Here is a 72089-nt window from a genome sequence, read left to right on the forward strand (position 1 = left end):
TATTACATCCCTACATTACCTGAGCATGCTTTCACTTTTGTATTCATTAAAAAAATAAATAAGGTCATGTGTTTTCCATGTATACACATTGGTCTCTTTAGGCAACTCTTGTTTTGTCTATCATCACAATCACATCTCATTATGTCTTCAGAATGCCATTCTTAACAGATTATCATTTCTTCTAGTCCAATTCAACCTGAGATGATTCCTTTTTTTGAACTCTCTAAAAATTATTCTTCCCAAATAGGTTTGTGCCATATTATGCTACTCTTTCTCTCTTTCTACATCACAAATTCTAAGATGGAGTGGTTCTAAAGTTCCTACAATTTTTAGTTTAGCAACCACTTTCTCTTTGATAGTGGCAATCAAATCCAGAATAGCACTCCTCTTTTATGTTGTTGTTATTCCCTCTCTCTTCTGAGGTATGAAACAATCATTAAGTCAAACCAATAATTCATTAGTTGTTTCATATTTGGCAGGGAATGAACTTCAAGCTATTGTTGGGTAATTGATATCCTTTACCATCTCTATATTGTGATTTTATGCCAGGCTTATGATTTCTTTCCCTGAATACCAATCTGTTGTCTCCGCTTATCCTGGTGGTCTATAGTATATTTCAGCAATCCCCAGCTCCATCTACTATCCCTGTATAGATCACAATGATATTGGAGATGCCCTGTGTCTATCTGTTTTACATGAGGATTTATGGCTTCCTAAGGATTCAGTCAGCTTGATCAGATAATTGAGTAGAAAGTTAAATGTTTCTATATTCCTAAGGCAATGGGCTTTGAGGGTTCCACTGATTTTATTTGTCCAGGGATGTATTGGAAAGAATTGAAAACAAAAAAGACAGTATCCCTTCAGTGATGGGAAAAAAAGGTTGCTTTCAAATTTCATCTATTACTGACATCTTAAGCACTTCAGCTAAAGTATTTTCCCTTTAATATGACAATAGTTATTGGAGAGAAGAGTAGGATGTCAGTGGCTTGCATATTATCCATATTAGATTTATCACTATTTCTATCAAGTTTTATAGCATTTTCTAAGCCTTTCCTATTTAAGTGTTTTGCGTTTCTAATCTTTACCTCCCTAAAGAAATTTTAAGTGTCCTGGGGACAATGATCATCTAACATAACCCTGAACTCTACATCATTAGGCATAAAGTAACCTATGAATAAATGTGTTTCTTATATTAATTAAAGGCAAGGTATTTTTATAATTGTAATTCTTCAAATAATATAAAAATCTATGAAGAATTGATATTTTTTTTAATTGCAAAAGAATTCTGATTGACTAGTTAGGACTACTGAATAAATGGGAAATGAACAGATTAACTTTCCATGAATATATTTTTATTTCTAATGCGCTATGATAAGTATTGCTCAATAAATACTTTGGGACAAATTGTCTGTCATCCTTTAATATATGCAGAAACTTTGGACTTTTAAAGATGACCACTTTGTTGTTGAAAATTTAAATTCAGTATACAGTCTGGGGATCAGGTTAAGGTAAGAAAAAAGTAAATAGATAGATGATCATATATTGGCCATGTAGAAAACGCTAATTAAAATTTTGATCCCCTTTTAGTCAATAACTTTTAATCTGTCTAACCATTTTAAAAGAATTTATTTAAAAAAATATTGAATGTGAAATATCTGTACTTCTCTAGGAAAAGGCTATCTATTGTGCTTTCTAATCATATATAAATTTTATCCATATACATCTTCTATGACATATAAGGATTATATTATTGAAGGAACATGAAAAATCAACAATTATACGAAGATGGAATGGAAGGGAACATATATCTACAACTCACATCTTAATGAACAGTATACTGAGCCTACTTCTATACACTGAATTTTAGGATGAGAAGGAAATAGAATAAGCATGCAGTAAGTATTTACTATGTTTTAGGCATTGTGATAAGGGTTTTATAAATATCATCCCACTTGATCCTGACAACCTGTGAGGTAGGTGCTATTATTCCCATTTTACATTTGAGGAAAGTGTCCTTTCCAGGGTCACACACAGATATGGACTCAGGTCTTCTTGACTCCAGGTCCAGCATTCTATCTACAGCTGCCTTAGAAAAATCAGACAATGTAAAGTCCAATTTTCGGGAAACCTCTTGGATGAAAAGTCATTTTGCCATAAAACGCAGTAAAATAATTGATGAGAATCAGGTGCCAAGAAAGCCTAAAATTTAAGAACAACTTTCGATTTATGTCAGATCTGATCATTTTGATACTCTGGCACCTGAGAAAATAATTCACTATAATGCTTTAGAAGTTAATCTTCATGCATAGAATCATGTATAGGATATTTAAAAACAGAGGAGAATGAAAATAATCTTCCAGGACCTAAAATTAAGAATACACTTCTAATGTCAAAAGCAAGTGGAATATTTTAAAGATGGGGACACGATTGCTGGATTTTACAGGACAACTTCATTTACATATCTACTCCCAGGTACAAAAAAAATGACTTGTGATTAACATTGTGACCATAGTGCCAGACCCTACTGTTTGGTTTAAACTTAACTATCTTGTATAAAATGGGATTCCAAAATTAAAGTCGAAGCCAAGTCTCAAGAATATTTCTGTTCTATCTTTGGTTTCATTACAATAATCAATTCTGAATGCATTTGGTAAGGAATCTTTTAGAAACATTTCCTTCCCATTTAATAATCTGTCATTAAATAGACTATGATGAATACAAAATGTATTTTAGGCACAAGTCAAAAAGGCTTTCATTTTTGCTTTATCTCCTGAAATTTTAATTTTAAAATTATAAGTGGTCCATGATCTTTAAAATTATTATTAAAATCTTGAAGAGATGACAGGTTTTAACACAATCCTTCTAAACTCTGTGAACAGATGATTTGATCTTCACAGAATAATAGATATCACTATGGGCTTGGATTGCAGATTAATATTATTTCTTTCTATAATGAGTCCACTGTGTAAAAAGGAAGTGATACATGCAATGCATCGTGACCTTAGTATGCCATTTTGTTTTATCTCACACACTGATCTTAAGGCTGCTCAGGCGTATGGAAAAGTTACTTAAGAGAAAGACACGAAGTGGGATACCTGATAATAAATGGTCTAGTGTCATTCTATTAAGGATTACAGGGTAAAGCTCGGCAGAGTTAGGTGTTTGAATCCATATATGTGTATATATGCATGCATGCATACATATGTACTTATATGTAGATATGTTTATTTTTAAATTTATTTTGATTTATCAATAATCACTTCTATATGCTTTTGAGTTTAAAAATTTTCTCCCCCTTCCTCCCCACCACCCTCCCCAAGATGGCACATTATCTGATATAAGCTATACATTTACATTCCTATTAAACATATTTTCACATTAGTGATGTTGTAAGTAAAAATTAAAACCAATAGGAGAAGCCATCAGAAAGAAGAAACAAAACTCAGCAGAAGAGAAAAACAAAGATAGTATTTCAAATTCCATAGTTCTTTCTTTGGATGTGGGTAGCATTTTCCATCATGAGGCCTCTGGAGATGTCTTAAATACTTGTATTGCTGGGAAGGGTTAAGTTTATCAATATTAGTCATCACACAACGTGGCTGTTATCGTGTACAATGTTCTCTTGGTTCTGCTCACTTCACTCTGCATTAGACCATACAAGTCTTTCCAAGTTTTTCTGAAGACAGCCTGTTTATCATTTCTCATACCACAATAGTATTCCATTACATTCATATACCGCAACTTACTCAGCCATTCCCCAATTGGTGGGCATCCTCTCAGTTTCCAAGTCTTTGCCACCACCAAAAGAGCTGCTATGAATATGGCTGTTTGTGTGGGTCCTTTTCCCATTTGTATGATCTTTGGGATATAGCCCTAGAAGTGTTTTTCCTGGGTCAAAGGGTATGTACATTTTTATAGCTCTTTGGACATAGTTCCAAATTGCTCTCCAAAAAGATTGGATCATTTCACAACTTCACCAACAATGCATTTGTGTTCCAATTTTCCCACATCTTCTCCAACATTTATCATTTTCCTGTTTTGTCATGTTGGCCAATCTGATACGTGTGATGTGGTACTTAAGAGTTCTTTTGATTTGCATTTCTCTAATCAATAGTGACTTAGAGCATTTTTTCATTTGACTATAGATGGCTTTAATTTCTTCATCTGAGAACTGTCTGTTCATATCCTTTGACAATTTATCAATTGGGGAATGGGTTGTATTCTTGTAAATTTGACATAATTCTCTATATATTTTAGAAATGAGGCCCTTATCAGAGAGACTGGATGTAAAAATTCTTTCCCAATTTTCAACCTTCTTTCTAATCTTAGTTGCATTGGCTTTGTTTGTGCAAAAACTTTTTAATTTAATGTAATTAAAATTATCCATTTTGCTTTTTGTAATGTTCTCTATCATGAATTATTCTGTTCTCCATAGATCTGATAGGTAAACTATTCCTTGCTTTCCCAGTTTGCTTATAGTATTAACCTTTATATCTAAGTAATGAACCCATTTTTACTTTATTTTGGTATATGGCGTGAGGTTTTGGTCTATGCCTAGTTTCTACCATACTCTTTTCCAGTTTTCCCAGCAGTTTTTTTTCAAAGAGTGAGTTCTTATTCCAAAATTTGGGGTCTTTGGGTTTCTCAAATAATAGATTACTATAGTCATTGACCACTGTGTCTTGCATATTTAGCCTGTTCCACTGATCCACCACTCTATTTCTTAGCCTGTACCAAGCAGTTTTGATGATTGCTGCTTTATAATACAATTTAAGATCTGGAATGGCTAGGCCACCTTCTCCTCATTTCTTTTCATTAGTTCCCTTGATATTCTGGATCTTTTGTTTTTCCAAATGAATCTTGTTACTATTGTTTCTAACTCTATAAAATAATTTTTTTTGGTAGTTTGATTGGTATGGCACTGAAGGAAGAGGTGAGACCAATTACAAGTGAGGGTATTACAATATTCTAGTAGTAACATGCATGTTATTTTTTTCCCCTTTTATTTCCTTTTTTTGTAGGGGGGGGCAATTGGGGTTAATGACTTGCCCAGGGTCACACAGCTACTAAGTGTCAAGTGTTTGGTCTGAGGCCAGATATGAACTTAGGTCATCCTGACTTCAGGGTCGGTTTTTTATCCACTGTGCTACCTAGCTGACCCCACCCCAACATGCATATTATTAAAACACTTTAGAAAACCTGCAAACTAGCAGCATAACTCATTTTGAATTAAGTGTAAAAAAGTACGTAAAAGGAATATAGCATTAGACTATAACACACACAGGCAAAATCTCTTTTTCTTATCCTCCTTCTCCTTTTCCTCTTTCGCCTGTTCTACTTCTTCCTCAGAAAGCTATTATAATGTTGTAACTGGCCAAGGAGTGCCTTGTCTTGGACAGGGAATTCTGCCTGATGTCTATCTCTATGGTGACTTCTCTGCTTATAAATGTGTGATAAGGTGAAATGGATGAACTCTGTCCTAATCCAGAATGTGCACAGATATTTGTATATTTTTTCCTGTCCACTGACCATATCATGAAGAAAAGCCTTTTAATTGGTTGCTGACCCAGAGCTGAGTATTCATGCAAAAAGTTCTAACAAAGGAACTTTACCTTTTCTTTCTTCCTTGCTATTCACAAAGTATGACAAATCACTGAGCTCCAGAGGATCTGGCATTGGCAAATGATATTGGGATAGCAATCACTGGTAATTAATAACTGGAAGAACATACTAGAAAGTGGGTTCAAGCCAATATAATTAAATAATCCCAATGTCTCTCAATGGAGTATCTCTAGAATCATGATGGGAAATAGAGTAGCAGATTGGCTTTAAGGATCTGACCTGTCAGCTTGTTTATGGTTGTAGCAGGTGAAGGAAGAGGTGGGACAAATTGCAAGTGAGGATATTACAATATTACAGTACTAACATGAATGTTATTTTTACTCATTGTCATATTATATAAAGACATATACCAACAATCACCGTTTTGCTTAAGATATACATTATGAAGAAGAAAGGAAGTGTTTGAATTGGATTATCGATAGAGAAAAGCATTAAAAAAAAACTGAGGATTTTTGGTGCCCTTCCATGGTTCCAATATTTTTTGGCAGAAAAGTTAGTTTCTTCTTTAAGAAAGCATAGATAATATTGTTCCTACCTACCTCTCCAAAATGAAAGTGACTGAAATACCTGCAAGTATAAATCAAGCTTTTCTGAAATATGGAGCAAAGAGATCCATTCTCAAAGGCAGAAAAATCTGAGTTCAAGTCTTGTTTTTAACACATACTAGCTAAGAGACCTTGAGCAATTAACTACTCAGAAGCTGTCTAAGATTAAATATTGAAGAATATATGTTAAATTTCCTTTTAAAAGAGTTTCCTATATAAATGAAATCCAGATCTAGGCTGGATCCATATTTTTCTATAGATCTTTATCACTCTTCTTTTAGGGTGTCAGTCTTTATATTTCTCATCATTATATGCCAAACACTGTGTAGTATGGTAGTGAGTTTTTGAGTTACAGCTTCAAAGATAAAGTTCAAGAAGCTAAGATTAATAAAAATCTTGCAAAACTGAACAGAAAAGGGGTTGGTTGATTTAGAAGAAAAGGCATGAAACATTTTTTTTATTGCCTACAAAACTGAAATACCATTATCTTTATTGCCAGTGTTCATAAAGGATTATCTAAAAACCACTAAAAATTTTGCTTTTATTTCACACTCTTCAATAATTATCCATTTGATAAAGTCAGAAAAGTATGTTAGAACTTTATTCACTGCCTTTATTTTTCTCTTATTTACAGCAGAGTATATCAGCAATTGTGTGTGTGTGTGTGTGTGTGTGTGTGTGTGTGTGTGTGTGTTTTAAAGGAAAAAAAAACTACAGCAGACCCAGTTCTCAGCATGGAACTGGTAATAGCATAAATTATTGAAACTGCCTGGACACAGTTCTTTAGATCAAGTTAACTAGAAGGGAGAAGAAGCAATTGTTTATATTCCAAGCAAAAATAGCTGCTTCCAATATCAATAAAGACCCATAAACAAAAATAAGACATTCATTATCATTATGGGTAAAACAAATTGCTATTTTCCAGCATCAGTTGAAGAGTTATAGTGAACAGTTGATAAATACTGAATGCTAAAATGTATGCTTTCCAGATGCCCTTCCTCACAGAATCTCAGAAGGTCTCAAAGGGAATCCCAGAGCTCATCTAGTTTAATTCAGATCTGAGAAGGAATTCCCAAAATATCCCTAATTAATCAATTTAACCAGTGACACTGGGAAACCAATTAGTCCATGCTGGAGCAGTTTAGATCTTCCTATAACCTACTGACCTATCACAGAAAAATGATTCAATTCAAGCAAAATTTATTAAATGGCTACTAAGTGCATAGTATTGTGCTAGGTACTGGAGATATGAAGACAAAGTAACAAAAGGCTCTGTTTTTAAGAAGATTTAACCTCTCTTACCAGCAGCTGCAAGTGGAATAGTAGTGAATTGTATTGAAAAGGAGTTTCTGTCAGAAGAAACAGTTCTTAAATAAGGGAGTTGCTATGGTTCAAGTAGTTGCTATATCATTAGAAATAAACAGCATATCTACTAGAAGAAAGTCATTGAAAATAAGAAAGGCTTCATACACATACATTTGCAGCAAAACTTTTTACATTAGTAAAGAAATAGAAGCAAGGTAAATGTCCATATATTTGTGAGTGACTAAATAAATTGTGGTACATGCTTTTAATGAAATAATATTGTGATATTGAAAATGAATATAGGGAAATATGGCATAATTTGCCTGAACTGAGACAAAGTAAAGTAAGCAGAGCCAGGAAAAACATACACAGAATGAACAACTCAATGTAAATGGAAGGAATAATCAGCACAAAAGAATCAAAAATGAACGCTATAAAAATACTGAAACAAGTAAAGTTTCACTCCAAAGAAAATATATTAGTAGATATTTCCCCATACTCCAATGCAGGTTTGGGGTCTGTAGCTGTGGAACATTGCATATAACAATTTTTTAAAATATGTTCATTAATTTTGCTTATTTTCTCCTCTTCCTAATTGTCTTTTTTTCAAAAAAGCTTGATTATAAAGAATAGGAAGAGATACAGGAAGACTACAAAATGTAAAAAAAAAATAAATGCATGAATTAAATCAATTAAACAAGAAATAGGTTACATAAGATGGGGGAAAACCAAAAACTTTTCCTTTCTAACTTTTCTTAAGTTTGGAAAGTAATCCACATAAATTGTTATCACCTTGACTCAATGTGGCATATGCTAAAATTATTGTAGTGCCCATTTTAAAGATGAGAAAATTGAATTCACGGTGGTTTAGTGGCCTGTCCTTGGTCACTCCATTGGGGCAAACTAACAATTGTTAAATGCAATAACCAATTGAATTAAAGTGCTATATATCCTGAAATTACATTCTATTTTATAAAGATTTACTTGATATTTCATGGAGCACAGAAAATTGCTATACCCTATGGCAAAGCATAAGAGTTTCACATGACCAGTTTTCTCTGCTAGAAAAATGTCTGTGCTGACCCCATCTTGAATTGGTTCACCTCTTTGATTATCACCCACTTGATACTTCTATGTTACAGTATTTGTCTTTCTTTGTAAATGTATTCATTAATCATTTAGTGAGAAGATGTGTTAAATGTAAACTAGGTAGGCTGTCAAAATTCTTCTTACTCTCTGAAACAGTTGTTCTAAACCTTTTCTTCCTCCCTCAAACCTCCCATACTTCCTCCTCCCTTCTTTTGGCGGAGGATCGTACCTCTTACTTTTCAGAGAAGTGTTGGTATTTGTTGTGAGCTCCGTCCCCTCTCATTCTCTTCATCTAGAAACCAATTGACATAATCTCCTAATCCCTCTTCCTTTCCCTAATCTTTGATAATAATAATATGAATGTGAATATTTTTCTTTCCTATTTACATTTGACCCCAACCCCTCCAATCTTTCCAGAATTAATTATCAATCATCTTTCCATTCTTGAATCTTTGCTTCCTCCCAATTAACTGGTTGGTTTCTCCTCCATTGCCTTTAAATAATCTAAATCTCCCCTCATCATTGAAATTATTTCCTAGATGCTATCAGTTCCTCAAACTATGATTTTATATGTCTAAATGTTTTCTCTGCCAAACTCCTTGAAAAGAGTTGTCTATAGAGATGATAGATTAATATAAAGAATAGGAAAGATATTGATGTGGACAACATGGTAATTTGTTTTGCCTGACTATTTCTATTTGTTAAAGGATATTTGATAGTTGAAAAAATGTAATTAAAAAGAAAAAGTTGCATATATTTGTTGTCCTTTCATTCCTCAACCCTTCACAATCTGGCTCATGACGTGATCACTTAAATGAAAGTTATTTCCAAAGTTATCAAATATCTCTTAGCTTTCATACCACTTTTTTTCCTCTCACTTAGTCCTTCTCTACCTATTTGTTGCCTTTGTCACTGTTGACCACCCTTTTTCATCTTAGAAACACTCTCCTTTCTGTGTTTTTGTGATACTGCTCTATCCTGGTTCACCTTCTACCTGTCTGATAGCCTCTCAGTCCCCTTTGTTGTCTCATCATTCATATCTCATCACTAAATGTAGGTATTCTGAAGATCATGTTCTAGGCTCTCTTCTTCCCCTACACTCTATTGATAGCCTTGTGTGCTCTCACAAGTTTAACTGTTATCACCATGCCAATGACTTTAATATCTATCTATTTATCTATCTATCTATCTATCTATCTATCTATCTATCTATCTATCTATCTATCTATCTATCTATCTATCTATCCAACCCTAGTCTCTATCCTGACATTTAGTCTTCCATCACCAATTGCCTGTTGGAAATTTCAAACTGGATTTCTCAGAGGCATCAACATGTCCAAATTTAATTCATTATATTTCCTCATACGCCTTTCCTTATCATAAACTTCAACATTTCTGCTGAAGGTACCCCTGTTCAGAGGTTTCAAACCTCTAGAAGTAGCTTGGAATCCTTACTCTCCATAACCACACATGTATACTCTGTGGTCAAATCATGCTATTTTACTGTCACAAATTCTCTTATTTCTAATCCCTTTATATCAGTAAGCTAGCTGTTACCTTTGCTCAAGTCCTCATCATGTCTTACCTAGATTGCTGCCACAGCTTACTAATTGATGTCTTGATTCAAGAGTTTTTCTATTCTATTTGCTAAAAGCTGATATCAAAATAATTTTCCTTAAATTCAGATATTATAAATCATTATGGCAACATCTATGTAGTGCTTACTTTGTGTGCCAGGCACTGTGCTAAGTGCTTTACAATTTTTAGGTCATTTAATCTTCACAACAATCCTAGTAGGTAGGTTTTATTTTTATATCCATTTTACAGATGAGAAAACTGAGTCAAACTGAGGTTAAATCACTTGCTCAGGTCACCCAGCTAGTAGGTAACTAAGACTCCACTGTCACCTAGCTGCCTATATTTTTGTTTTTCAGTCATTTTACTCATGTCTGACTCTGCATGACCCCATTTGTGGTTTTCTTGGCAGAGGTACTGGAGTGTCCTGCCATTTCTTTCCACAGATCATTTTATAGCTGAGCAAACTAAGGCAAAGAGGGTGAAGTGACTTGCCCAGGGCCTCACAATTAGTAAGTGTCTAAGGCCAGATTTGAACTCAGGAAGGTGAGTCTTCCTGACTGCAGGCCCAGAACTCTATCTGCTGTGCCACCTAACTGTCCATATTACTCCTATACTCAATCTACTCCAGTGCTTTCCTACCACCTCTAGACAAAATAAAACTGCATGATTTTTTTTAAAAAACTACACAATCTGGCCTCTCTTTTCAGCCTCATTGGATCCAACACTCTACAATAAAGCAAAACTGTCATTTTTTCTCTTCCTCACATTGATATTCCACATGATGACCTGTATGCTTAAAAGGCCTTCCTGCATTTTCTCCACTTCATACACTTCCTTTGTTCCTTGAAGATAAAGTTCATTCACTACCTTCTTCATGAAGTTCTCCTAATACTATTTACCAAGCTATCTTATATTTAACTACTCTCTCCCTCTCCCTTCCCTCCTCTCTCCCTTCCCTCCTCTCTCCCTTCCCTCCTCTCTCCCTTCCCTCTGTGTCTCCTTATCTACATGTATGTAATACACACACATATATGTTATATGTGCATGAATATGCATTCGTGTTTATTAACTTAACATGTGTACCATATGTATTGTATATATTGTCCCTAATTGAATCTAAATTCCTTAGAAGTAGTGATTATGGTTGTTTTCTTTGTGCTTATATCTCCAATGACCAGCACAGTTCCTAGTAGATAATAGATGCTGAATAAATGCTTAACCATTGATTATTTCCACATAACTCCTAATAGAATGATCTGGATATTTTAGGAACATAATAAATATTCTTACTGGCTTAGAGGCATGAACATGAACTTGGGTAAAAAAAAATTGGATTCAATCAATAGAACCAGTTTGTTACAACACAATTTTTGACAGTTTTCATATCATTCAAATGATTTATATATAATGACAAGTAAAATATAAAAAAGAACAATTCTATTATCTGTCTTTCTATCTATCTGTCTGTCTATATGTCTCCACTAAAGCAAGGAATGCTTATCCAATTATATATCTATATCTCTCTATATAAGATATATTTCTATGGAGTGGTTATATAGTTGTATGTATGTCTTCTATCTATCTATCTATCTATCTATCTATCTATCTATCTATCTATCTATCTATTCTCTATATACTTTATGTATACTTGTATATGTATATATTTATGGGTATGCATGCACACAAACATGCACACACACACACAACACACACAATTTTTACAGACAACCAGATTTTTCTGATGCCAACCTTCAATTTAATTGGAAAGAAAGACAGCATGCTGAACAGACTGATGTGTCAGTAATAATCAAGATCATTATATCTAAACCTTAATAACAAAATGGTGAGTCATTTGTGAAGGCCTAAAATGGAATATCTTCTAGCCTTCATCAAAGTCATTTGAATTACTACCCATCCCACCTCTGCTTATCACTGACAATAATCTGTTTGCATCAATATTAAAGTTACAGAAGCATTTACTCATTTGGAACAGAAAAAATAAATTGCCAGGAGGAACACTTGAAGTTTCTAGCCATTAGTCATGCCTGAAGTCAAAGGGTATTTACAAAATGATTTTTGACTTAGTAATATATGCATGTAGCTCTCTTCCACTACCCTGCCCAATAGGATGCAAGATCCTTTAGGGAAAGGGATTTTTTAATTTTTGTCCTTTTATTTCCTATGTCTAGAATGTAGAAGGTACTTAATGAAAATTTGTTGATTCATTGACTGATTTTCTTCAAATGATCCCCAAATGACTTTTACCTAAAGTACTAAATATGAAATATTTAACTAAAAGTACTGTACTTTAAACAAAAAGATCATGGGATGTAGAAGGCGAAGGGACTTCAGCCCCAGTCCCATCATGTTGGCTCCAGGGCTGACCCACCGTCCATTAAACTATACTGTTTTTCACCTTGTGCAGAGCAGATGTTTAATATGTATTTGTTGTGCTGAATGGAAGTGGGCACTATGTAACATTTTAACTGGATGGAATAGATTTCTCTTTATACTTACAAGCTCCTGAGTTTGGTAAAGAGCTAACCAGAAAATCATACTCCCTTCTGATGATATGGTCCTTCACCTTCTCTAGAAATAACATATACTGTTTATAATAAATTTTGTAAGCAAAAAAATAAACTCACAAAAATATCTTTGAAAATAATTTGATATTACTTATGCAAAGTATTTTGAACATTGAAAACAATTTAATTTACATGATTTTCCAGTAATATGAAAAGGAAATGGGCACGCAATTTAACTGAGAATACGGAACTCCACAAAAGGAACTCTATCACTTTTTTATTTTTTTATTAATTTATTTTGATTTATCAATAATCACTTCCATAAACTTCCGTAAGTTTAAAATTTTTCTCCCCCTTCCTTCCCACCACCATCTCTCCAAGACAATGCACAATCTGATTTTTTTTTTGTCAATTGAGGTTAAGTGACTTGCTCAGGGTCACACAGCTAGTAAGTGTCAAGTGTTTGGTCTAAGGATGGATTTGAACTCAGGTCTGCCTGACTTCAGGGCCAGTGCTCTATTGCGCCACCTAGCTGCACCTCTATCAATTTTTAAGTAGACGCTTTTGCAGCTTCTCCTAGAGCAGGGTTTTTATAGGTTTCATCAAATTGCCAAAGGGGTCCATCATACACACACACACACACACACACACACACACACACACACACACACACACACAAAGTTAAAAATTCATATCCTAGTTTCCTAGTGCAAGGGAGATTAAGTGACTTCCCTGGGTCACACAGAATTTATGTGTCAGAGGGAAAACATTAATATAGTTCTGGATAACTGAAAGAGGAAAGAAACAAGCCTTTATTAAGTGCCTACTATGTGTCAGACAGTGTACTGAGTTCTTTATATGTGTCACCTGAAGTAATCCTTATATCTGTTTGAGGATGGTGCTATTTTAATCCTAATTTTATAATTGAAAATTTATAGTCAGAAAGAATTGGGTTCTGGTCCAACATCTTACATACAATTTCTATGGAACCCAGTGCAGGTTACTTTAACTTCCAAATATCCCCAATATAAAACAATAGAAACATGCAGACTGACATTTATTAAGGGCCTACTATGTGCCTGGTACTATGCTAAACATTGAGGGTTAAAAAAAATGTCACCTCTCTGAAGTAAATCACAGTCTAATGAAGGAGACAGCATAAAAATACATACAACCAAGGACAAATTGGGGGTACTTTTAGAGGGAAGGCATTAAGTTGAACAAAGTCTAGCAAAGACTTCTTAAAGAAGGAGGGACTTTAGCTGAGATGTGAAAGAAGGCAGGGTAGCTAAGATGTAGAGATGAGAAGGGGGATCATTATAGGTGAGGAAAATTAATTGTAAGGCTGTATCATTTGATTGTTAATATTAATTTGTAATATTCCCTTCTGTTAAAATCCTCACTTCTTAGTTTTAGCTCACATAGAAAAACCGTTTGCAGAAACCGGCTGAGGAGTGCCATCCAGGGTGTGATCTGGGACTCTGTTTATGCCATAAACAAAAGCTAAACTGAGCAGGCTCTTGCTGCCGAGAGTTACCAAGAGCCAGTCATCTGACCTTGGTCCCTTCATTAGAGTTTGGGGAGGTTGGCTCATGAAGAAGAAATAAAATCAAAGAGAACCTGATCAGAGTGCCTAGATTGCTAGAAGGGGCTCAAAACCCATGACCAAGACTCATTTCTTAGCTGACCTCCCTCCTCCCCAATGATAAATAACCAAGAGAAGTTGAAAGCTCTTAGCCCACCTCCTCACTTAATATCCATCAATCAGGGATTGCTTTTCTCTTATCAGGGGAATTCTCAGTAAGTTGCTCTCCTGAGGACAGATGTAGATTTATACTTTAGCTGCAGGACTCTCCTGAGATTACAAAGATAAATCATTAACCATCAATTTATTGATTATTGGCTGTTCTAATTAATAAATCAATTTTTTTAAACCCTGAAACTTTGTCTCTTGGAATTTTATTCATGACACAGGCATAAAGGATAGCCAATGAAAACAGGAGGAATGTTCAGTAAGAGGAGCACAAGAAGATCAATGTCACTGAAATGCAAAGTAAATAGAGGGGAGTAGAATGTAAGAAAACTAGAAACACGGAAAGGACTTCAAAAGCCTGAAGATTTTGCATTTGATCCTGGAGGTAAAAGGGAACCACTAGAATTTATCAAATAGGGATGGTATGCATTAGACTTTTTGTTTAGGAAGATCAATCTGACAGCTGAGTGGATGATGCACTAGTAAAAAGAAAGGATTTATGTAGGAAGACAATAAGCAGAATATTGTTATAGTTCAGGCATGAGGGGAACACGGGTGGTTGCAGTATGAAAGTGATTGCAGTATGGAAGTAGAAAGAAAAACAAGAGATTTTAAGAAGATAGAAATGACAGAATTTGTCAACTAATTGGATGTGGGGTAATGAGAAAGAGTGGAGACAGAAGGATCACACTTAGTTTGTGAAACTAGGTGACTGGGAGGATGGTGGTACCCTCAACAGTAACAGGAAAGTTAGGTAAAGGGGAGGGTTTGAGTTAAGAGTTGGACATACTGAGTTTAAGATGTCAATCAGATATCCAGTTCAAGATGTTTGTAAGGCAGGCAGAGATGCAAGATTAGAGGTTAAAAGAAAGGATAGGGCTAGTCAAATAGATCTGGGAGCCATTTGCTTAAAGATGATAATTAGATCATTTGAACCTTAAGAGTTGATGATGTCACCTAGCAAAATAGAAACCCCATATCGGGTTGTGACCTATAGTTTAAGAAGTGCTGAAGGGGTTGCTAGTGGAAAAAGTTTAAGAAGCTCCACTAGGGAGAAGAGAAGATCCAGGTCAGAGACTTGTGGGGATCATCAGAGTTAGTAGGCATGACCTAGCAGAACAACAAACAAAGAAGCTAAACAGGAAAGAGGAGAACCAGATGACAGCAGTTTCGTGAAAACCTAGAGAGAAGAGAGTGCCACGAAGAGGGTGATGAATAATGTCTAAATCTGAAGAGAGGGCAAGAAGGATCAGGACCAAAAAGCAGCAATTAAGAGAGCATTAGCACTTTGTAGAAAGCAGTTTGGGTTCAATTATGAGGTCAGAAGCCAATTAAGAAGAAAGTAAGGGGAAAGGAAGTCAAGACACCTGTTATAGAGTATCTTCCAGGAGGAGAGAGGGAAGGGGGAAAGAGGGAGGGGGAAGGAGGGAAAGAGACAAAAACAGACAGAGACAGAAATAGAGACAGAGACAGAAAGATGGAGACAGATAGAGACAGAGAGACAGAAACAGACATCGAGACAATCAGAGAGATAGAGGGAAAGAAAGTGAGACAGAGAGACATAGGGAGAGAAAGGGAGAGAGAGAGAGAGAGAGAGAGAGAGAGAGAGAGAGAGAGAGAGAGAGCGACAGAGACAGAGAGAGACAGAAGACAGAAGACAGAGACAGAGAGTGACAGAAAGAGAATAGGTGGGCAAGATATAGGACAATAGCTTTTTGGATTGGATGGATCAAGGGAGATAGGAGAGTTAAGGGAATTGACTGTAGGCAGTAGGGAGGCAGGGAGAGATTAAAAATTAGTTAGAGAATAGGGATAATACAGGGGGCAATCTGTTGGGGAAGACAGGATGGGATAAGATGACTCTGAATGTTGAGGAGTTTGCTTCATAAGGAGAAGGGAAACTTCTTTATGTGACAGTAGTGCAGGGGGAGTTAGTGGCAAAAGGGATCTGAGTAATGAGAGATGAGGTATGGAGACAAGAAGTAAATGGTCATAAATTTTTCAGTGAAATATGGAATAAGTTTCTTAGTTGAGAGGGCAGAGAGAAAAGGAGTTATAGAGTATGTTTCAGGAGGGATAAAATAGTTTGCAAATGCTCCTTTGGTGTGAGAGTCAATTGATTAGGGAGGTATAGAAGGATTCTCTTGCTGTAGTTAGGGGCCAATTGAGATTATGTAACATAAACATTCACCACAGTTTTGTAATTTTCTTTTTTAAAAATTTTATTAATTTATTTTGATTTTTCAACAATCACTTCCATATTCTTTCGAGTTGAAAATTTTTCTCCCCCTTCCTCCCCCCCACCCTCCCCAAGATGTGCGCAATCTGATATAGGCTTTACGTTTACATACTCATGAAACATATTTTCACATTAGTGAAGTTGTAAGTAAAAATTAAAACCAATAGGAGGAACCAACAGAAAGATGAAACAAGTTTTGTAATTTTCTTTATCTTCATTCAGTAGCACATGGTAGGATTGATCTAAGGCTGAGATTTGGCATGACAAGATCTTCAAAGGATAAAGGGTCAAGGGACTCTAGAGAAGAGGACAACGTAGAGTTAAACCATTTCAACATTTCTCTAGGGAATCAATATAGGGAAAAGAAGAAAATGTAATCAGTACAGAGCTGATGGCCTGGAAAGAACCAAGAAATAGAAATATTGGAGGTCATGCTGAAGACAAAGTATAGGGTTTGGAGTTGAGAGTCAGAGGGAAAGATAGAATGACAGATTATGATTAGATAAAGGAATTTCAGAGTTTATGAATAAGGAACACTTTTGGGTGGTAGAGTTTGCTCTCAGTGAATACTTAAAACCAGTTAACTCACAGGTCCAGTCCAAAATTATCTACCCATTGACCTTTCTTTCCTTATTGACTACTGACACACTAATATTCTCCTGGCCCCTGCTTTCATGTACTATATTTCTTTCATTCCTTATTTTTGGACCTAAGAGGGTTAGAATACTTGTAAAGAGGTGAAGGAATAAGTATTTGGGGACAGGTACCCCTGTTCTTGACCTGCTCAGATCATACCAAGCAATACTTAATCAACCTACTTATCTGCACAGAAAAGCTGGCCATACAATTGGATTCATGTTATTGAACTATTTCTACTGGGATTCTTTATACATATGCTTAGTAATGACCTGCCACACAGACAAATGGAACAGATAAATGGAATAGACCTATTCTAACCTCAATCATACGCCCAAATCCAATCTCAGTACCAAATTTGTCTTTAGTCCCAGATTTTCTTCCAGTGTAGAAGGTCCAAATTCTTCATAGAAAATAAGACTAAGGAACATATGGTGGCATACAGTTACAGTCCAGGATAGTCTGGCCAATATTAGGGAAAATGTCAGGGGGAAGAAACTAGTTAATAGACACATGCCACGGCACATGATGGAATTGTGTTGCCTGACACTTTATTTTTCCTTTATTGAATATTAATTTCTTATAAAAATTCTGAGAAATTGTCATGAACAAAGCAGATGTCCATGTAAATCACTGCATCATACTTATCGTTGGCTTTGAAACGTATGTCCCACATTTTGAGATTTAGGCTTTCTCATCCTCTATGAAACTTGTAATTTTGGAGAGCTATCAGAATCTGCTCTCAAAGCTGCTATCTCATAATCCTCATGAAGAGCTGTCTTGATGTCTCTAGTATGATCTAATTTGTTTTTGCAGCCTGGAAATGGCAAATGAAGCAGTCCTATTTGCCAGACATCCTTGAAGTTTTTCCGGGCATTAAACAGACACCTCAGTTCCCAGATTATTTTGGTCCAATGCACTCTATGCTGTACAGAGCTAGGTTTTCACCATTTCTTGTACCAAAGAAGCCTCCTGTCTTTCAAATGAGTATAGAAAGAGACTGAAGGAATAGAAAGTGCATTTCAATTGAAATCAGAAGAGACGTGCTCTAGTCCTGGTTCCATCATGGCTTACCTACATAACTGACTACTAAGAAGTCATTGGGACTTCCTGAGTCTCAGTTGTCTTATGTTTAGAATGAGGAGAATAAGACCTGTAACACCTAGTTCATAAGGCTTTTGTGAACTAACAGCTCCTTAGCTTTAAAGAGCTATTTAAGTGGCTGCTATTACCATTTGGTGTCAAGAAAAGAGTGAAAAAAAAGTTTTATTAAATCCAGTACTGGCTCTAGGGCTATGCCTCTCTGTGTGCATGTGTGTATGTATACGATTTTTAAAATGTCTCTGTTAAACCAGAACTCGAAAAAAAAAAGTCCGAGGATTTTAAGTACTAAGTAGATATTATGCCAGTAATTCAATCAACAAACATGATGAAGGTTTTAAAAAATGAAACATTCTATACTCAAGTAGTTTACATGATTTCTAGAATTTTATAGTGCTTCAAGGCTTTCGGAGCATGGCATTATATTTCATACTATATTCTATTATATCATATATTAGATATTTGATTTTCACAATAACACTCTGTGTATTGTATGTACAAAATAGAAATATGGATACTTGTATATTCATGTAACTAGCATTTATATATCACTTTAAGGTTTACAAAGAGCTTTTACACATTTTAAAATTATTTTATTGATATTTTATAAGTACATATGTATGTTTACATTTATACACATGCATAGATATCCTACAGGTGTCACATTTTAAAGCTAGAGTTTCTGAGTGGTTACATAACATACCCTCTCATAATTGGTGGAAATAGGATTGAAACCAAGGTTTCCAATGCCTCCAAATCTAGAATTATTTTTCACTCTAAAACTCTGAGCCTTACTTAATGCTAAAAACCATTTGTGACCTTCAAGGTTTGTTTATTTGTTTGTTTTTTTGGAGGTGAGGCAATCACATTGCAAAGCACTATTAAAAGAGGTATTTATGGCTCCCTTGGCAAAGAAAATCTTTCTTTTCCAAAAGCGACACTCTGTTATTTTTTTTTCTTTTGTTGAGGCAATTGGGGTTAAGTGACCTGCCCAGGATCACACAGCTAGTAAGTGTTATGTGTCTGAAGTCTGATTTGAACTCAGGTCCTCCTGACTCCAGGGCCAGTGCTATATCCACTTCGTCACCTAACTGCCCCAGACAGCAAATATATACATACATACATACATACATACATACATACATACATACGTGTGTGTGTGTGTGTGTGTGTGTGTGTGTGTGTGTGTTTGCTAGGCAATGGAGTTTAGTGACTTGCCCAGGATTGTATAGTTAGTAAGCATCAAGTATTTGAGGCCGGATTTGAACTCAGGTCCTCCTGACTCCAGGGCCAGTGCACTATCCGCTGCACCACCTACCTGCCCCCAAAAGAGACACTTTTAACAACGAAATGCATATATTGAATACAGGTAGAGAAAATAATTTATTTTGCCTTTGTTTTTTTGTTGGCATTTGAAAACCACATAACAAGACATTTATTTAGGTCTTCAGTAATTATTCTTGGATACATAAGAGTTTTAATTTGGCATGACTAGCATATTGCCTCTCTAACGCTGTGATTCAATAAATTGATCTTACCTCTAGCTTTTATGATGCAGAATGCTGGAAGATGGCACTTGTTACATTCTCCATATTACAATTTTTAGCTTCTTTAAGAAATTTTAACATGACTTTTTGCTTTTTATCAAGGTTATTTAAAACATTCAGCATAATCTAGTAATTGAAATGAGAATCAATCCAGGATGAATTCTCATCTCTTTAAATAATTTTCTAAATATAATTCTTCACTGTTGTTTGCCTTGGTAGTCACCCATATCCATGTATTCATATAACACCTATCAAAAATATCCAGGTAATTAAAATAATGAGAAGAAGATTGAAGAGGTTAAAGAAATAATAGCTCACTAATGAGTCTTTCCTTGGCTTGTCTTATTTAAAAAAAATGTGGTAAGAAAAATAATTATCTTTGGCCATATGGCCTTTCAAATCAAATTTATCAGAGAAATGTAGAGTTTTATGCATTTTTCTTCCTGACTTATAGTGTTCTCAATTTAAATGCTTTTAATAGCTATGAAATTAAAACCTAACTTATTGCATAAAATACTAGATTGATAATTTAAAATGCACTGGCAATATTTCAAATTATTTAAATCATATCAAGTCTTAAAATCTCTTCAAAATGTGAATTCAACAAGATTTATGTTCTCTAAACCCAAATACTGTATTGAGACTGAGATCTGAAGGAAGAAAATAAGCAGGTTCTTGTTCCAAAATGCTGCTAGGTGGAAAAACATGGACAATTTAGATTGCAAGTTATATCAGATACCAGCTTTGAATTTCATTTCTGTTCTTTGTCAAATTTTTAATGCTCAGGGAAAATGGCATGCATATAACTCAGGCCATAGTATGTGTGAGACAGTGATAAGCAGTGAAGGAGACACAAATATGAATAATATAGGATCCTTGCCCTCAAGATCCATAAAATCTGCCAGGGGAGAATAAGGCACATGCATAAAATGATTATAAAATGACACTGACTCTAACAAGTGATATAACTGGTTCAAAATAATGTGTTATGACCCTAGGGTGAAGATACTTCTAATGTTATAAAAACTCCTTTCCTTATCACCTATATTTCCCCCTTTTCTCCTATGTCAAAGGAAGTTGCATGCTAATGTGGGTTCAAATCCTGAATTGGCCATTTACTTTCTGTGTAAGACCATGGTCATAAGCCATTTAATCTCTGTGGGTGATCATTTCCTCAACTCTGAAACGAGCAGCTTGGCTCCTTATAAATTTAGAAATGTGATTCTCTAATTCTTCTCAAGGTTAAACCTATTCCTTTGTTCCTAACTGCTCCAGTGTTTTGTTTTGTTTTAGATTTCTCTTTCAACAATAGTTGCCTCTCATGAATTTTCAGTATCTCCTTCCACACTGACTCCTTAGTATCTACTCATAACCACGCTTACATGTCTTCAATCACAAAAACAAACAAAAAAAGAAAGCAAAGAACAGCTTTTCTTAAATCTTTGAGTGCATCCATCAATTTTCCATGTTTTCCCTCTCCTTCCATCCGAACTTCTTGAGATAATAGTCTACTCCCAAGGTTTCCATTATTATACCATTCTTTCTCCCTTCTCCCTTGTAACTTGGATTCTTAACTCACTACTCAATATAGGATCTTAGCTCACTCAGAGGTCCCCAATAACTTCATGATCACTCTGAAGTATTTGATACTATGGGTTATACTCTCAATCTGACTTACTGGGAAAAATTGTAAATGTTTCTTGAGAAGTTTTGTATTGTAAGGGGAAAAAACCACTAGAATTAGGAAATGTAGGTTCCAGCTTTGGGTCTGCCCACAACCATGCACAGTGGTGGCAAAGCATATTAGAAGAAACTAGATTTGAAGTAAGAAGACTCAGATTTGGACTGTGACACACCTGCCTCATCCCCACCACCACCTCTCACCCCATGGAATATGTGCTTGATCTCAGGCAAGTAACAAACCTAAGCTTCAGTGTATTAACCTGAAAGTTAAAGGATTTAAACTAAATGATCTCTAAGTTCCCTCCTATGTCTAAAGCCTATGATCCCTTGGAACTCAAATTATATAATTTCTCTGCATCTCTGTTTCTGCATCTATAACATAAGAAAGTTTGATTAGTACTCTCCATTGAGACTCTCCAAAGATTCTACAAAGACTTTTGAAGTGTAAGTCTTAACTTGAAAAATAAAATGTGTATGTTAGGTATGGGGAAGGGGTAAGAGCAGGATCTGGCCACAATGACCTGGAAAACATCAGACAACCAAAACTGTCATGCAATTTTAAAAAAAGAAAAAAAACTGAATTTGATTTGTTACATGGGGTCCCTTAGAAATCATCCTGAGAAGAAATCCTACATGACTTCCACTTTTTCTTCAAACTCTAAGATTCTATCATTCTTGATAAAAAGTCTTAAATAGGCTATTTTACAGTAAAATATAAGATCTCTGTGGGTAGAATCTAATTTGTTTTTGCTTTTGTCTCCTCAGCACCTATTACTGTATCTTATACTTAGGAATCATTTTTTATTTAGTTGAATTGATTTGAACAAGTCTTAAAAGCAGAGGTTCCATAATCCAAACTAAATCTACAAGTACAAATCAGAATATTTCTCTCATTAAAAAAAAATCAGCAAAGGCTTTCTTACTCAACAGTAGAAAATAACTAAATACACAGGGAAGAGGTAGCTAGGTGGCACAGGGAGTAGAGCTGTAGACTTGGAGTCTGGAAAACCGGAGTTAAAATGTGGCCTCAAAGATTTATTAACCAAGTGACCTTAGGCAAGTCATTTGACCTTTGTCTGCCTCAGTTTCCTTGTTGGCAAAATGGGGATATTGATAGAACCTACCTCCCAGGGGGGCTAAAATGAGACAATATTTACAAACTGCTCTGTAAACCTCAAAGCACTATGTAGATGTTTTTTATTATTATTTTATATTTTGCCTAAGGCATGAAGTTGTTATAGAAGAAAAAAAGGAGAATAACTGTATGAGTTATACTAAAGGAGACACATGAGAGTCAGGAGTGATGGAAGAAGGGATATATAAGAGAATGGTGAATAAGCTTGAAGTTAAAAAAGGCAATTCAAGTTTAATTTAGAGATTAATGGTAAACCAGTGAAGGATCAGGTCACAATAAAATAGTTTGAACTTTACTTCTTTTGTATTGTAAAATAATGATAAATTTATGTCAATACACCTGCCTTGGGAAAGGGTTTGGGGATGGCAGTTGAAAAGAGGTCAACCTACTTAGCCTCAGGGAAATTGGGAACTGGTAATGGTAATTCTAAGAGCCAGGTCAATACTAGTTCAAAAGTATCTCTCCTTCCACTAAGGTTCAATATCTCTGTAAGGCATCTTCAAAACAGACACATTGTTTTCCCCTTATATATTGAGAAAAATCCTGGAGTTATCATGTGGGTTATGTTGTTTCACCTGGAGGAAGATGTAAGGAAAAAATTGCTGCTTTTTCTGACATACTGCTATGTGACGTATAGCAAGGTTTAAGAACAGTGTGTTTAATGTGGATTGTTTAGACATTCACTGAAAAGAAACATTTACTTCAGGAACTGATGATTAGGGAAGGAGAAGCAAAAAAATAAAAATAAAAATAAAAGTCAGCATTGCAGTCTTAGAATTATATTCCTGATATATTCTAATTACAGCTTTCATACTTATAGGTTTTCTTTTGTGTCTTTTGTAATTGATTTTTCCTGTCGAAATCAGTCATGCTTGTTTTTAAATGAACTTCTGGAAAATATATGCAGTTATGTAAATAAAGATGTAATTAAATGCAACTCTCATGTATAGATATGCATTCACATTTATGAAATGTTTCAATTTCCAAAGTGGATTCTGAACAGAAAAGTGCTGTCTTGTGACAGTTCTCTCATTCTGATTATTCTTCCTTGATTCAGAATTCTATTATATGTTCAGATTAGTTACTTATAACCTCTCTTACCATTGTTCGCAACTTCAATCATCTCTTCTGGTTCTACTCACAGCAAACTCCCCATCCCACCTTGCTAATGATTTTAGTAGGTGAGGTGGCCAAAGACAGTATTTCATCTATTAAAGGAAAGTTTTCTTGACCTTTGCAAAGGGAAAAAGTTTAAAGTATGTATGTATTGGTGGAAGTTAAATTTAGCAAGTCATTTTAATTCACAGATAAGAAATTCCAGTTCCAAATGCATTCAATTAGACTAGCTTAAAAAATTATCCCTTAATAAATTTGGCTATTTCTTATTGTCTTCTTCAATATGGAATATCTTTTTTGATTGCTGTGGTGAAGTCATGCTGCATCTATTAAACATTAGTTTCTTGGCTTCTACTGAATACACATTTCATTAATTCATGCAGAAGCTCTAAAAAGTATAAGGCTTGGTGAAAGTGATAGAATGGGAACTTTAGTGATGCTTCAGTAAAAACTATATTCTGTAGCACACTGGTCCAATCCAGTTAAATCGTAATGGTCATCTATTCACATCAAGCAGCATATCGAAAATAGGTATTATGACTAAGATTTTCTGCCACTCACTCCCCACCTCAGTGTGCTTCATAGAAAAAAATAATGTGAAATACTGTCCAATTCAGAGTGTCAATTCTACCTCTAGTTAAAATAGTTACACTATTTTAGCTAAGAAAATATACTTCCCATAGAGAAATTAAAGTAGAAAATCTAATCTATCCAATTCCAACTTACTGACTTACTTGTCATTGTCATATTGTGAAGTAATATCATATAAAGAGGAAATCGACTCTATGAAACATGTTAGTTTTCAATTCTCACAAAAGACTTATTTAATGAGAAAAGAATGTTGACGTACTTAAACAGAGAATGTGGAAATGAGTTCCTAGTTAAGATTTACACAGGGCACCATAGACAAGATGTGCAATGAAAATCAACAGGTGAACCATTTAACATACATACAACATACATATATGTGTGTGTATGATTATCTGATGGAATATCTATTATAAAATGCCAGTTTTATTTCAGAACTGTGCATCACTTTAGAAAAATGCAGACATTTCAGGACTTTCTAACCTTTGACATTAAATCATGGACACACTGACCTTTGTTCTAGTAAATAATTCAATGCCTATGTAGTGCTTTAGGCCCATAACTGCCAACTATTATGTACACTAATGACATAAGCTATAGATGGAATGTTGGCAAAAGGGAGTTGTCAAGTAAATTGAACATTGAAAGGAATACATAGATTTTATATGTTTTTAATGCAATGAAGAATGAAATAGAAATGTTAAAAACTTTACCAAACGTTGTTGTTGTGACCAGCATGATGGTTTGCAAAGTACTTCCATGAAAATTAACCTTTGGCTTCATTACATTTCTAACCTGAGTCATTTCAAATACAATTGTACTTGCTGAGTGAAGGAGAAAAGAGGACAACTTTGTGTATGAGGTCCTGAAACAATTAGGATAATAGAGCTTATTTAATGCCTACTTTTCTTCAGAGAATTAAAAAAACTTGTCTACATATATCTATGACATGAAAGGTCAATGAAATTAATTTTTAAATAATTTTAAGTGGTACAAACAAGTGGACAAATAACTGTCATTAAATCTACTAGAAAAACATAATAAATCATTGTTATCCTTTTATATATCTACAACCTTTAATTATTATATAAGAGATGATACTTCAATTTTCATTTATTCTTATTTCTCTTGTTATTAATAATATTCATATGGATGTGTCATATTAAAGCAAAGTCCTTCAGTTTCCTAAATTATGAAGAGTAAAGTTAATTATTAGCTGACAAATCTGCATTCTCACAACTCCTTTTCTAGGGATAGGTGTTTGTGAAGAACAAAAGCATCTTGTCCTTTATTCCATTACATTTCACTTAAGTGAAAAAGTTAATCCTGTTGGCAAGGGTATATTTTCAAAGCATAGTAATTATAAAAATGAAATATTTTCTTTCTTCTTTCAGAGAATCAATCATTTAACTACCAGAGAAGAAAATTAAAACTGATGTCTTAAATATTGAAAGTAGTGTTTCTGATTTTTACTCATTTTTTTTTTGCTGCCAGGCTTCTACTCAGTTATTAATCTGATTTTGCACCAATGAGAGGCCTTTATAAGCCAATAAATAACAACTTTAAAACTGTTTTTGAGGGTTTTTTAAAAATTCTACATGTCAGGGCAGCTAGGTGGTTCATTGGCTACAGCACTGGCCCTGGAATCAGGAAACCTGATTTCAAATCCAGTCTCAGACGCTTGATACTTACTTACTAGCTGTGTGACTTTGGGCAAGTCACTTAATCCTGATTGCTTTGGCACCCCCCAAAAAATTCTATATGTCACCACGATATACTAGAGAAGCTAATTATCATTGAAAAAAGTCACCCTTTTCAGGTTACAGTATAAAAAAATATATTCTTCCCCTTTGTCTGAATAGTTGGATATGCACAGTTGATCTTTTAAAGTTTGAATGGCTACATGTTCTCACTCACGTAGCCCTAACCTAATTAATGTGATGTAGTAGAAAGAGTACTAGATTCGGCATCAGAGGAAGAGTGTTCAAATCCAGCTTCTGTCCCTATCTGTTTGATCTCGGTCAAACAATTTCACTGCTTTGAGTATTAGTTCCCTCATCTATCAAAATCCTCTGAAGAGCCAGTTCTATGAAACTATGCACACTGTCTCTTCATCCATATCTTGCCAGAGAGCCTTTTTATCATTAAGCGTGAAGTATAATACCCATACTATCCATTTGCTTTTTGTTCTCACTACATAACCAGCCCCATTTTTCTGGTCATATATGTCCTTAATGATCATTTTGTTGATGTTTGTGATGGTTCATAGCCTATGTAATTTTTGTAATATTACCCTAATGGTACATACTAATGGAAAGTAAAAATGGGCCGGATAATTCAAAATAACTACACGTACACTCTCAAAATATACACAAAGACATTCTTTTGTTAAATGTTTATATACTTACATATAAGTATGTATTTTTTTGGATTTTTTTAACATTCCAAAGACCACAATAAACAAACACTAAAAATCTGATTGTATAGCACAAACAGGAAGAAATGGGAGAGGAGGGCATGTAATTCTTGTGCTAGGGGGATGAAGGAAAGATGGAAGGAAGGAAGAAAGAAAAGAAGAAGGAAGGCAGGTAGAGTGGTAAGAAAAGGCATATGCTACATATATAGCTTAGCAATTACCAAAATTTTTACAGTGTTATCAAATTCTTTCCAAGTGGAGAGTGAAATAGAATCCCATAATATTTCCACACGTGTTTTTCATATGTGTATGTCTGTGTAATATAAATTTCTTGTGTATAATTTATTTAATGCTGTTTCTGTTTTAATTTAATATAAAACATTTATTAAACACCTAATATGTTCATGTGACTGATACATTCTAAGGATAAAAATGCAAACAAAAATATTGCTAACAGAGTAGTATGCTTAATTACATTATTGTGTGAGAAATCAATTGACTGATTAGTATCATATCCTTCTACTGTCCTTTTATTGTTAGTTTAACGAAGTATAAAATAATAAGTATGACATATCATATATCTTCTCGACAACTTACTCTTTAATTTCCCTCAATAGCTGGTCAATATGAGAAATGATTTATTTATAATCAACAAGGATAATGGAGGGAGTCAGACAATAATGTAACATTTCTATTAAATTAATAAAATTGGAGTCATGAAATCTGATAGCTTAACTTTTGTAGAAAAGCTGTTGAAAAGAATTTAAGGAGAGAATCTAGTCATCTAAATTTACTTCTGCCTTCTAAGTGAAATAACCATATCATTTTATTAAGTATGAGAAAAAGCATTTCAGAATTTTAGTGTAATTAGTCTTTTAGCACACAAGAGGTATGCAAAAACCAAATTAAGCACTTTATCTCATGCTTTAAAACTAATAGATTTAGTTTATTTATGCCAAGAAAACCAACTAAGAAATTCCCACTAAAGCAAGTTTTAGTTTGAGAAGTATCAGTTACTTAACCTCACTGGGTAAAGTTATTTGCGACAAGTTTGAGGCAGGCTATTTGACCATTCTGAATGCTATTATTCACTTTACATTGGAGATCAATTTTTTTAAGCTTTCCAGGTGTTCAGAAAATTATTTTATAACATCGTAAATCTGTTATTCTTTCTTTCATAGGAACGAATGAAACCCACACCATCACCATAGAATGTTTCATATGTTTGAAGTTGCCCACCTCTCCTCTCTTTTCTGTTTTGCCATGTAGTGTGCTAAAAGGCTATCAATTGTTGTAATTTGGTGTAAACTTGAGTAAAGAAGAAAAAAATATGATAACAACATCATGGAGAAATATTACAGACAACTGGATGAAGGAAAATCCAAATCTCACATGCTACAAATAATAGTGTATTTTGCACAAAGGAGGTGGAAAATAAGTATTATAAATTAATCCTCTTGTGATGTTAGTGAAATAGTATTAAGTGAAATGAAAGCATCTGTAAACACTTGCAAAATCAAGAACAAATCAAAAGCCATTCCACAAAAACATGTGAGATGTCTGAGCTTCAGCCTATTAAACTGATAGAAAAGTCAGCTGTTTCAGAGTCAGTTTTTTTTTTAAGTTACACTACGGGTGTGTATCTGTGCTGCTGGTGGTGGTGTGTCAGCAACATTTTTTTTTAAATTAGCTTGAACAAGTTCGTTAAATGTACAATTGCTATTTTGGATTGTTGGAAGAAGTTGAACACTGAAGATTTCAGTTGCCTGGAACTCATGAAGAACAATTTGATTGCTCCAGTTCACCTCACTATTGCAAAGAAAGGACAATTCTGAAATGGAGTGATGGTATAATTTATTATATCAACTAAATAACTTCAAATATAGTTATAAAACCACTCCAATAAGGAAAATGATGCACAGAATGATTGGGTTAGATAAATTTCCCTTAACCATTTGAAGTAGATTTGGAGCTGATAAAATATATGCAAAATCTAGTTAGCAAGTAAAGTTCCTATAAGAAACCTATGCTATCCTAACTTCTTTTCTAAGCCTCCACAACTTGGTGGTAGTTTTTGTTATTGTTGTGTGATTTTCATTTCATTCCCTATAAGGTACTGGCAAAGACTAGCTTCCTGCCTTGAATATTAATACTAAGCTTCTTTTTGTTGTTGTTGTTGGTTGTTTCTTTGTTTTGCTACAAGGTGTAAATCATGATTTCCCCAGTTTTGGTTGCAATGAAGGCATGACTAAGGGAAAGGTTGTGCATCATTGACCAAATAACATTCATATAATCTTTTCTACTTTCTTGGAATAACAGAAATGCCAGCCTGAATCCCTGGCACTCTGACCCACCAGCCAAATGAGTCATTGGAGGACAAATAAGACAACATCATTTGAAAGGCTTGAATATCCACATACATCATATTAAAAGAAAAATAAATGACCATTTTCTGGAATTTAGATTATTTGAAATGAGAGAACAATTTGTATATGCAATAAGTGAAAGATGAATTGAATGGCTATGACTATTTTAAATTATTACAGCCATCTACCAACATAATAATTATGAGCAAGTTAGAGGATGTTTTTAGATTTTTTTTTTGTAGAGTTATCTATTTTGGATCTATACTGCTGTGTTATCTAGCTAATAGTGAGTTAATGAAGTACATTAGGTAAAACACTAAAGAACACTGAATTTGGATTTAAAGAACCCAGGTTCAAATTCCAGTTCTGCTATACACTATGTTTGGTATTGGACAATCACTTAATTTCTGAGGGCATCAGTTTCTTCAGGAATATAATGAGGAAAATGAATTAGAAGGCATTACAGATCTAAATATTGGTTCCTAAAATTATTCTGCCTTGGTTTCAAACACACAGAGTTAATTTAAGTTATAAGTAGGATGTATTTCAGTAACTTTTGAAGTTCCTATTTTGTTTGCTTTTACAATAATTTCTCAGGATAAGATGATCAATCTTCAAGGTGGAATACATAGAGAACTTTGGAAATATGCCAGTGATCTGCTGCCCAACGATTCAGAGACAATAAACTACTTCATGATTTATGAAGGCACAATGCCTGAAGACCTTCCATAGAATTCAGAAAAGAATGAACTACGGCAAAGATGAATTACTATGATGGAGCTGACAAGGTTTTTTTTTTCTTTCATGGTAAAATAATGTACAATCATTTTTATATGAAAATTTAATCATAGCTTTGGTCAATGTGGTACTATCACCCCAACATTGATTTTTTTAAAAAATATCTAAAATCCCATGTAAACAGAAAATAATATTAAATTAAGTTTTTTCAATGCATCCAGACATAGATGTATGAAACATTTTGTGAACAATCTTTTACCTTTCTTTTCCCTCTCTGTTGTTGTTTAGTTATTTTCAGTCATAACTGACTCTTTGTGACCTCAATTGGGATGTTCTTGGGGAAGATACTAGAGTCGTCTTTCATTTATTTCTCCAGCTCATTTTACAAATGAGGAAACTGAGGTAAACAGGATTAAGTGAATTGCCCAGAGTCACACAGCAAGCAAATGTCTGAAACAGATTTAAACTCAGTTCTTCCTGACTCCAGACCAGACACTTCATCCACTACCCCGTCTAGCTGCTTAATTAAGTGCCTAAGATTGGAGTCTGTTAAGACTAATTTGATTTATAATGTAATTTTTATATATGGTGGTATAACTTCACAAATTTCATAATCAAAAAAATCACAAATCATCCTATATACCGCTATTATGATATAAACTTTGTAAAAGAGTGTTAATAATTCAAGATGGGATCTCCTTTCTTCAGTAACCATATTCTGAAGTTTCACAACCTCTGGAGTAGCAGAATCATTCAAGGAGAGTAGTAAGTCATTGGATGGGTGGAGGGGCTAAAGGACTGCGTGAAACCCTTGGGAGCACCTCATCTCTCTGTTCTTAAAATGGGAGTTGAAAATAAAACATGGATCTCTGTCAAATATTTCAACTTCCAGTGATAAGACAAAGATAAGACAGCCTGTCATAGACTTTGATGGATTGATGGATTTAGAGTAAAATGAAACACATAGAACACTTGTACCCAGCCTACTTCATTTCAGCTTAGGTACTAATATAATTTTAGAGCTGAAAAGGGCATTATAATGGGCAATCACTCTAACCTCTTCATTTTACTGATGAATTTACTGAGGTTCAGAGAGTAGTCTGCTGAAGATCACTCTACAGTTTTAGCAGATGAAGAATTCTAATGTGGGATACCTAATTCTGATACCATTATTCTTTCTACTATATCATGAATCCTCTCCACTGGAATTAAAAAAAAATCCTACTGATTCAGGCAGAGGACAAATTTTTGCCAAAACTGCACTGCTAGGCTTTTTAGTGGAAAACCATAACTTTCTTGTAACTATCCATTCAATCCAGACAGATGGAACTACAAGGTAGGGGAGTAAAAATCACATTTTGCAATGGCCCCAGGCATATGGTTTAAAACAAAGCAGTCTGATTATAGTTGCTGTGACTCCCAAAACAGGCACAATTCTATAAAAAGTCATTATGATTACCAAAAACATTATATACTGTTTATCTGTGTGTATACATATATGTATGTATATATATATATATGTATATACTATGAATGTATATGTATACACATATGTAGTCAATAGTCAATATTTGCCTGTTTAACTTTCATGACTTCAAGTATTCCAGTGATTTTATTAGTAACATCATTTTAACTTTCTCATTAGAAGCTACACACATGTGTGGCTATGTGTAGTAGAGGGGAAGGAGAAGGAGAAGGAGGGGAGTGAGGGGAGAGGGGAAAGAGGGTGGGCACAGAGCGAGAGAGCGAGAGAGAAGCGAGAGAGAAAGAGAGAGAGAGAGAGAGAGAGAGAGAGAGAGAGAGAAGAGAGAGAGAGAGAGAGAGAGAGAGAGAGAGAGAGAGAGAGATGACATGATAATCAAGTTTATATCTGCAAAAAAAAGGAAGACAGTATTCATCAAAGTGTTCATGAATCCCCTCCAGAAAGTGTTAAAGTAACCTCTGAAGTGCCAAATAAGGGAATTTAAATAAAAATGGAAAAGTGGCTAAATTTGTGTGTTAATAAGATGTTGGTCAAACCACCCGAAAGCTACACCTGCTTCACCCACTGCTCCATGGTGTTGGACTCCTGACAACCAGCCTGCCCCCAATAGCATGGGCACCACACTGTGCTGGTTCTGAAGAGCTGTCCTATCCTTACAGTGGGGAGTGTGTGGGTGGGGACTCACTCTGAGGCACGCGCTTTTTATCAGGGAACAGTTCATTCATGACGTCCAGAGGGAGATTAGAGGTGGCAAGTGTTGCTCTTTTCCCCTTTTTACCTCTGGGTTCTTCTGATAGGCAGCTCCTGCCCCTTCCCATCCCATCCTACTTTGCCTCTTCTCTCCCCTTTATTTTATGGATTATTTCATGGTCACTGCATTATGAAAAGTGCATATTATCAGAATTAATGTTTTGTGATTAAAGAATTATATGCAGAAAAGCTTATTTTCAGCAATCTCTAGTGAAAGATTATAGTCTTTGGTGCTTGTGGGAACCTAACCTCCTATTTCCCGTAGGTTAAATGTCACAACATTTGAGTTTTTTACTTTTGCTCCATTTTCTAGGAAAGTTACCCCAGTGAAAGTTAAGGATTGACTGTGAGACATATAGGTGTGTTTGTGTGTGTATATATGTATGTGAGATATATGTATATCTCATCTACATATATGTATATCTCACATACACACAATCTCTAATTGAAATCCTATGGACTCTGAAATCAGTTATCTTGATGCTATTTTTCCATGTGGTCATATCACTTCCCATCAGTCAGCACTTATTAAGCACCTATCATTCACTCTCTGCCAACTGCTTGGGTTACAAAGACAAAAAGAAAAAAATGTCTGAACCATATGAAGTTTCTTTGATCATACAAACTCGATTGCTCTTTGTCCCCTGAATATGCCCTTTGCACTCTTAGCTCCATGTCTGCTTAGAGTAGTCCCTAGGTCTAGAATTTCCCTCCCACCTTTGACTTGAATTCTCAATGGGTCTGAAAAACTCAATTTAAATGACTTCTCTGGAAGCCTTCCTTGATTCCCCTAGTTCAGGACTCACAGAGAATTTTGTGTTACAGCTCTTTGATGTAGTTGTCATGTTACATTGTGTAGCAAAGCTTTCTTGGGATCTGATACTTAAAGGTGAGAAGGACCTTAGAACTCAAGTTCCTTCCCTCCATCCTTTCATTTTAAAGGAACTAAGACGCAAAGTCGTGAAGTGACTTGCCCAAGAATATTAGTAGCAGAGCTCATACACAAACCAAAAGGCCTTTGACTACAAATCTAGCACTTTCCACTATATTAATAAGCAGATTCCTCTTTGATAGAATACTTAAAGCAGAATCTGGATACCTACTTCTCAAAATATTATATAAATTGTTACTGTTAAAGGAAGGGTAGATTTAAAGTCCTCTGGAATCCTTTCTACGTAGCAGGTTCTAAGATTCTCTAAATATTTGTTGAAAGAATGATTGAAATGAAATCTGTAAAAATATTAATCTTGAAGAAATTTAAAATTGAAAGGGTTGTTATGAGTCATATGCCAAAAACATGTGATCCAAAGTGCTTCTTTTATAATTCCATTATGTAAAATTATTCAGTAAATGTGATACTTACAATATTTCAACATTACATGACATTGAATTTCTAATTAGATTTCTTAAAAGGAGGAGGAGGAAGAAAAAAAGAGGAAAAGAAAAGGAAGAGGAGAAAGAGAATGTAAAAGAGGAGAAAAGAAGAAGATTGTGAAATAATTGTATTCTTGATATCACCAAAATTATTTATTTCAAGTGACTAACAATAGTGTTAAGAAAATCTTATTCTATGGTCCATACTCATTGCAATTATTTTCCTATCCTTAAGTCATGCTAGGAGTGATTTAAGGAACATAAAAGGATAGCTGCTATGATGTCAGAGGAAGTTATTTGTTACATTCTGCTCAATCTATAACTTTTATTATTCATTAGAATTGAATATTCTCTTATCTTAAGTCATTAGGGAATAATACAAAAGAGAGCCAATTGAAGTACAACTAATTGGTACAGTATACCTGAGATAGATGTATGTTCCTTTCTACAGCCATTCAATAATTGCCAGAAAGATCTATTGCATCTAACCTCTCTAAAATTTTATTCAGGTCCTTAATCTGAATTCTTTCTAAGTGGATATTAGAATTCATAGAGAAGGATTTTTTTTCTTTTTATAGTAATGCAGTTTTTGTTCCTGGATTGATTGTTTCCTTTATGCTTAAAGAGGACCAAAATCACAACATAATGTTGAGTCAATGTACAGTGTGTCCAACTGTGGCTGATTAGACAAGTATGAACTTGGAAGGCGCTGGAACAGGTCAAGCACAAATAACCTATTTAACATTTTGGATGGAGATGTCTCTTAATTTGCACATCTCATGTTTCTTTTGAGCTGCTGAAATTCAGTTTCCCTCATAGAGTATGGAACTTTCATTTGACGTGGGCATGCCATGCTGTCCTGTCCTGTCCCAGTGTTTTCTGTGTCTCACAATCTATATTAAAGTTCTTCAGAGAGACCTTTAAAGTGTCCTTTTTGTTTCTTCTTCTGACCTCTGTCTTAGTGCTTGCCATGTGTGAATTCTAAGCAAAGTATTTATCTAGGTAAACATACATTTGGCATTCAAACAACATGGCTAGCTAATAAGAGTTGCCCTCTCTGCAGTAGAGTTTTAATGTGTGGCAGTTCAGTCCTTTCTTGAAAGGACCTCAATGTCCCATCTGTTATCTTTCCATATGATCTTCAGAATCTTCCTAAGATAATTGCAGTGATATAAGCTAAAGGATCTTAATGAAATATTTCTGATTTTCTCATAGAATGTAATTACTATGAGTTTAGAATCTCATTTTTTGTCTTTTTATCCTTAGCACCTAGTGCAATACTTTACACATGTTACTTTACATATACTTGGAATTTTATAAATATTTCTTGAATTGAAAGTTTTGATGAAATAGTGAATTTGCAACTTTTCAACAAGCTTATAAGCAACTATTCTAAATTGGCAGGGCATAAACTTTTCTCTGGCATAGAAAGCTCACTAGCAGTTAGGCAAAGAACAGAACACTTCTGTGATAGTCAAGGGGAAAATAGTTGTCTGGTGTCATTAAAGGTCAGATATGACTACTGACAGGGTAGTGAGGATGGTTGAATTGGTTTGCAATGGACCATTTTAATTAAATAGATTCTACAATTTTATTTCTGTCTCTAATTACAAAAGTACCACATGGCTAATATGAGTTTTTTGTTTGTTTGTTTTACTCAGACTATGTCAATTGTGCATTTTAAAAATATTTATTATGCCAAAATTTACACCCTTTGAAGTAATTGATTCTTGTCCCCTCTCCATCAAGGTGTTCTTCAGTTGTGCAATGGATATGCACAAACAGAAACAGAAGCAATAGTAGAATTCAGGAGGCTTGAAATTATTACTTCAGCTTAAGGATGCCTATAGAGAGGCATTTCACATGTAAGTACAATTCCTATTTCTCCCTTCATCTTAGAATACGTAACGTGGAAAGCAGTTACAGCTGTTTCTGCTCCTAGTAGTGGTCATTCTGCAGATATGCATTGTGCATATCTACTTATATTACTGCTCTGGTGAGGACAAGGCAGCTATAATAACCTGGAAACTATATAGACATGGTTTGTCCAAGTTTCCTTTAACTCTATCAGTAGTGTGAGTGCAAAACTAATTTCAAAACAGACTTTTTTCAATTTCACTTTGTTCACAGTTTCTATATCTTCCTGCTATTTATGCTTTAGTAATTCAAACAATAGAAATGTCCAGGTGAAAATGTCATTAAATATTTCACAATTAAAAAAAATTCTCCAGGATGGTGTTAACTTTGTTAGTAAATTAATAATGCATTATTTAGTCAATGATACAGTAATTAATGAAATATTATTTATGTTGTAACTCTAAAGTCTCCAATTTGTGTATTTAAATGAGAGGCTACAGTATACTTTAACAACTAGTAGGTTATTTGTGGAATGGAAAAGCTTAAAAATTCATATTTCTTTTAGTGAAATTATTAATGTATCTTACTGGGAAATATGAAGACTATTTTAATATAATGTCAAACAGAACTATCTAAAATGCTGAATCATCACTGGAAATAAACCTGCCCAGTTTTGAAGGGATGTTTTATTGAATACATTATGGTTATCTCATTGAATATAGAAAACCTGGTGCATAGGACCTTTAGGTGTGAACATCTGAATTAAAAAGATATGGAAATGTGTGAGGAAAATATATATTCAGGAGTCAGTTAAGGCCATTGAGTTGATACGAGGGAAGAAAAATTAAAATGTTTAAGTTAGATATTCTTTGCAAAAGCTAATGTTATTAAGATCTACTTCATAGTTTCATGTTAAATTTCTTTTCTACAAGTGTAAATATTCATAGCTGAAATTACAGGACCATTGGTGAACCTATGAGCTATTTTAATGTTTGTAGTTTCTGTAACATTTAATTACAAAAGGGCAAAGCAGATTATCATACAGAGTAGAAATGTATTATATCTTTGACTTCATACATTTTTAACCAAGTTTGGGCCAAATAGCTTCTTTAACTTCAATTTCTATGTAGCCACTAAGAAGACACAAATTCATTTACTTAACATAACTTAAAACATTACTTATACAATAATTGCTACAAATATTTCATGTCTACTAGATGTAAGAGTAGCTTGAGGTAAAATATACATACATACATATATATATGTGTGTGTATATATATACATATATATATACACACACACACATATATATACACCTATATATGTGTATGTGCTCATGAGCACATATAAGTATATATGTATGTATATAAGTATATGTGTATGTGCATATATGTATGTGTGTATATAATATACATGTGTATATATACATATACACAAATAACAATGAATAATTCCTGTTTAGTTCCTAGTGATTGCAACTTCTACAAAGATCAATGGTGGCTGAGATTCAGGTGAATGGACTTGTCCTTAGAGGTCCCTCTTCATACTGACCTAAAAGTGAGAGTAACAGAGAGTTACTTGGTTTCTGTTCCCTTTCATGTTTTTGCTTGGATATTTCTTCCGGAATCCTGAGAGGGTTTGAGGGGGTGGGGTAAGATTGGGAAGTTTTTTATCTTTGCTCACCAAATAATTGGTCTATGATAACTTTGAACAATAGTATACAAAAGAGGTAGACAGTTTTCTGAAAGGCAAATGACTAGGAAAGTTTTCTTAGACCAAGAGATGACAATGACTAAGGCATTAATATATTTCTTCAAGAAAAATATGAAATGAGTAAATATGCAAACATACTTTGCTTCAAAAAGGAGTTCATAGAAAATGGTCGTGAATTTTAATCTCCTATGTAGAGAAGTGCATTTGGAGCTGGGAAAGGAATTTCTAGGCAACATTATCCTAAAATTTTGTCTTTTAGCCAGAAAAAAAGGGCTTTTTCCTGAGCAGTATTAACTTAGGACTCAGGAGTGACTTCAAGTTGTAGAGTTTGCAAGAACAGAAATTTGCAAATCAGATTTTCTAGAACAAGTTCTGAATAGTGCATCCATAAACTTAAAAACTATAACTTCTGGTAACTTTATTTCAAAAAGGAATTTAGCTGCATGGTAGATAGAATGCCTGCCCTGGAGTCAGGAAGACCTGAGTTCAAATCTAGCTCCAGACACTTACTAGCTGTGTGATTCTGGGCAAGTCACTTAATCCTATTTGCCTTATTTGTAAAATGAGCTGGAGAAGAAAATAGCAAACCATTCCAATATCTTTGCCAAGAAAACCTTAAATATAGTCACAGAGAGTCAGACAAAACTGAAATGACTCAACAATAACAAAACTATATTTCAGAATAATTTATTTTCTTTGTAATCTTATGTACTTTATTTCATCTGTTTTAAAGTTTTATTCTGATGGTCACTGGACCATCAGAGAGGTCTATGACTCAAATAAGGTTAAGAATTCTTTCTAGAGAGAGATCCTGATTAGGTTGAAGGATCAGGGAAGGAGAACAATGACTCCCAGAAGCAGGGGTCCTGGTCCTTGTTATTCCTCACTGTTTCAATGGGTTTTTGTATTGTGTTTGTATGTTTATTTTTGGCAATACAGGATAGTGGAATGAGGTATTGTTTATTCAGTAACCTCAAAATATTTGTCTTCCAGAAAAGAAATTTATGGGCTATTTGGTGGTGCTTTATGTGTTTTGTGTATCTATTCATGAGTATCTATGAGTCCTTTAATCTTTTGCATTATCGACAGAGTAAACTAAAAGATCCCATTCCTCAAATGCATTTATTACCTTGAATGCTTGTGTGGGTGCTGGCATCTTTTGACTAAATTTGAAAAACAGGAACTATACCTAAGCTATATGTGGAAGGTTTTCTAGAGTAAACAAGAGGTAGGGGAGAGAGGGAGGGAGAGAGAGAGAGAGAGAGAGAGAGAGAGAGAGAGAGAGAGAGAGAGAGAGAGAGAGAGAGACAGAGAGAGAGAGAGAGAGAGAGAGAGAGAGAGAGAGAGAGAGAGGAGAGAGAGAGAGATTATCCCCTTGGTTAGCTTCTATCTGTGAAAGTTCAAAGGCTTGAAGAGCAGGGTTGAGGGGCTATGAGACAGACCTTAATTTTTCAAGATAATGTATTATTGAATGAACAATTATTTGTAAATGGATAGTTGTAGTGAGATAGCCTTGTATTATAAACATAAACCAAAAGCAACTTCTGAGTTTGAAACTCTTGGTCTCATGAAAAAGAGTCTGAAGATAAGAATCAGAAAAATGATGTCTACCAGTTGCTAGCTATGTCACCAAAGACAAACCACACGAGTTCCCAAGGTCTCAATCTCCTCTTGAAAATCTCTACCTTCCTATCATATCTGTATCTAATAAGCAACATATGAAACTGCATTAGAAGGATAAAATACGTCGTTTCCCACTCCCCAACCCCCTCTAGCTCTCTCTGCCCTCGATAGGATCTGAGTGAGCCGACTCTCCAGGCTTGGGAGTCAGCAGGGGTCAGTGCCACTACTGCTATCCCCATCGCGGGCAGGAGATGAAAACATAGCAAGCTGGAGTGGTGCAATCGCCACCGGTGTGTGCGGGAAGCTCTTCATCTGCTACTGTATTTACTTTGACCACAAGAGACGGAGCGACCCCAAATTCAAGAACAGGCTCTGAGAGTGAAGCAGGAAAACAGAAGCTCGCTAAAGACAGAGCTGGGCTTTCCAAGTTACCTGATCTGAAAGATGCAGAAACTGTTCAAGTCTTCTTTGAAGAAATACAGCTTGGTGAGGAATTACTAGCCCAAGGTGAATATAAAAAGGGTGTTTACCACTTGACAAATGTCATTGCTATCTGTGGGCAGCCACAGCAGTTATTGCAAGTTTCACAGCAAACTTCTATCATCAGTGTTCCAGATACTTCTGACTAAGCTGCCAACAAAGAGCTGGAGAACTGTGAGTGTATAGAACTTGACTGAAGATGATGTCGAATAAGAAACATGTCAACATAATAAAATCTTAATAATTTTAATTAAAAAGATAAAATATGGAAAATAAAATACTGTTATCAAAGTATTCTATATATAATAATGGTATTCATATGAAATGTCACTTTTGCAAGTATTCTTTTTGTTGATGTAAAAGAATTCTTGAAATTTGTGGTGCTATATGAGTGCCATAGGCCCTTTTGAGTATTAAAATGAACTGATTCAGTCAGTGAAATTGTATATTGAACAATAGCTATAACACTGACACAATTCTCAAATACTGACAATATACCACATTCTTTGATCCTTTTCCCTTGGCTCCTATGAGAAAGACAGAAACAATTCCACTGGTGCAACAAAAAAGATTTCTCTTTTGAAATGACAGTATAGACAGAGGCTTTGATCTTGGTATCTAGACAGGACAAGATTATCATATTTCATGCACTTCTGTACCTGCATAAACTAGAGAAGGATGGAAATTCATTGCCTTTACATAAATTCCAACTGGAATAAAATAGAAAGCTATAGAATTCTTTTACCATGAATAATAATGAGTCCTTAGCATTGAGACTAGAGCATAGCACTGGGACTTTACAACCTAAACGTACTGTAAAATGTACTAGCACATCATATTTGCAGTTCTTGATTCATGGACACTAAGGATTTAATGCACCAGAATCCTTTCAAAATTACTGCATGTGTAGCAGTGCTCTCTTTTCAACAAAATAGGTAATTATTATTGCCAAAGATTATTCTTAACTCCTTTCTATATACTCACCAGCCCTCTTGGATCAAGGAAATTATCAGACCATCTTGCATTTGAATGATAAGTTCATTTATCAATTGTTTTAAAAGATATAATAGTTTATAGTTAGCATTTATAATGGTTAAGATTGGCAGAGTACTTACAGATGTTAATATATTTATAGGACCAGAGAACAGAAAGGGACTTTAGAGATCATTTTACAGATGAGAAAAATAATGCAAAGGAAAGGAAGTGTCTTGCCCAAGGGTAACATATATAGTAAGTAGCAGAAAAATTATTTGAATCCAACTCCTTTGACTCAGTTGCCCATACTCATTCCATTGTGTCATTTCATTACATGGGAAACATCAATCTGTACAATTTTGTCTAATATGGTATACCATGCTGCATTGACTATTGCCTCTGATATTTACTGAAATAGATCCTAGGTGCCAGAACAGCCTTCACTTATAGGAGGCCATATTATAGCCTCCAATTTCTGAGGCAGAACAACAGTTCTCTATGTGTGTGTGTGCATGTGTATGTGTGTGTCTGTGTGCCTGTGTATGTGCACACATGCATTATGTGTTGTGATGAGCCTCTTTGGTAGTCTTCGGAAGCCTATGCACGTCTTCTCAGAATAATGTTTTTAAATGAATAAAATAAAATACATAGGATTACAAAGGAAACCAATTATATACAAATTTAGTTATAAAAATATTCCCATTAAGTTTGTGAATGCCCTGAAATATATCCACAGGACTTGAAAATGGGAGGATTCCAGATAATAAATACCTGATGTAGATGAAAGTCTTGCTTCAGTGGTAAATAGTCATCTTACAAAGTACCATTTTATTAGCTGTTTTATTAATGGACTATTAAGTAAATAATTTCTTGATTCTTCAGAACACCTTTGATACTTGGGTTTAAATATATAAATGTGGCTAAATGAATTCAAATACATATTGGTAGAAGAAGAAAGGCAGTACCATTCTGTCTTGAGAGAGATTGAAAATACAGATTATGAAGCCTCAAAATGCTTCACAATTCAATGGAAACTACATGCAACACATTCTTTCCAAATTTAATCAGCCTTCAGACACATATTTCAAGGTAACCATCATATTCTAATTTCAGTGATTGGTATTTCTAAGCATGTTCTTCTTCATCTTTAAAGCTTCCAAGTAAATTCATTACGAGAGAAGGTTAGCTTTTGAAAATGAACTCAAATTAGCATACCCTAATAGGGATCTAATGATGATGAAATCATAATATTTATGTAAGGTAATTCAGCATACTTGATAAAGGAGTGGCCCTGGAGTCAGGTAGACCTGGGTTCAAGTTCTGTCTTTGATATCTAAAGGCCATGTGCCCTAAGAAAACTCACAGTGCCTCAGGAACGTCTCTAAGAATACAAATTAGAAAAACCTTGCTAATTTGCATTGGGAAGAGTTCCCACAACAGGAGTTCCTCTCCCATTGATGAAATCACAGATCTAAATGCAACAACAAAATTCTCTATATGGAGGTAAGGAAAAGAAAAAATCTCAACTTTAAGGTATTTCATAGAATTTCAGTAAATAATGTGTAAGATGTTAATCTTGTCAAGGTGAATCAAAATTATAGTGCATTCAACAAATTTAAACAACTATGTCAGCCCTCTAAGATTTCCCTTTTAGGAAGTTGGAGCACATCTAGGGAAAACAACCAGGAAGGTAAAAGTACACAATGCCATATTCACTGAAAGGGATAGGGACCTTATGCTCAGAAAGAATGGAATATGATGCTTATCTTCAACTCCTTGAAGTATTGACAGTTTGGAGTGAGACTGACCATGTTTTTTTCCTGCTCTTCAAGCAATGAATGAGGGGAAGCTGATTCAGTTTGATATAAGAAAAAAACTCTTAACTATTAGCACTATCCAGCATTGTAAGGACTGTCTCAGGCAATAATAAGTTCTCTCCATCATTTGCAGCCATCATATTCAAGCCAATAATCTTTTTATTAAGGAAATAGAGGGAAATTATGGCCAGGTATCATTTAGATTCCACTAGCTCCTTACAAATGCTGAGATTTGAGGATTTTATTTTAAAATGGTCACTTACTCAAGTGTGTTTGTAGTTCTGCTGTGTAGTTACAATTGTAGTTTTTATTCCATTAAGGATTTTACTTATGTATATATTTGAAAATGTTACATGATAAAATGTATAAGCTATTCTCTTTATCCAGGTTTTTTTTATGATTTAATAGTGCAATAAATAATAGCCCAAATTATACAGACCTTAAGGTACTTTTGCATACATTATCCAGATTCTAAAGAATAAAGAATGTATTTTGCAGAACTAGAGATAACAATTAGAATACTTTATAAATGACAAAAAAATAATCATAATAGCTCAGATTTACAGCAGTACTTTGTTCTTTCTTCACCATAGTCCCCTGAAGTAGGTAAGGAAAGAATAATTTCTTCCATTTTTACATATAAGAAAATGCCTTAGAGAGATTAGCTTAGTTGCCAAATGTTTCATTGCTAGCAAGAATCCAAGCCAGAACTTGAACTCAGTGCTCATGATTACCACTTCCATTGTCTTCCTACACCAGAGGGGTCAGACACATGGCACATAGATCACATGTGGCCCACAATATTCCCAAAGCCAACAAGAAACACATTAAAATGTAATTGGTAGAGAGTCCATCCAGGAACCAAGATGGTGGAATAAGCAGTAAATCACCACAACTTTCCCATATTCACCTCCAAATAACCATAAAATAGCTCCCCAAAACAAATTCTGGAATAGTAAAACCAGTGAAAAGATATGGTGAAACAATCTTTGAGCCAGAGAAACTTGGAAGATCAGTGGGAAAGGTCTGTCTCACTAAGGCAAAAGGGAGTGCAGTACAGGACAAGAAATGTCCCAGCAAGCCAGCAGCAACCCCCCACCTCAGCAAACCAGTGGTAGATCTTGAGTCCCAGTGTAGTAAAGCAGAAAACACCAACACCTCAGCATAGGCGGGGGAATGGGCAGACTCCAGCTCTGATAACCGACATCGGTATACCACCAGGCAAACAGGTAGACATCAGTCCTATGGGGACCTGAGCAAACATGCAGCCATGACAGTGGCCAGACCACCACATGCTTCAGTATATTACCAGGAAATGAAGAAACACCCCACTGGTCTCAGCAAAAGTCAGACACCAGCACTAGGACCCCAGGTCAACACCAAGTAAACTGGCAGACCCTACAACCTCCAGCAGTGTCAGCCACCTCCAACCCCCTCAGCACAGCACCAGATACAAAGGTCCCCCATGGGCCTCTAGGCAACATCAGTGCAGCATCAGGCAGGGCCTGCAGGCCCTAGCACAAAAAGCCTGAGACGGTGCTCTTTCACCCCAGGATCAAATCTCAAATTTAAAAGAAAGGAAAAAGACCAAAAAAAGATGAGCAAAAACAATAAAAAAAAAAAAGAATCTGGCCATGGAAAGTTATCATGGTGACAGTCTTGTGATCAAACACCTGATGGCAAAACCCCAAAGAAAAACAGGAAGCAGTCTCAAGCTCAGAAAGAACTCATGGAAGAACTCAAAAAGAGATTAAAAATCATATAAGAGAGATAGAAGGAGAAAATGGTAAAAGAGTGATGCAATAGAATTGTGAAAAAGGAGTCAACACCTTGGAAAAAGAAAACAGTTGTTTAAAAAGTAGAATTGGCCAAATGGAAAGGGAGATACAAAAATCCACTGAAGGAAACAACTCCTTAAAAAGTACAATTTCCCAAACCGAATAGAAAGTAGGAAAGCTAATTGAGGAAAACCACTACTTAAAACTTAGAATTGGGCAACTGGAAGCTAAGGACTCTATGAGACATCAAGAAAAGAAACAAACAAATTCAAAAGAATGAAAAAAAATAGAAGAAAATATAAAATACCTCACAGGAAAAACAACTAACCTGGAAAATAGATCCAGGAGAGACAATATCAGAATCATTGGACTACCTGAAAGTCATAATCAAAAGGAGGACCTGGACAGTATCTTTCAAGAAATTGTCAAGGAAAACTGCCCTGATATCCTGGAAGCACAGGACAAAATAGGCATTGAAAGAATCCAACAATCACCTCAGGAAAGAAATCACCACCAATGAAGAAGAAATTATAGCAATCATTAGGAAATATTTTGCCTAATTATGTGCCAATGAATCTGACCAGCTAAGTGAAATTGATGAATATTTATAAAATTTTAAATTACCCAGATTAATAGATCAGGAAATAGAATGCCTAAATTATTACATTTTAGAAAAAGAAATTGAATGAGTCATTAACAAACTCCCTAAGAAAAAATCCCCAGGACCATATGGGTTCACAAGTGAATTCTACCAAACATTCAAAAAAACCCCCAACTAATTCCAATACTATATAAACTATTTGGAAAAACAGGTGAGGAAGGAATCACACCAAATTCCTTTTATGACACAAATATGGTACTGATACCTAAATCAGGAAGAGCCAGAACAGAGAAAAAAAATTATAGAAAATTATAGACCAATTTTATTAACTATTATTGATGCAAACATTTTGAACAAAATACTAGTAAGGCAATTACAGTAATATGTCACAAAGATTAAACATTGGGACCAGGTGGGATTTATACCAGGAATGCAGAGTTGGTCCAATATTAGGAAAACTATCAGCAAAATTGACTACGTCAATAACAAAACCAACAGAAATCATATGACTATCTCAATAGATGCTAAAAAACTTTTGCCAAAATATAGCATCAATTCCTATTAAAAACAATATAGGGGCAGCTAGGTGGTACAGTGGATAGGGCACCAGCCCTGGATTCAGGAGGACCTGAGTTCAAATCCAGCCTCAGACATATAACACTTCTAGCTGTGTGACCCTGGGCAAGTCACTTAACCCTATTGCCTAGCAAACAACAACAACAACAACAATATAGAGCTTAGGAATAAAGGGAGCATTCTTTAAAATGATAAGCAGTATCTATCTAAAACCATCAGCAAGCATTATCTGTAATGAGGATATGCTAAAATCCTTCCTGATAAGATCAAGAGTAAAGCAATGGCTACTATTATTCAATATAGTACTAGAAATGTTAGCTATAGCAATAAAAGAATCAACTAAAAAGACTACTTGGAATAATTAACAACTTTAGAAAAGTTGCAGGATATAGGATAAACACACATACATCATCAGCATTTCTACATATTACCAACAAAATCCATCACCAAGAGACAGAAAGAGAAATTCCATTTACAATATCTGAAGACAATATAAAATACTTTGGGGTCTACCTGCCAAGACAAACCCAGGAACTATATGAATCCGATTACAAAACACTTCACACAAATAAAGCCAGATCTAAACAAATGGAAAAATATCAATTGCTCATGGGGAGGCCCAAGCCAACATAATAAAAATGACAATTCTGCCTAAACTAATTGATTTATTCAGTGCCATATCAATCAAACTACCAAAAAATTATTTTATGGAGCTAGAAAAGGTAGTAATAAAATTTGTCTGGAAGAACAAAAGGGTAAGAACATTAAGGGAATTATTGAATATATATATTTAAATATATAACAAGACCCCAGCCTTTGGGATAAGAACTCTCTATGTGACAAAAACTGCTGGGAAAACTGGAAAACATAGTTCACAAACTAGGCATAGACCAGCATCTCACCCCATATACCAAGATAAGGTCAAAATGGGTGCATGATTTAGATTATAAAGGGTAACACCATAATCAAATTAGAAGACAAGGAAGAGTCTACCTGTAAGATCTATGGGGTAGGAGAGAATTCATGACCATACAAGAGATAGAGGGAATAAAGAAATTTTAAATAGATGCTTTCAATTATATTAAAATAAATTTTTTTTTTTTTTTTACAAACCAAACCAATGCAACCAAGATTAGAAGGTAAGCAGAAAGCTGGGAAGTAATCTTTACAACAAGTGTTTCTGATAAAGGCCTCATTTCTCAAATATCTTGAGAACGGAGTCAAATTTATAAGAATATAAGCCATTTCCCAATTGATAAATGGTCAAAGGATATGAATAGGCAGTTTTCATATGAAGAAATCAAAGCCATTTATATCATAAGAAGAAGTGCTCTAAATCACATCTGATTAGAGCAATGCAAATTCAAATAACTCTGAGGTACACCTCATACCTATCAGATTGGCTAATATGACAAAAAAGTAAAATAATAAATGTTGGAGAGGAAGTGGGAAAATTGGGAAACTGATGCACTGCTGGCAGAGTTGTGTACTGATCTAACCATTTTGGAGAGCAATTTGGAACTATGCCCAAAGGGCCACCACACTGTGGATACTTTTTGATCCAGCAATGCCACTACTAGGTCTGTGTCCCAAAGAGATAATAAAAGAGGGGAAAAGAGCCCACGTATGCAAAAGTATTTATAGCAGCCCTTTTTGTGGCGGCAAAAAATTGGAAACTGAAAGGATGCCCATCAATTAGGGAATGACTGAACAAGCTGTGGAATATGAATGTAATGGAATAATACTGTGCAGCAAAATGGTGAAGTGGTAAATTTCAGGGAAAAAAACTGGAAAGATTTGTACAGACTGATGTAAAATGAAATAAGCAGAACAAGGAGCATATTGTACACAGTATCAGCAACATAGTGTGATGATGAACTATGAATGACTCAGCTCTTCTCAGCAACACAATGGTCCAAGATAAGTACAAAGGACTCACAAAGCAAAAATGCTGTCCACATCCAGATAAAGAATTTGTGGACTCTGAATGCTGATTAAAGAATATTTTTCGCTTACTATTTTTTTTCTTTTCCATGTTTTTTTTTTTCCCTTTTGATCTCTGTCTTCTTTCAGAGTTGTGACTAATATGGAAATATGTTTTACATGGTAGCACATATATAAACTATACCAAATTGCCTACCATTTTTGGAAGAGGGTAAGGGAGGGAAGAAGGGGAAAAAATGTGGAATTCAAAATCTTTTAAAAATGAATGCTAAAATTCTCTTGACATGTAATTGGGAAAAATAAAGTATTATTGTAAAATGTAATTGTGAGATGTTTAATAAAATAAATAAAAATACAATACAACATAATGATATTAGTATGTGGCTTTCTAAGTAAATATACAGCCCACTGCAATCCTTATGTGTTGTCTAGCAACCCCTGCTTCTACTTGAATTTGACACCACTGTACTACACAATACTGCTTCTGAAAGTCACAGATTATTTTGTTTTTCATCTCCTATGGACTAATTTTCTTCTTAAGAATGGCACTTTGGTGCTTATGTTTTCAATCTGTCAGTTGCCCATAGGAAACTTATTCAAAGGTTAACACTACAAATGAAGTAGTGCAAAAATATAAATGTATTGCTCAATAGGTGCGGTGATGACTAACTACATTTTCAGGATGTCTCTAATTTAAATTCATGTGATTGATGTGGTAAGACATACAACAAACCCAGGAGATAATTTAATCAACAAATGACCCTATAAATAGTTTTGATTGTAAAAGTTCCATTTAATTTTATGTCACTTTTCTCATTTCTAAATTGCTAATTCAGACTATGTGCTTACCTTGACATTCAATTTGTTGTTCATGTTTATTAGAAAAAAAATTGAAAGAATTTATAAGAACCATCATATACTTGTTCCTTATTTGTTAACTGTCTCTTTATTCAACAGTTTTTGTATAGACAAATGCTAAAATTATAATTTTAATGTCTTATGAAATTTTAATTATATGCATGATTAATAATTAGCAATAACCCAAAACTCCAAAGTTTATAAAATACTTCACATGAATTATCTCATAAATTCTAAACATTATTGAGAAAAAAATTGAAAAGTTACAGATTAGCCCACATGTACAAAAATATTCATAGCAACTCTTTTTTTGTTGGCAAAAATTTGAAATTGAGGTGATGCCCATCAATTGGGGAATGGCTGAACAAGTTGTGGTATATGGATGTAATGGAATATTATTGTATCATAAGAAATAATGAGCAGGAGGACTTCAGAAAAACCTGGAAAGACTTATATAAACTGATGATGAGTGAAATGAAAGAACCAAGAGAACATTATATACAATAACAGCCACATTATGCAATGTCTAACTTTGATAGACTTACCTCTTTTTCAGCAAAGTAAGGATCTAAGACAGCTCCGAAAGGCTCATGATGGAAAATGCTATCCACATCCAGAGAAAGAACTAAAGAGTCTGAATGCATATGGAAGCAGACTATTCACTCTCCTTTTTTTTTTTTATTGTTTTGTTGTATTGCTTCATTCTTGTGGTCCTCCTATCAGTTCTAATTCTTCTTTGCATCATAACTAATGGGAAAATATGTTTAACATGAATGTATAAGTAAAGCCTATATCAGATTGTACATGGTCTTGGGGAGGGGGGAGTAGAGAGATGGGGAGAAAATTTAAAACTCAAAATCTTATGGAAGTGAATGTTAAAAATTAAAAATAAATCAATTATATAAAGAGTTACAGATTACATGGAAATGATAATTTATTTTAAACTTATGAAACTTAAGAAAACCACATTTTCTCACAAAAATGGAATTTGTTCTGTAACACTCTCAAACCTCACTTCTACTAAATTGTTTGCAAAATATCCAATGTGATATAAAGTACCCTTGTTTACTTTGAGATGGAAAACTATCTAAATTTATTATCATGTCTCAGGCTACTCCTTGTATCCTGCTCCTACTTCTCTGCTGATCTCCAATCTTGAATCTCCAATTACTTTTCAGGTTCCAAAATGGAACCCATTATTTACCCTCTCAAGCCTCACCCCTCTTACCTTCCCTATTATTGTAGAGGGGAACAACATCTTCCCAGTCTCTCAGACTTTTAACATAGGAGTCATCCTTGCCTCTTCACTATTCCTCATCTTCTATATCCAATCTGTTGCCAAGGCCTGTTTATTTAACCTTTAAAATATCTGTCAAATGTGTCCTCTTCTCTCCTTTGACATTGCAAGCACTCTAGCACAGGCCCTCATCCCACGACTATTGTTATAGCCTGCAGATGAGACTTCCTATCTCAAGTCTGTCTTTATTCCAATTAATCCTCCATTTATCCACTAAGTTGACTTTCCTAAAAGTACAGGTCTGACCATGTCACCACCCACCCATCCCATCCTTCTTAATAAACTACAATAGCTCCCTATAGCTTCCAGGATCAAATTAAATTGATTTTTCATATTCAAAATCCTTCATAAGCTAATACCTTTTCTGCTTTTCCAGTCTTCTTACACATTATTCAACATTGGGTACTCTTTGTCTTAATCTAATATACTTCAGAAATGGAAACATTTGAAAAAGGGAATAATTCCACAGAATCTCAGAGTTGGGTGATGCCTTATAGACCACTTTGCTAAATTCATTGTTTGACAACATAGCTGAGAGGGGGGTCTTAATACTTTGCTTAGAAATTTCTAGTGAGGGGGTGACATTCTCAGAGCAGTCTAAGACATTTTCTCAGAACTGTAATTGTTGGGAACTTTTTTTTCTAAGAAGCCACTAGATGATGTAATGGATAGAGCAATTGGCATCAAGTCAGGAAGTTCACAGTTCAAATTTGGCCTCAGATACTTCCCAACTGTGTGACCCTGGGAAAGGAAATTAACATGGTAGACACTATAAAATGTCTATTACTTCCCTTTCCTTCCTCCCCTTACATCAACTTGAAGTTTGTCACTTTAGAATTTTGACAAAGTACTCCTAATTCTGCCTTCTGGAGCCCAGGAGAACACAGGCATTCCCTTTTCCAGGTGACAATCCTTCAGTTATTTGAAAGGCATTATCTTGCATTCCACATTATCATGCCACAACCTATATTCTCTTCTCTAGTTAGTTCAAGATATATTCATTTCATGAACTTGAGGATCTTCATGGTCCTGCTTGCCTTCTTCTGCTAGTTGCTCTCCATCTTTCTTTTACTGAAATGTGCTTGAAACTGTGTGTAATTAATGGGGTTTGACTAAGAAATAGAGGAACTTCATAATTCTGGTCACAACATCTTTCTTATCTAATATAGCTTAGTATTTATAGAGTGCTAAGAAATACAATTTTTACATTATCAACATTAAATTGTTTATATGTTAAATCTCAGATCCTTCATCAGTTAATAATGACTAGTAACACCATTAGAAGAAGCTAACCACATAAATATTGACTTTCTCACTATAAATGAAACAAGTTGGAAGGATAAATCGTCAGCCCTGCTTGAAAGGGCAAATAAAGTAGTAAGTGGAGGTGCTTCTATTGTTCATCAAAAGGAAAATAGAAAAAATAATTTCTTGCTCAACTCATATTGCAGGACTTATGATAAGAATTCTAAAAATACACACAGTGAAAATATGTGAAGTTTATATGTTGATATTTACATCTGTTGGAGAAAATATTTAAAAGGATATACATTCTACAAATTACTGAATAAAAATTTCCAAGTAAAAGAAATAAGTGTATTTTTAAAAGTTTAATCTTCTTACAGGTTATTCTTTGTCATATTTTAAGCAAGAGTCTCCAAACCATCTTAACATATGTTTGTTATTCAGAGACTTCAAGAATAGTATGGCCTCATAGGAAGAGAGAAAATGGTATGTTAAAAGAAGCTTGTGAAAAACAAGAGGCCAAAGTCCTAGATTATTCAAAATCCCTACATATATAAGTAATTGATATTTATTTTCCAAAAATTCTTAGAAGGCCATGAACATGACAAGCAACATCATTACAAAATTGAAATTAACTATATTATATCTGATGTGAAATGTCTACTTATTGATTTGACAATCCTACCTGAATCAAATATCTTTATATATTAAAACCATCGACTATAGAGCAAAAGTAAAAAAGAAAATAGAAAATTAGAAAAAAGAAGGAGAAAGGTGAAGACATTTGAAACAATTGAAGTAATTTCAATTGATCCATTCAAAGGAGCCCTCAATGTCATAAAATAGATAATGGAAAAAGGAGAAGAAAATAACTGTAATTACCTCAATTTTCTGCAAAAAAAAATAAAACAGTCTCTACATTGTAGATGTCAAAAGACTCCATTAACATCTTTGGCCAGTAAGTACTTCTCAAGCCAAGAGAAGTAACAGTCAAGGAAAACATTAGATTAGACTATAAAATTATTCGTAAATGACTGCAGTTGAATTTGACAGAGAATTATGAGAAGTATAGTCTTATAAACTTATGAAAAGCAATGCAATTGAAAAAAGTCTACAGAATCTTGATGTAAGATTCAAATGAATCATTTCCCAAAAGTATTCATAGATGACACTTTTAGGAGGACAATCAGAAAATTGAAGAAATGGGTCAGCGACTAATAAAACTATCACACTTGAATTCTCTCCCCCAATATCCCAGACCCAAATATAGTATAATAAAGAAGCAGAGAAAGGAAAGGGAAGTAATGGTATAGTATAGAAATACAGAAGAAATTGATATGGAATTTGAGAAGAGCAGGTAGTGATGAAATCACTTAGACCGAGTAGGCACAGAGCAAATCCATGTTGAAAGAAAGAAACGTGAAATTGAGAACATCAAAATATCTATATCTATATATGCATATGTGTGTATGGATGTGAGTGTGGGTGTGAGTGTATTTATTTATTTACACACATATATCTGTGTGTATGTATATACATAGAGATACACACTCACACAGAAGTGTCTGTCCATGTATTTATCTATGAGAAAGAAGACAAAATAATGGAAAAAACAATGAATGAGAGCATTATACACAAAACAGGCATTCAAGAGACCATAAAAATGAACTATATGCCTACTTTCTTGTTCTTATAAAATTTTATGAAAATCTTCTGAAGTATATCAAGGTTATCTAGGATGAAGATATGAGAATGAAATAGATAGACTTTTCTAAATCATTCTGTACAGAGGGAAATATATAGCCACACAATTAATTGAAAGGTGCATAGAATACACTATTCTACAGTGTTTATTTTTCATTGATTACCAAAAAAAGTATTTAGCATGGCAAAGCAAAATGTATTCCTAAAAGCTCCCCTCCAATGATGAGTCTCCCATGCACACATTAATATATGATTCCATGATAAATACAGTCACAGACAACTTTTCAATGAACTTTTGCTATTATTATCATTATTAAAGTGTATTCAATGAATAATATAAAGTGTAATCAATCAAGGTGTAAATAGAGAGATGTAAGTTCATCAAAATAATTCTTATTGTCATGGAAGATGACTTATTCAAAGAGCAGTAATGTGGTACAATGCTTCTAAAGAGCATTGGCTTTGAATTAGAAGACATGGGTTCAAATCTTGACCTTCACACTTACTACCTGGGTGGCCATGGTAAAGTTATTTTAACTCTCTGGGTCCCAATTTCTTCACCTACAAAATGACAGGTTTGGACAATACATTATGTGAAGCCCCTTCTAACTCAAGATCTATCATTCTGTGATATAATAATCTATATGTAATAGAGGTTCCACAAAACCAATGAGATTGAGCAGATTTGTATATTATTATTATTATATCATCATATATTTTTATAATTATTATGTTATATTATCATATATTGCTACATTATATTGCTATATTATATTATTATTATGTATTATTATGTTATTCATTATATTTAATGAATCAAGCTCCCAAATGCTCAAAGACTTCCTTAATGAAATCCATGATTATTCAAAAGAAATAAATTTACCAATCCATGTTTTGGGAAAAAAAACTTAGAAAGTTTATCATCTGAAATTCAACATGACTTTAAAAAGCCTATAACTTCCTTTAGTATTTCTGTTTGAATATCTGGGACAGGATATATCAAGAATGGCCCATAAATTAAATGAAAGAAGACAACTACTGGAATGAGACGGCTTTGATCTGCTCTCTTCTTCCAGTTCAAAATTCCATCTTCTAAAAATTTTAATTTATTTTTTAAACAAGAAAATACATTTTCTTTCCTTCTCAATATCCCAATAATTGGGTTTAAAAATGAAAATAAAAAAGTAAAAAAAAAAAGTTGGAACAAATACACATATTCAAGGAAAATAAATCCTTGTATTGGTGGGTTAGAAAAAAAAAATAATGTATCATTCTGTACCCTGAGTCCACATCCTCTCTGTCAGGAGAGGTTTCATGAATCCAGTGATATCATGATGAGTTACCATGAGGCTTTCAAAGATTTTTTTGTTTTTATTTTGTTTATATATATATATATATATATATATATATATATATATATATATATACACACACACACACACATATATACACACATACACATAAACATATACATACATATACATATAACATATGTATATATATATATATATATATATGTGTGTGTGTGTGTGTGTGTGTGTGTGTGTGTGTGTATTCCTTCAGATTCTGCTCACTTTACTCTGCATCAGTTTATGCCACTCTTCCAAAGTCTCTCCGGAACCAGTCTTTCTAATATTTTTATTGTTCAACAGTATTTCATTACATTTATGTGCCTTAATTTGTTCAACTATTGTCTGAGATATCAGCAGAACTAGAAGAGTTATATATATATATATGTACATATATATATAAACTCTTTATATGTGTATGTGTTTCTCAGTTACCCACTTCCTTCTAATTTTAGCTGCATTGGTTTTGTTTTGGAAAAAAATTAATTAGGTTGTTCATTTTACTTCTATGATCCTCTGTATGCCATGTAAACTCCCATCTTTTTTTTGTTTTTAACATAAACTCTCATAATGAAAACATATTTTTGCAAATCTTGGAGTACCATAATCACTAAAACATCAAAGTTAAGGATGATTTCAAGGAAAATGTAGAGAAACATAGTGGGCTACACCATATGCCCAATGATGACTTACATATAAGAAGTAGAAATAAGGCATCAAGGTAACACATTATTATAAAAGGAGTTAGACTGGACATGTGGTGAGAACACTAATGGACCACTGAAGTGATACAGTGGTAACTTTCTAATGTATCAATGCCAAGAAAGCATATAGCATATTGAATGGCATCATGGACACTCTATGAAAGAATATGAGCAAAAAAAAATCATAGAGGATTAGAAAATTTTATAGGATTTCATTCTTTATGGTATAGGGCATAAATGTCAAACTCAGGGCTTACCAACCAGAAGTAACCAACAAAATTCCAGAGTTCTGCCTGAACAAATATAATTTGGAAATTTTTAACAAAATAAATTTAAAAATGCAATACAGCATAGTTAATGTTAATTTGGTTTTGTTTTTCTAAGTCAGTGTGTGATGCACTTTTATTTGAGTTTGCAAGGACTCATTTCTGTTTCAGTTTCACACCATTGGTGTAGGGCGTTAGAAATTTAGATTTAAGAGGCATGGGGACCTGAACTCCAACCTCAAATCCCACCTCTAGCATTTAACTAATTATGTACACTGTAGTTAGTCGCTTAACATATCTGAGTCTCAGTTTATTGACCTGCAAAATTTTTTGTAAATTGCTTTCTAGGTCTAAATCTGTCATCATTTGATGCTATCTATCAATAAAATTAGTGTTCACATCTTTCAGACATCAAATACAATGACATACTAAAACTTTGTTGCCTTTTAATTGTAATTTTAAAATATTACATGGTCTAATGAAACAAAAAAAATTAGTATGTCTTACATTTCCCTTTTCAGGTATTCAATTTACTTCAACAAACATTTATTGTGATTTCATATTGCAAGGTAATTTAGTAGGTCACTAGTAGGCAAGATAGATAGATAGATAGATAGATAGATAGATAGATAGATAGATAGATAGATAGATAGGACTTGACCTCAAGGAGATTATAGTCTAAGCAATTTCAGTTAAAATTTGGTGTCAATCTTGCCCTCTATTTTTTTTATAAATTATGATCCAATCAATAGTAGTAACAAAGAAATGATTTCTACCTTTAGAGTCAACTATTATATAAGATGGCACATCTTATATGTAGTTATTGTCATTTTATGTAAGCAAATATGAGAACAAATTTTAACAATTAATTTTATATTGGCCATAGCGAAGATACTTAGACAAATTAATGAATTCCTTTACATATTTTAATGAATATTAAAAAACAAACAATTTGTATAGACAAGGTAAAGTGTAAATAATGTGAAAAAAAGTGAATAGGACAGTCTACTTTAAGATGGTGGATTGTGTCTAGGTATATGATGGATGAATAAAAAAAGTCAGTTTTATGCTTCGTAGTGAGCCATTGGATTATGTCAACACATTTTATCAAACTTGTATGATCAGCTTCAGCATTAACAGAAATATAGAGATATTAAGAACCATCAACTTGGATAAAACTGCTTTTAGATCTAAAAGTTGTCAGAAACAGGTCTATTTAAATGAATAACAAACCCATAGATAGGAGTCAAATCTGAAATATTTTGTGGCATGGCTCTGAAAAAATGAAGTCTGAAATCAAAAGATAAACAGCAGCTGCCAGCATTTAAAATGAGAAAACAAATATTTGATGCACAGAGTATGTGTGTATTTTCTCTCCATCAATACATGTGTGTATGTCTACTTATCTACATAAGTATGCGTGCATATGTATTTCCCAGACACGAGCACATGAATGAATTCAAATTAGGATAATGTATCTCTTGATGAAGTTTATTTTCCTTTGTACTTTTTCATCATGATATTTGAGAGTTGTGGGTGCCGATTTTTAAATTCTTGTTTTTCATTCCCTGTTTTCAACAGCTATCTACAATATGCAATCATATGATGAAAACAAAATTGTGCATCCATGAAATCAAATTATTGTTGAAACTATAGAGTTAAATCTCATCTAATCTAGAAAACCTGGGAGTCATCCTGGACTTTTTACTCTCACTTTTCGTATCCAATTAGTTGCTGAGTGTTGTCATTTCTGCTTTCTTAACACTCCTCTCATCTGCCTGACTCCTCTCTTCTCATACAACTCATGCCCTACTTCAAGACCATGTCACCTCCAACCAGGATAACAGTAACAGCCCTTAATTGTTATCCCTAAATTTAGCCTCTCCCCTATTCATCCTCTATATATCTGGCTCTACCTACCACACTCTATCCATAAGGCAATAGCATTCCACCTCCCCATAGCATTCCACTTAATCACTCCATATCACTTCTCTCTCTCTCTCTCTCTCTCTCTCTCTCTCTCTCTCTCTCTCTCTCTCTCTCTATCTCTCTCTGTATCTCTCTTTCTCTTTGGTGGTTGAATGTCTTTATTCTTTAAAAAAGTTCACCTTATTTTATGTGTGCACAGATATACATTTACTTTTTAAATCACATTCCTATCCAAATACATCCCTCCCCTGTCCCCTGTTTGGCAAACCATTCCTAGTAACAAAGAAAGAAAAAAAAAAGTTCAGAAATTGGCCAACATGTTAACTGTGTGAAATGTAATATTCCATAACCACAGGTAGAGTAATGTGTATGCTGGCAGGATAAGATGAAGACAGATTGTGAAGAGTATTCAGTGCTACACACAGGACTTTACATTCTATTCTACAGGAAGTGGGGAGCCACTGGAAATTCTTGAGCAGAAGGCTAACATGGTCAGATATCTCCTTGAGAAAAACATAGGTATTTTTCTTCATAATGTTGTAGTAATTGCATAAATTGTTCAGCTATTGCTGCTGACTTCACTCTGCATCAGTTCATGTGTCTTTCTAATTTCTGAACTGATCCCTTTTGTCATTTCTCAAGGCACAATAATATTCCACCATATTCGCATAGCATAATTTGTTCTATTTTTTCCTCTCCTATTGATGGGAAACTAGTTTGTTTCTAGTTTTTAGTTATGACAAAATGTGTTTCTACAAATATTTGTGTATGTATGGATCCTTCCCCTCTTTCTTTGGTCCATTCAAGGCATATGTCTAATAGTAATAGTGAACAATTTAGTGACTTTATAGTCATATTTTGAAACTGTTTTACAGAATGGCCAGATCAATTCACATTTTCATCAGTAGTAAATTAATGTATCTGTTTTTCTTCAAGTTATCCAATAATTTTATCATCTTTGCCTCTCTGATGGGTATGAGGTAGAAACTCAGAGTTGTTTTAATGTATACTTCTATTTATAGTGAACTCGATTTTTTTGAAAAATAGTTATTTGTAGCTTAGAATTTTTCACTTAAAAATTGCATGTTCATATCCTTTGCTCATTTATATATTTATTAGTGGAAATGTTGCACATTTTTAATCAGTTTCCTATATATTTAATTGGATTGTAATAGGATTTTTTTTTATATTTAGGCCATGTATTTGTGACTTGATTGTAGCATATGTTGTGAAATGTTGGTCTAAACCTAATTTCTGCCAGACTATTTTCCAATTTTCTGCATGAAGACCACTTTTAATTTGATTATTGTGGCAGGCTTTCAAGCTTAAGAATTCTATTGTTTACATCATTAAAATACCTTTCTAGCCTCTCAAATGTGAATACTTTTTGTTTTTCTGTGTCAGGTAAGTTTAAAAAGAAGAACAATTTTGAAGAAATATTTTTTAGCCTTATTTTGTCTACAATTCACCTCTTTGACAGGATTGTTGTGAATTCTCTCAGTCTTTTTCTGTTTCCTTCATGGTTTCATTTCTTTTGTTCTTATTTTGCCCCAGAAACGAATTCTACTTTTTTCATTCTAAAAGTCACATTTTTTTTTGCATTTCTAGACATAGTGAACAGTTATTCCTAATGCATATTTCATTTATTTCATTAAATATTTTCCAATTGCATGTGAAAAAAATTTAACATTCTTTTAAAAAAAATGTTGTGTCAAATTCTCTCCCTTCTCTTTACTACCACCTCCTTGAGAAGGCAAGCAATTTGATGTTGATTACACATGTGAAGTCATGCAAAGCATTTCCATATTATCCATGTCCAAAAATAAAACATAAAAAAAGAAAAGTAAAGAAAGTAAGAAATGTATGTTTCAATCTGAATTCAGAGTTCATCAGTTCACTCTCTGGAGGTGGATACCATTTTTCACTTCATTTCACAGTCTATAACATTCTTTCTGCTCACCACTCCCCCATTAAAACCCTAACTGTTACTGCTATCAGGAGGCCTTTCGTGATTGTATTTCAATTGATATAGCCTCCACAGACCTCAAAACTATATATATCCTATATTTGCTTACCTATGAAAATGTTTATTCACCCCACTCTTGTTAGAATATATATATGCATATATATACATATATATACATACATATATATATGTGTGTGTGCATATCTCTCTCTCTCTCTCTCTCTGTATATATATATATATATATATACATATATATATATATGTATATATATATATGTTCTATACTCCTTGTGAACACTTTTGTATCTGTATCTGTAGCACCTAGCATGGTACCTGTCACATAGTAGGTGCTTAATAAATACTTCTTGATTGCTTGCTTGTCAGATTTCTTGATCGTTGTTCGTTGAAGGGAATACATTGTAGTTTCCTGCATAGGGTCTTGCATATAATTATTTTTTTTTCAATATAAAGATGTAGAATGAAAAAAAATAAGAATGGTTAAAAAAAGGCACTCTAGCCTCTCTGACAGATTGATGAAATACTTCCAAATTTATTCAAACGTGTTCCATCTACATGTCTTCAATGCTTCTAGCTGATGAATTGAAGGGACTTTCAAGTATAGTCTGTAGGCTGATTCTTCACAAAATGGTCAGTGATATTAAAATATGAAGAAAGAGCTCCAAGTTAGCTTTGACCATTGAGTTACAGAAGCATAAAATAATTCTACGCTTTTGCACTGAGCTAATTCATTTGAAGTCAAGTGAAAGTGATGACATAGGATAGCTCATTTAGCTGAATACTTCTCACATTGTTGACCTCCCAGGAGATTCTAACTGCTAGCCTATGAAAATTGACAAAACAGTAGACAGTTCCTTAGAGTTTTAACAGGTAATGCTTAGCTTTGATCAGAGATGAAGGCTGTACATTTGAAATCCAAGAGCAAAAGTAAACTACGTAAGACTTCTTTTGTCTTAGTGGCCTGGGACATGCTAATGAGTTAACCATGTCAGGAGACTTCACCTCACAAATCTAGATTTGAATAAAGAATTCTAAGAATATCTTACTATCCACAGCCTTGAGAGTGGGAGATCGAGTGCTCAGACAAGGCTAGTGCCAGAGAACAGAAAGCATGATTCTACTATAAAGCACAAGAAAGTCCCAAATCCAGAATCGGTTAATCCAGAGAGTCACCTATTTTATTAAAAGCTCTAAAAAAATAGCTTTTCTGCATACTCAAAGTGAGAGAAAGGGATGCAGTGACCAACATCTTAATTACTTCTTCCAAGCAAGTTAGGCTGGTTTTTCTCTGAAAGTTAACAAATCTGTCCTTAGGATTTGATTGACTAAGGGACCTAAGGCTCAAGTGGCACCTGCATTACCTACAGCTACCTGGTAATGTCTGACCCTATTTAATTGGTGACCTAAAAGCACCAAAAGGAAAAGCTCTAGAGTTAGAGCCCTTAAGGCCTAGGTTACAGGACTCATTGCAGGGGAACAAGGAGACAAGGAAAAAGGGGAGAGTTATTGGCATGAGTTTTTTCTGAATTAATTGTGAGAGTATCCTGGCTAAATATCTCTTCTATGCAAGAGCTAAGCAAATCTTATTTTGCTAAATTTGAATGACCTTCAATTATCTCATTTAGTTACAACATCAAATGTGAAGGAACAGTGTAGGGTCTGAGTCAGGCTTATCCCTAATACAAGTGTAGTTCTTTTGTTTTTTGTTTGTTTTCACACACACACACACACACACACTCACAAATGCACCATTCCTCCACTCCCCAACTCCACCACAGACTCTGATGATATATATTATGAGCATTCAGAAAAAACAAAATTCTTAGTCTGAAATGAACAAATTAGAAAAAAAATTCTGGTTCTGCTGTTGACAATGGACAAGCAACACTGGAGTATTGATCTGTCATTGAATCAAATCTGAATTTATAACTAAATTTTAAAATTTATAAGTGTGGAGAGAAGCTTTAAGAGAAACAAAAAAATATACATATGATATTGAATGACATGGACTTTAAGCAGCATACAATTACAAGGAGACAATTGAGGGGCATTGCTTTCCCCCCCATATTCTGTATTTAAACCTATACACACACACATATGTATATACATATGTATATATATATATATTTGTATATATATGGACTTTTTTAATAAGTAAGGAAATTTATTGGCTCTTTGAACACGTGCACTTAGGTATGCACGCAAATAAGGCATTTTTATTTTCAGTAGCACTTAAAAAATATGACCTGTGATATCATTAGCACATTCCTAGTAAAGAAATTCTTATAACACAAATTGGTGCCCTTTTTTTAAAAAAAAAAAACAATTTATGTTCTTAGGTAAATGCCTAGGGCACTTAGAACTAAATGACAGAATGTGGCATAAGTGGACCTTGAACCCAGCTTTTAATGACTAAACCCAGCTTTCTATCCATTACACTATTCGGGAACATACTTTGTTGTTCAGTCATTTTTCAGCTGTGTCCAACTCATCATGACTCCATTTGCAGTTTTCTTTACAAAGATATGGGAAAAATTTGGCATTTCCTTCTCCAGTTCATTTTACAGATGAGGAAACTGAGGCAAACAGGTTTAAGTGACTTGCCCAGGTCACATAGCAAGTAAGTGTTTGAAGTTGGATTTGAACTTATGTCTTCCTGGGTCCTGGTCTGGCTTTCTATTCACTGCACCACCTAGCTGCCCATAGCATACTTACTACATTTATTGAAATGTTTCCACTGAACTAGAGGCAGAAGATTGAAATTCTCATCTTAAATCTCTCACTGACTTATGACATAATCTGAGACAACTCATTTTCCCATCTGGATTCTAGTTTTTCCATCTATAAAATGAGGGATTTGGAGTAGATGAGTCTCACTAAATTCTAGCTCTATCATCCTCTGCTTCTATAAACTTTTAAAATGTAGCTACCTATTCAATGGGGACACTGATATTAAAATAAAAGGATAGGATATTGACCATTATAAATTATATTTTGTTGAGGGTAAATACCTACTAATTTTGTGAAGCTCCAAAAAAATGACAGAATACACACTTTAGTTAATGAATAAAAATAATAAAAGTATTCGATGATGTTGTTGGACAACAGGCAAGAAAAAAAGAAAGCACAGACAAAGCTAAAACCTGAATAGAGATGGCAGCAACTTATAATCTTGGTTAAATTGCTTAGTGTTTTGTTGGTTCCTCAGAATGTGTCCCATTCACTGGTTTTTAACAAAAAGTGGAATTGTTTGATAATTCAACCTCATAGGAAAATTGATATTGAAGTATGTGAGATCAAAACCAGCCGAGAACTGCAATGATAGCTACAGTACCTCAAGGCCAAGATGATTTGGCACTTTTGGAATAATAGACACTAGTTAAATGCTTCCAAACCAACTTAACAATACATAAACCTAGTGCAGGTCTTTCAGCATTTAAGTACCGTGCTCTCTGAGGACCTACTGCATAATACCCAGCTTATCAATGTTTAACAGACTTCAGTACAATGTGGAATACAGGATTATAAGCAAACGGAAACAGAAGGTAAAATTATTGAGCTCTATGCCATCGGCAGCTATTTTTTTTAATGACTCCTATATTAAGAACACAAACAGTAAAAACAAAGCAACTAAAAAAAAGCTAGAACTTCCACAAAAAACCACATTGTTCATTAGCATCATCAAAAAGAAAATGGCTGGCAGATGTAGAGAACAGACATAGAAACAGTCTATCATTACATAAAGGAAGCCAGCAATATTAAGTACTTCCATTGTTCTAGCTTAAATTTAAATTTAAAGCGTTTTACTAAAGGTTTTCTTAAACAAAGGCATTCTGACAATGCAGCTGTATAGTACAATGCACAAGATAGACTCTGGAGCTTAAGAAGTTATTTTGAAGAAAAGCTTGGACCAAAGAGGTAAAGCTGATAATAGCTCCATGAAATTTGGACAGGTTGAAAAAGTAAAGGTCTTGGGTATAAGTTCATCTTTTTATATTACATTTCAACCTGATCTAAGATTGGAAATTTATTTTCCTCCTAATTATATCAAATGATACACTTTTTCTTCTCCAGTTCTATTTTATTAAAAAAAAATAAAGACCTTTGACTAGTTTCCTTATTCAAAACGACCTTGGGTTGAAATTTCTTTTTAGTGGATCTAGGAAGAGACATTTTAACAATGAGGCAAAAAAGTCATCAGGGGAAATTTATTTTTGTGAAACTCTAGGGAAAATATTTCAACTAAATTCCACTAAACTTGGACACCTAATTTTTAAATTTGCTTAAAGACAGCAAAAGTAGAAATTAACAACCAAAACATAAAATTACAAACAAGTCTTTTGACTTTCTGGATTTTGTACATACAAGTCATAGGATAATAAATTTTGAGCTTCAAAGGACTTTAGAGACCATCTTATTATACAGGTGAGGAAATTGAGGCACAGAGAGATTCAATGACTTCCTCAGGCTCTCAAGGATAGTATAGTTCCACAATCAGATTAAAACTTGGGGCAGCTAGGTGGCACAGTGAGTAGGCCCTGGAATCAGAAAGACAATAGTTCAAATCTGACCTCAGACACTTGACACTGTGTGACCCTTTGCAAGTCACTTAACTCCAATTTCCTCACTCCCCCCCCAAAAAAAAATTAAAACTCGGGCTTCTTGTCTCTTAAAGTGTACTTTGCTTTAAAGTAGGGTTTTATGTCAAAACTTCTGAAATTTTTTATATCGGGAAACACAAATGCTAAACACGTTTGAAAATGACACATTTGTTGATAGTACTGTTAACTTCTATAACAGTGATGATTTGCAATTTCATGGATATGGCCCTGTTTATAAATTAATAGATAATTCTTAGTGAATGATCTGAAGTTTAAGCCATGTGCTTGTGGTCATACAGATAAATGTTAGAGGAAGGATGTGAAAAGAGATAAAATCCTCAACCCACTACACCAAGCTCCTTTAACACATTCCATATTAATAAATTCAATATATTAAGTCACTTGAAGTAGGATTACATTTTTCCTGAGGAAAGCTGGAAGAAATCCTGGCTTGTGAAGAAATGAAGTGCCTCAAATGGCTTGCTTAGGTCTCAAACGTCTCTTTTTTTAAAAAAATTGAATGACTTCTTTTCAAAAAGAAATATCTAAATTTCCTGAAATGAAATGGTATTTTCTCTTCAATGATCTACCATATTCTCTGTAAATAAATTTTAAAAATAAAGTTTCTTGACTTGCTTTTATAATCTTATTCAAACCAACATGATTGTTTTATTGTATTATGTACACACAAACACATTCTTCTGGGGAAAAAATGTTCCTTAGAGAAGTGTATATATATGTTCTATCTTCCGTCTACCTGTCTCAAAGATTTCAACTCCTCAGTATCCAATTATTTTATATTTAGTTGACTAATGCATTCGGTGAATGTGCCAGCGAAATAGGAAGCACAATCATTTCACAGCATCTTGATGGACTAACTGTGTGGAACTTCCCTAAACACCTGGTGACCTAGTAGGAAGTCTTCAACTGCTATTGAAAGAGAAATAAAACATAACAAGCTATAAGACATGGTAAAGCAGATGGTCTCTTCCACTCTTGTAGCTACTATTTGTTTTCTTTGAATGAGACACCTGAAACTTGGTCTAAATGAACTTGTTCATAATTGTAAAAGTATTTGGTCTTGTCCCCTTGAATGTGATTTTTTTTCCTTTTTCTAAAAATAAATCCTGCCAGTTGCATTCAAAATACTCTCCTTTTCTCCCCACTTTCTTTACTCCTCTCTCCTCTGTGAAACTTTGTTTATATACCCTAAATCACTGTAGAATACTGCTGATTGGCTGTGTACACTAAGGGAACCTGAAAAGTTATAAAAACCAGATCTGTACTGGAGGAAGATAAAGCTGATATTAGTGAACAGGCTACCCTAGAGCACTGATAAATTTCTTTGTGTTCAATTTAGCTCCCTATCTTTGACCACAGTTATTGAGTGCTTGCTGGTGTGCACATTTCTCCCAAAAGGTCTCATTCCTCTTAATCAAGTGAATTTCCTGACATGAAATATGAACACAATATCACAAATGGAAAGAATCTCAGAGATCATTTAGTTCAACATCTATCTGTACAAAAGTCTCCTCTACTAATTGTCCAACAGTAAGTTGATCAGTCAGCCTTCTCTTCTATATCTCTAGTAAGGGCCAAACTTGATGCCTTAGAGAGTAGTCTACTCTACTTTTTGAAGGAACAATTAAATGATTTCTTTTCTTCCACCAATGTCTGCCTCACTAGAAGTGATACCTTTTTTTGTTGTTGTCATTATTCAGTTGTTTCAGTCATGCCTAACTCTTCACGACTTCATTTGGAGTTTTCTTGGCAAAGATACGGGAGTGGTTTGCCATCTCCTTCCCCAGCTCATTTTAAAGACGAGGAACTGAGTCAAACAGGTTTGAGTGACTTTTCCAGCATCACACAGCTATTAAGTGCCTAAGGACAAATTTGAAGTCAGGAAGGGTCTGACTCCAGGCCCACCACTCTATCCATTGTAACACCTACATGCCCCTAAGTAATACCTCTTATTCCTAATTCTGATCACTGGATCCAGTCAGAACAAATCTTAAATCTCTTATGCCTAACAGGCCTTCAAATACTTTCAGACATGTCTAAACACCACATCTGACCCCAAGCCTTTCTCTGCTTCAGATGAAACAGGCTTTTAAATCTCTGAAACAGTGGAGCAGGTACGATAATGAAGGAAATCTTTCTACTTTTGTGGCCCATACCAGTACTGGGATGAACACATATAAACACTATTTGATCTCAGAATTTTAATACAAATGTCTTTCTAAATTATCTTTCTACACATTTCACATTGAGCAACTATATGGTCAGACCAAGTAGGTCCATCCACATAATTTTTTACATTAATTTTTATTTTAATCTTTATAAGGTATAAATATTGTTGTATATTAATGCATTATACCAAACTTCTCTTTGGTGTGTATTGAAAGAAATATAACCCCCAAATAGCTCTCAAAATCATGTACTTGTGTATACATGATAGACTGAAAAAAAAGCTAGAACAATCATGGAGCAAATATAAGAGATAAAAAAAAATCAATTGCTGAACTGGTACCTACATGTAATTAGGGTTACAGATATCACGCTCCTTAATTATTATCTAGACTAGTCCTTCTCAGTTCACAGATGAGAAAATTGAGGCCGTAAGAGGTTAAATCACTTGCCTAAGTTCACAACGTGGCTACCGGCAGAGCTGGGATTAGAATTCATATTCTATATGGTTCCATGATCATGACTCTTTCCAGTGTAGCATGTTTGGTGCATCTTCCATGGAAATTTATGGAAAGGTAAATCCAAGAATTAAACAAGATAAGAAATAATGGAAGGATTGAGATCTATATCAAGGGAAAGAGTACTAAGCATCAGTATGATGGCAGTTCAAATGAGGTATACACAAAGTCCCAAAAACAATCCAAAGATTGGTTTTGGTTGTCAAATAAATTAATTGCTCCTTGCTCCAACATTTGCTATGTAACCCTTCATCTAATTCTGTCACTGGAAAAAGATATCATAGAGCAGGTAATATGTAGGATGAGAAATTAGTTCAAATTTCTAGAACTATGGGAATTCTTATGAAATACAATATTCAGCTCACTTTTCCTACAGTAAGAACAATCCACTTTCACCATGACCCTGTGATAATTAAATAACACCCAATTTTCCAAAGGGTCTCCATAATTTTATAATTTTCTGACCTTCCTTTTTGAGGAGTTTCTTTAAATGATGAATCGTGACAATTATGTCATAAAATGAATGTTTTGCTTTCTCTAAGTGAGGTCTTTCTGTCATAGAAGCTGTTGAATAAAAATTGTGACAGTTACAGAATTCTGTTTTCCCCACTAACTTTATTTTATACTCTTTCAGCAGCTGTGTGACATGTTATCCCCAATGGTAAAGATTCTGAAGGTTAGGGAACTTGTTACTTTATAGTATATACCATTTAAATAAGACTTTAGCCTTACAAATTACTTTACATGCATTTTCTCACTTGATTTGTCATTTGTACATATTTTTATAGCTGGTGTCAGAGGTCCAATGCTGACTCATTTTCTTTTGCTTTCAATTCCAATGCTCTTTCCATCAAACATTTCTTTGCAAATATATATATATATATATATATATATGTATATAATGTATATATATATATATGCATACATATGATCAAACATCACTGTTATACCTTGAATTCCATGAAACTGTCAAAATAAGAAATGATATCAAAGAATAGATACGGTTAATGGTAAATTTTCAAAAATTAAGTACCTTCCTTAATAAGGAAAAAGCTATGCAATTTCAGCAATTAAAATCCTAGAGCCAACAGAGAATAAGTAATGCCTTGAAATGTTATACCTTAACCCAAGATGACAAATGGGCAATAAATAGTTCCAGTCATTTGAACAAGCTCAATCTACTTTGAAGAAAAGTACAGATTTACTTTTAGTTTGACCTCTTTGATAAATTTTTAAAAAGTATGAATAGAATTACCAAATATTCACATGGAAGAGAAAATCATGGACATTTGCTCTTTGCATGAATCTAAAGAGAGATAGTAGTTACATTTTTTTTACATTGAACTGATATGTTGAAATACATCCACTTTATGTGAAGTATAGTTATAGTATCCCCTCCCAGAACAAAAAGATCCTGGCCATAATAGCAGAAATTTGGACATTATGACAGTTTCAGGTGGAAAAATAAAATAAGTTTTACAGGAGACAGAAAAGAGAAAATGTAACCACAGGGAGAAATTCTAAAAAGGAAAAGTTAGTGACTAAGCAAATGGGTCTGCCAGTGACAGAAATGGACAAGTAGAGAAAGGAAGCCTGATTGGAATTGAAGATAAGTCTAGATTTAGATATACTGGGTTTAGAGTGCCAGCAGCACATCCAAGCAGAGATACTGCTGTAGGAAGATTCAAATTCAGGACAACCACAGATGGGACATGAAAATTTGGGAGGTAGTAGGATAGTAATTTCATTCTCTGAAGGATGTATAAAGAAAGCTAAGAGCTTTGAGACTTTATTCTTACAACTAAGAGCAAGGTAAAGGTAAAGATTAATCCTCAAAATTTTAATATAGCCATTTCAATGACATTTTAACTTTTAAAATGCACACACTATTAATCAATTTTGGATGGACTACACAAATTAAATAATGCCATTTTATATCATTTTTACCATATTTACTTTTGTTTTTTAGACTGACCTATGATTTTGTTAATGTAGGATGTTCTTCATGAGGAAATCTTCTACCATTGCAGAAAATTGACTGTTTTTTTACTATATGATCTTAGAAAAATAACTGAAGCAGTTCTGTATGACCAAACTCTACTGTCTTTATTATAAACTGTATTTATTACATCGGGCCCTCTGTCACTCTCCTAATTACTTTAGAAAGAATTCTATTTTTTCTCTCCCACATGAAATCCATCACTATGATATTTGGTATCGAGAGACACAATAAAATCACTTATCAGAAGCATCGTGCAGCTCATCAGGCCAGTTGCAACAATGCTTACCATTATGATTTTTTCCATATCATTCATTACTTTTTTTCCCCTCTACCAGTCTCTGATTTTTAAACCATAGATTTGTAAATGAAATAATATTCACCAACAGATATAAAGAAATCATATATGTATATATATGCAAATATAGATACAAAGATACACAATATAATATATATAGAAAAATAGATAAAATGAAAATATCCATATTTAAATCTAGATAGAAATGTATAGAGAGATATAGATACAAAGTATATGTGTGCATGTATATATATGTGTATATACACACATACATACATACATGCATGCATACATGCATACACACAAATTCTGGATTCATTTTGAAAGCACATATATTCAACATATTCTACTTCAGAGGAATGTCTTGTTGCTTTTTAAAACATATTTTTGATACTAAAAAGTACTAATATCATTTTAACATATCTCAGGATGACAGGAGTGATTTATTTTTTCTTGCTACCATTTATGAAAATAATTAAGTTTTATTTTGTTGGGTTTTTTTCTAAACAAAGAATGAGAGGCATTGTTGTGTAGTGGTTAGAGATTTTTCCTGGAAGCTAGATATCCTTGGGATCAAGTCTTGTCTCTAACACATGTTGACTATAAGACCTTGGTGAAGTCATTTAATATCTTGGCTCTGTTGGCTGTGAGGGTTGAATAGAAGGTGCAGACCTGGTGTCTTCACCAATAAAATAACAGGTTTAGTCCCTATCCCTAAGGGCAAATCAGTGGTCCCTCCATAAATTTTTATAAAGACTGTAGAATTTTCCTCAAAGAATCACATATATGTTTTATATAATAAATATTGCAATGTATTGACATATTGTCATTGTCCTTATTGCTAGAAATATTGCTCTCCTCACTGGTATAGCAATTATTGTTCAGTCATTTTTCGGTCATGCTCAAATCTTTATGACCCCATTTTGAGTTTTCTTGGCATAGATGCTAGAGTGGTTTGTCATTTCCTTCTCTAGTTCATTTTATAGATGGAGAAACTGAGACAAACACAGTTAAGTGACTTACCCAGGCTCACAAAGCTAGTGAGTGTCTGAGGCCATGTTTGAACTCAGGAAGTCTTCCTGATTCCAGGCCCAACACAATCCACTGTGGCACCTAGCTGTTCTATAGAAACTATTACATGTCAAAATGTAATATTCTGTCCAGTAGACTATGATGTGCCTAATTTAGAATTAACCATTGAGTTTTTATTTATTGGCTTCATTGTTAATTTCAGAAGACACCAATATCAAATGACCCAGAACTGTTCCTCTAACATGCTTCAAGTTAGAACACATGAGCTACAAATGAAGGATGGGGACTTTTCTTTGACTTTTATTCTTTCTTTACGTACACATGATTAATTGCATTGTTCACTCAATATCAGCCAAACCGTTTCAGCTAGACTAAAAATTCTCCTGGAATGGCAGCTAATACTAACCAGTGTTGTTTATTACTTAGTGCCTAAACTATGCTTTGTACCATATCTAGTACACAGAAACTCTATCACAGTTTTCTTTATGATAATAAAAGGGTAGATAAAAGAGAAACACTTTAATAAATTATTTTGGGTTCACATTATCATGTTTTACAATATTAAATTATGTATAACTATATATTACCCTACAACTACCAAAATAAAAGCTGTTGGAAAACTAAAACAAATAAAATAAAATAAAATTGGGGGACAGAAAATAGGATTAAGAATTCTAGATGAATTCTGTGAAGGTAAATTTCTGTGGAATCAACAGAAGTTCCACAAATATCTAGGCTTATGTAATACATGTATGCAATATATGATACACATATACACAGATAAATATGTATATGTGTGTATGCATGTATGCATGTAGAGCTAATTTTAGTTCACACTCAAATAGTAAATTCAAGCATAAGTTGAACACTTTTAAAGATGCATTAAACCATAGGAACTTGCAAAAAGAAGCATAATATAATAAATGTTAGAGAAGCAATTTACTTCACGATAAATGAAATATGTAGTGTTTTAGAGAGAACTGAATTTGAAATCTGAGGATTTAAATTTGATTTTTGACACTATACCCTACAATCTGTGTGACCTTTGATAGATTCATATAACCTCTCTGATTCTTGGGTTGAACATCTGCAGATGAAAACAATGGTGTTGAACTAGATCTAAAAATCTTTTCGTCTCAAAATTCTATGACGTTATCAATACTTGACATTCTCCCTTCACTTTGAAGAGCACAGCCTACTAATCCATAGGCTTCTTACATATTGGTTGCATATTTCAGTAATTGCCCCAAAAGTCATACATTACTTTCTTTTCACTATATCTGTATTGTCAGTGTGTATGGGTACAAAATTATCTTGCTACTTTCTATGCTATCAAATAATCTTTTTAACTATAGTAAGAAGGTAAGTGAGCAACCCACCCACAAAATTAAAGTTAAAACAGTCATTTAAAAAATTACACTATTGGGGTGGCTAGGTGGCAGATGGAGCTCTGGCCTTGGGGTCAGGAGGACTTAAGTTCAAATTCGACCTCAGACACATGACACTTACTAGCTGTGTGACCCTGGGCAAGTCATTTAACCCCAATTGTCTCACCCCCCCCCAAAAAAAATTACACTATCTTCACCCTCCTGACTCCTCCTCCCCTAAGTTTGATAGGACAAATCTAAAGGAAGAAGTATGTGTTTTTTGCTTCTTTCTCCATCTTATCTTTGGTTTGTCAAGGATTTCTCTAAATCCTAATTATATAAGATATATAAAGGAAGCCTGTTGCTTGTGAGTGTGTGTGTGTGTATGATTTACATACATATGTGTGCATATACACACATACATTCTTGAGGAAGTGTGATAGACTTGGACCAATGCAATATTTAGATTTCAATAACACTTCTGACACTTACTAGCTGAGTCATCATGGTCAAAGTAACTCACTTCTGAATTTCAATTCTCTCATTTGTAAATAGGGATACTCATATATAGGACACATGTATTACTGGGTTATCAAGCTAATATAAATAAGATTCTAGATAAATGTCAGTTACTACTTTTTCTTCCAGAGGTGAATAAGCCTTGGATTTAAGCCTCCCTCAGCCAGGAAGCTATTTACCAGGCTATGATACTTTTTAAATATATCTTAAGGAATATTCCAAAGACATCCTCACAGTCCATTTGGAGAACAGCATCAAACCTCATCGATTGACCTCACTTTACAGACTAAGCATAGTTAGGACAGATATGCAATTTTTAAGAAGGGGGCAGAGGGCCATCTATCAAGTGAGATTACAAAAAATGCCTAGTCAGCAACATTAGAAGTACAGTATGTGTGACAGGAGAAATATATTAGGATATTGATTGATAGGATATTGATTTACCTATTTCACATGACAGATTAAACAAAGAAATGAGTAATTAGCCTCTGAGGGTGGGGCTAGGAGCAAATCTCTATGATAATTTGTCAGATACACTCTTATTCTCTGATGTTTTAAGGAAAAAAAAACCTGAAATTATCTGAATATATTTCTTTCTGGATGCATTCTATTTAGTGTGATGTTCAAAAAAATTTAGTCCTCTCTTTACCCCTTAGCTCAGCAAGGTAACGCTAATTGTCAGCCTAGCTTTGATCTTCATAATCCCCTTTCTAGTAGGAGTACTGTGTTTTGTTTTGTTTTGTTTTTTCCTAAGAAGATTCATTATTAGCAGTAACTGAAGATGTCCAGGCTTCTCTATATCATAGGATCATAGATTGAGGGCTGAGAAACCCCTTAGATATCTTTGAGTCTAATGCCTTTATTGTAGTCATGTGAGCTGTAGGGGCTGGGGAAGGGTAAATATCTTCATGCTTACATCCTAAACAAAGTTATATGTTGAGAGCTAGAAGGAACTTTATATAAACCTCTAATTGTGTAGATGATGAAACTGAGGCCCAGAAAGATGAAGTGACTTGTCTTGAGGACCTCGAAAGCTAAAGACCTTGGTAAGTTGCAGAGCAGACATTTGAACTCTAATCCTTTCACTGCAAATTCATTGCTCTTGCCACCATACCACTTTGCTATATTAGCTCATCTTGTTGAATTTCAAAATACTACAACTCAGTCTGTTCCATTCTATTATAAGAATCCTACATTACCAGCTTTACCTGACTCTGACATTTCTGTCCACTTCGTGTTTATTTCTGCTAATGCAAGGTAATTGTCTTCCCAAATGTCA

General features: G+C 34.1%; 1 pseudogene; it reads left to right on the top strand.

Annotated features, from left to right (window-relative positions):
- The first annotated feature begins 32974 nt into the window (after nt 1-32974).
- Nucleotides 32975-39475, top strand: LOC110210856 (mitochondrial import receptor subunit TOM20 homolog pseudogene; annotated as a pseudogene).
- The last annotated feature ends 32614 nt before the right edge of the window (nt 39476-72089 follow it).

Source organism: Phascolarctos cinereus, unplaced genomic scaffold (genome assembly GCF_003287225.1).
Source record: "Phascolarctos cinereus isolate Bilbo 61053 unplaced genomic scaffold, phaCin_HiC Scaffold_726;HRSCAF=1367, whole genome shotgun sequence".
NCBI classification, from domain to species: Eukaryota; Metazoa; Chordata; class Mammalia; order Diprotodontia; family Phascolarctidae; genus Phascolarctos; species Phascolarctos cinereus.